The following is a 69,404-nucleotide window of genomic DNA, read 5'->3' as shown; positions in this document are numbered from 1 at the left end:
CCCCCCGCCCAGCCCCCAGCCTCCGGACCCGCCCCCACTGGGCTGAAGTCTTCTCCCAGGTCCTTAACCCTGCCCCCAGGCACCCCCTTATCTTCCCATTTCAGTCCTTCAAACCTCATGACCCACCCTCATCCCTTCCCGGCCAGCCCTGCCCTCCAGCCCACAAGACCCAGGGATGCCCCCAGCGCCCTAGATACCAACTCTTGACACTTCCTTCTCCTCCCCATGGTGCTCTCACAACCCTGGGTACCCCTCTCTTCCCATCTCATCCTCATCCCCCATTAGAGCACCCCATTCAATCTTCACTCCTCTCTCTAACTCCTACAAGCTGCCCCCATTGGAGACACCCCAGAACACAGCCCCTAGAGACCCACACTCCCCTATTCCAGATCTCTACCCTATACCCCCTGTAGAGGACTCCCCCATTTCTGCAGATCTCAGATTGACACACCCCTTTATGCTCCCCCAGCCTCCAGAACCCACCTGTCCCATGGGAAGCCCCCCTCTCCTCCAGATCCTTCCCTCAGGTCCTGTCTCCCACTCCCACCCCCACTACTTCTGGGATCACCTCCCATCAGGGACTGCCCAGCCCTTCCTGGTAGGCTGCAAGGATTTCTCCAGTTTCAGGGTCTCCCCCAAGTCCCCTTCTCTCTGTCTCCCACATCCATCCCAGTCGTGCCAGAGGTAGGCAGCAAGGTCAGGGTCTGTGGAGTGATGGTGTCTGAACAGGTGCACCTGCAATCCTGCCTCTATGGCTTCTTGGGATTCTGACAGGATGCCCCAGGGCTGGGGCCCACGATGTCCTCTTTTTCAGCCTCAGTGTAGGTGCCCCAGGAGCTGGAGATGTGGCCCAAACCTGATTAAACCTTATGAGCTCAAGGGGGGGGGGGAATAAAAAAACAAAAACCACCTTATGAGTTCCCACAGGCTCTGCCTGGCTTTGAGGGGGTATTCTTTGCCGCTGACCTCTCCAGAATTAGGAAGCCTGCTGGGACTAATGGGTCTGGGCCAAGTGTGGATGGAGCAGGCTCTGATTCATGGCCTGGAAAGTCCCTCCTTAGTCATCTGCCAACTGTCCCTGAGGCCTAGGCCAGTCACTGACCCTCCCACTTCCCTCTAAAACCCAGATTTGGGGGCTCTGGAGGGTCCCTGCCCCTTCATTGTGTGTGAGATGCCCAGAATAATCCTAGAACCATCTCTGGAACTCCCATGTACCTCCCCTGGCCAGGCTGGGCACTAGAAAAGCTCTTGCCCCATAGAAGCTCATAGAAATCTTCTGCAACCCTTTGGGAGTTGTGGTTTTCCTTCCCACTCTGAGGAAACTGGGGCACAGAAAGGTTGAGAAACTTGCCCAAGGTCACCCAGTCAGTAGGTAGCAAGCCTGGATTGGTACGCAGGCTCAACCAGCTCAGTTCATTGCCCAGAGCCCATGGGGGTGGCTAGGACTCCCCTCCCTTCCTGGGGACCCTTGGAAGCTGGGAACAGAGTGTGTTGGGAGTTGGAGCTCACCAGCTCTGGGACCCTGAACAAATGAATTCACTCCACATCTGGGCCTAAGATTCCTCAGGCTATAAAATGTGATTAGTATCATTGGGATTTTGCCGTGCAAATTAAGGGAAATTGCATACATAGAGCATTTAGAATAGTATAAGCTAAGAAAATATAGGCCTGGTCACTATTCTTATAACTATTATCTTTCTTTCTCCTGCCCCCTCAAAGTCTAGGAGACAGGGCTACCTGACATCTGTACCTTGAGACCTGATACCCTGGGCGGGGGGAGCAGCAGAAAGTTCTAGAACTTCCTATGGGCCCGGTGTTGTTGCAAGCAGTTTATATAGATTAATACATATTTAATCCTCGCAATACCCAGGAGGCTGGTACTATTAACATCCCCAATCCCACTTGAGAAAACCGAAGCTCAGAGAGGCAAAGTGACTTGCCCAAGGTCATGCAGCTTGTAAATGGCAAAGCCGGGACTCAAGCTGGGGTTTCTAACCCACCGGCCCTTCCTTCAGGTCGAGGAGCGTTTCTCCCGGGTGCCAGAGCCAGTCCAAAAGCGCATTGTGTTCTGGTCGTTTCCACGCAGTGAACGGGAAATATGTATGTACTCATCACTGGGCTACCAGCCTCCAGAGGGCGAGCACGACACCCGGGTGCCCTTCACCCGAGGGCTGCACCTGCTGCAGAGCGGGGCCGTAGACCGAGTGCTCCAAGTAGGTAAGTACCCCTTCCAGGGAGGCCTGGGCCAGGGGGAAGTTCCAGTTCTCTGGGGAAAGTTGGACAAGATATTGTGAACTAAAGAGCAGGAATCTGCCTAGGCCTCAGTCAGCCAGCGTAGATGAAGGGTCTGGGGGAAGGATGTTGCCAGCTCACACAGCTTATTTGGAGGGTGAGGAAGAGATGGTGAGATTGGGAGGTAAGCTGGAAATGAGAGAAGGTTCCATACCTCAGGCAGAGAGACCCAGTGATGCACTGGGCCTGAGATCCAAGAGACAGAGGCAAGAATGATACTAGGCCTCAGGCAGAGAGACTCAGGTAGAGGTTGGGACCAGACCTAAGGCTTAGGTGGGACTCTAGGGTAGAAGTTTAGGATCAGCTATGAGGGGTGGTCTTATACCTCAGGTAACGGAGTCCAGTGGAAGGGAGGGGAGGGGTCAGAGATTTAGAGCTAGAGGTGAAAGATGATTCTTGACCTCAGGCAGCAGAGCTCAGAAGGGAACCAGTAGAGGTTGAGCCAGAAAACAGGTGAGCCCTGGAACACCACACCTCCATGGGGGCAGGTCATGTCTCCCAGCTGGAGGCAGGGTCTTGGCCAAGATGACCCTCCCTAAATCCTGTCAGCCTGGGGTCCCCCTTGCCCGGACATGGCCCAGCTGGCCACAGACTTGGCCACCTCCAGCCGGTATGAGGAAGCTGCTGTCTCCCCGCATGACGCAGCCAGGGCTGGCTGGGGCCTGAGCTGCCCAACCAGTCTGATGAGCCTGGCATCTGGGCTCCCCAGGGGCCAGGGAGGGGCAGGGGGTGATGGGGTGACCTGGCCTGCCACATCTGCCCCTCACCCCCAAGTTTCACAGGCCTTTGGCATTTTCCTAGGAAGTTACAGGGCATCTGGACCCCAGGCTGTATCCACGGTAACCCAAGAACTGAGAAAACCATCTTTAATAGCATTTCTATAGTAATATTTATACTTGCATTTATTTAGGACTTACTGTATGCCAACAGTGTTCTAAGCCCTTGCCAACTATTAACTCATTTAATACTCATTGCAACTATATGGAGGAGGATGTTACTGTTTGTTCTCATTTGACAGATGAGGAGACTGAGGCACAGAGATTAAGTGACTTGTTCTAGGTTACTCAGCTGGCATTTGCACCTGGGTCTTGCTGTGCTCCATGGATGAGCACCCCCTGTCCCTGGGGTAACACAGTGGTGATGGTTTGGTATTTGTCTTAGGGTTCCACCTAAGCGGTAACATCCGGGAGCCTGCGGGCCCCGGAGAGCCTGAGCGCCTCTACCACGTTTCCATCAGCTTTGATCGCTGTAAGATTACGTCTGTGAGCTGTGGCTGTGACAATCGTGACCTCTTCTATTGTGCCCATGTGGTGGCCCTGTCACTGTACCGAATTCGGCATGCCTATCAGGTGGAGCTGCGGCTGCCCATCTCTGAGACTCTCTCCCAGATGAACCGGGACCAGCTTCAGAAGTTCGTGCAGTATCTCATCAGCGCCCACCACACTGAGGTGCTGCCCACTGCCCAGCGCTTGGCTGATGAGATCCTGCTCCTGGGCTCCGAGATCAACCTGGTGCACGGTAGGGGTGCCTTGGGGTCTGATTGGGGTGGTGAGGCCTCAGCTCGAAGCCATCTCACTTGCCATGTGGAAAGCATTTGTCACAGAGTCCTCAGGTCCCCTTGATCCGTGAGTAGGGGTAGAGGGAATACCATTGCCTGAGATCAAGGTCACACACCTACTAGGTGGCAGAGTCTGGATTTGATGTCGCCCTGGTCAGATGAATGGCTGAAATCAGCCAATGTGGAGAATTGAGGGAACAAATGGGAAGTCGGGCCCCAGGGTGGCGATGTCCCAAGATCACAGGAGCATGCCTTAGTGTGGGTGGGTGAAGGACATGAAAGGTATGTGGATGTCAGGTGTGGGTGTTGGTGGGAAATAGACCAGGAGGTGTTATGAGCTCTGGGAGAGTTTGGGGCTACAAGGGACTGTGTTGTCTAACTGTAATGATGGCAAGAATGGGACAGGATAAATGGCAGATAGATGGATAAGTAGTTGGATAATTGAGGGTGGGGGTAGGTGGATGCAGAAGGTGTTCGTGATAAGGAGTTGGGGTGAACTGATGGTGTGGAAAAGCAGATGGGATGGATGAATAGATAGATGATTAGCTAGGATGGTAGGTGAATGGGGAATTGGTAATAATTAGAGGTGAGGTTGGGTGGAATGGGCTTTGATTGAGGGGGTTGAGGTACATTGATGGTGGTGGACAGATAAGGTTGGTAGAAAATTGGAAGAAGCAATGGGTACATGGATTGGGGGTGAGTTGATGGATGTATGGAATGTTCATAGGTGTGGACTGACATGGTGGATGGATCAAGTGGGTGTAGGACAGATGGATGGACTAATGCAGTAGTGGGTGTTTTGGGAGATACATATGAATGGATGGTTTGATGGGAGAAGAATAGATAGAAAGTTTGGGTTCGTTGGATGGGTGGATAGTGCGGTTCTATGGGTCAATGGATGAATAAGTCAGTGGATTTTTTTTTTAACATGTTTTTATTGATTTTAGAGAGAGAAGAAGGGAGAGGAGTAGAGAGAGAGAAACATGGATGAGAGAAACATCGATTGGCTGCCTCCTGTACACCCCCTACTGGGGATCGAGCCCATAACCCTGGCATGTCCCCTGACCAGGAATCAAACTAGTGACCTCTTGGTTCATGGTTCAACACTCAACCACTGAGCCACACCGACTGGGCAAGTCTGGATATTTTGTGTGGTTGGTACAGATTAGTTGAAAAGACAAATAAGGGTAGGTAGCTGGATGGTTGGATATAGATAGGGGAGCAGGTGGAAGTTATAGGTAAGATGGATCCTTGACTAATGGGGTAGGTATGTATGCTAAGGGTTATGGATGGATAGGTGCATGGCATGACATGGGGGAGGTGAGTGGTTTGGATGTGGGTGTGTGGATGATGTTTTGGGTGGCATGGATGGATGAGTAGGAGGGCAAGTGATGATTCAGGTGGGATGGACCATCATCCCACCTGCATGGATGAATGGATGGGGGGAATGGGTGGGTGGTATTTTGGGTAAGATGGATGATCAGTAAATGGATGGATGAGCTAGTGATGTTTTAAGCAAGATCAATGGATGGATGAATAGGTAGGCAGCACTTTAGGTGAGATGGATGGATGGGTAGATTGGTAGGTTGGTGTTCAGTTAAGATGGATGAATAAGTAAATGAGTGAATGAGCCACTGATGTTTTGGGTGGGATGGATGGATGACATTTTAGATGGGATGATGGTCAGACAGATGGATGGGTGGTTTTTCGGGTGGGATGGATGGATGATGAGTGGAACTTTGGGATGGGTTGGGTGGTTTAGAGGACTGAAATAATGGCAGAGGCAGAGGCCTACCTTCCCTAACCCAAGCCTCATCTTTCCTTCCCACCCCACAGGTGCTCCAGACCCCACAGCAGGTGCAGGCATTGAGGATGCCAACTGCTGGCACCTGGATGAGGAGCAGATCCAGGAGCAGGTGAAGCAGCTGCTGTCCAACGGTGGCTACTATGGCGCCAGCCAGCAGCTGCGCTCCATGTTCTGCAAGGTGCTGTGTGGGCATGGCATGCGCAGCAGGGCTGCACTGGGGCTGGAAGACACTGGTGCTGGTGCCCCACCCCTTCCTGACCAGCCTGTCCCCATGCAGGTCCGGGAGATGCTGCGAATGCGGGACTCCAATGGGGCACGCATGCTGATCCTCATGACCGAGCAGTTTCTGCAGGACCCACGCCTGGCCCTGTGGCGGCAGCAGGGCGCCGGCATGACAGACAAGTGCCGGCAGCTGTGGGACGAGCTGGGTAAGGCCCAGACCTGGAGCAGAGCAGGCACCAGGGCTTTGGCGTTAGGTCTTGCCCCCCGACTCTGAGATTGAGGTCTGGCCCCTGAGTCCTTCCTCCTTTCATCAGCACCTCTGATGTACAAGGCACTCGCTGGTACTGATTGCTGGAGCTACAGCAAGGAACAGATTAAATGCCTGCCCTCATGAAGCTGACACCTGATAGGGGAGACAGATGAGAACATATACAAACCCATTAGACCAGGGGTTGACACACATTTTCCATAAGGACCAGATCGTCAATAGTTTCGGCTTTTTGTGCCATTTGGTCTCTGTAATGACTCCTCAGTTTTGCCTGTTGTAGGGGAAAAGCTACCACAAACTAACATAACTGAATGGGCATGGCAGAATTCCCGTAAAACTGTATTTACAGCCACTACTTATTTATCTGAATTTCATAAGTCACAAAATATTCTTCTTTTGATTCCCCCCCCCACCACCATTAAAAAATGTAAGAATAAATCTTATCTTGTAGGCTGTTGAAAAACAGGGAGTGGGTTGGATTTTCTCCAGGTGCAGTAGCTTGCTGACCCCTATGATAGATGGTGATAAGCACTATGGGGGGAAAAAACAGTGAGAGGAGTCTGGAGGCCTGGGTTTGAATCCTTCCAACTTCTCAGCTATGTAACCTTGAGCCGGTGACTTGACTTCTCTGTGCCTGTTTTCTTACCTTTAAAGAGACCATTAGCTACAACCTCAGAGGCCCAAGGTGAGAGTGAAGCAGAGAGTAGTGCACAGCACATGGTAGGCACTCCATAAATGTGTGCTGCTACTGTTGACATGAATATTGAACCTCCCCATTCACTGCCCTCCCTCCCAGGGGCCCTGTGGGTGTGTGTAGTCCTGAGCCCCCATTGTAAACCAGAGGAGCGGGCGAGCTGGCTCCAGCTGCTTGGCAAGTGGGACAAGCTGGATGTGTGCCCACTGGAAGAGGGCAACTACTCTCTCAACGGGCCAACCCTGCAGCCCACCGCAGCCCTCAGCCCAGGTAGGAGAGGGGTCCCTGCCATAACCCCAAAACCATTACCTCTGCTGGTATCCTACCTCCCCATCATGGTGCTCTGGGGAAAAGGGAAGGGGGCCTGAGTCTTTGCCTGCCCTGCCCTGCCCTGCCCTGCAGGAGGGAGGGACTGCCCATGGCAGGGCAGTGGGTAGCCCAAGAGAAACTGAAATGAAATGCTTAAGACACCTGTGGTTCTGGGCTGGTCTCCTAATTTAGCCTCCTCCTGGCAATGGAGGCAGGAGTGGGGGGAACAGAGAGAAAAGAAAAGGAAGATCTTGAAAAGAGAGACTCAGAGATATAAGGAAAGAGACAGAGAAGGAGAGAGTAAGGAGAATGGGGAGAGACATAAAGAGAAAAAAAGAGCAACAGAATGTAGGGGATAGAAAGATGAACAGAGACAAGTATTCAGCCTCTGTCCAACACACGCGTTCACACATGTCCCTTTGAAAGGCTGCTGTAAGGATTTGAGATGACACATGTCCATCAATGCACCTAGAGTCTAGCTCTAAGCTGGCACTCAGTGTGGGGAACTGGCCACAGCCCCGCTGCTAAGCCATGTTGGACACCTCCCCCCCAGGCCCAGAGGAGGAGGAGGTGGTGGCTGCAGGTTCCCGCCACACCGTGTTTGGCCGCGCCCTGCAGGCTGGATCACTGCATTGGAGTGACACCCACCTACAGAGGATCCTGGCAAGTGACTGCTATGGCCCCAGTCTCACAGGCCATGTGGGCAGTGACAAGGCAGCCTTCGATCCCCAGGGCCGCCCCCTCTGGCTGGGGGAGCCATTCCCCACTGCTTGTGCCCGTGTGGACACGCTGCGTGCCCATGGATACCCCCGCCAGGCCCTGCGGCTGGCAGGAGCCATAGTCAACACACTCCGGCTGCAGCGGCGGCATCAGCTTGAGAGCTACAAGCAGCAGAAAAAAGGTGGGTACCAATATTATCAGGCCCTGGGGCTGCAGGCACAGATGCCAACTACAGGAGGGTATGACAAGCAAGGGGGTCTGTGGGTACAACTTAAGGTCGCAGTGGGAAAGCCAAACCACTATAGGTGTCTTGAGCATACAGGAATTTAATATAGGGAACTGAGGGCTCACAAAGCCACTGGGAAGGCTGCAGGATTAAAAGTCAGGGAACCGCTGCTTGAATTCAAGAGCTTGAACTTCAGAAGCACAGTAAGCCCAGCAGCCTGCAGCCTCCACAGGCAGCAGTTCCCAAGAGAACACCCAGAAGCTGCTGGCTGGGCTTGAGAGAGGTGGGTGGGATTATGGGTTTTGAGAAGGGAATGACTGGTTGGAGGGAAAGTGGCCAGTTCCCTCCAGGTGTCCTGCCAGGCCTGGGAGTAGCTGTGGGATAGGAAGCCAGAGGGCTGTAGAGGTGAAAGCTGCTGCACATCTCAAGATGACCCCTGGGTGGGCAGATGGTGGGCAGACACTGGGAGGCTGGGCTGGAGTTCAGAGAGAGGGAGCTCCCCCAGGGGCTTGGAAGATGGTTGGGCATTGAGCCCCACTTCCGGCCTGCAGAGCTGCTGCAAAAAGGCTCCACCTGCATCACAAACACAGAAGGATGGGTGGGCCACCCCCTGGACCCCATTGGCTGCCTCTGCAGGGCGCTTCTGGAGGCCTGTCGCCTGGAGGAAGAGACCCTCACCCTTTACCCAGGTACACACAGTGGGGACCCCGGAAGGAGGTGGGGCAATCCCCACCTCCTTAGTTAACCCCCCGGCTCAGCACCGCTAGAAAGTAAAGCTACACCCTTACCCTTGCTGCAGACTCTTCCCTGTTCCCGTCTACAGTGCTAGGAGCAAATAGCTTAGCTTCTGAAAGTGAGGCTGCTATGGGCCTGTCTGCTGCTTGAAGATGACCCCCAGCCCCTGGTCAGTGCTGGGAGCAGCTAGACGACTCCTATACCACATACCCTCAGTTTCCATGTCTTGGGTTAAGGTCCATTGGGGGTCCCAGAAAAAGGGGTCCCCTTCCAGCATCGTTGGTGCCCGTCTCCCACAGATTCAGGCCTCGAGAAGCAGAAGGTGGCCTACCAGCACGTGCAGGTACCCGGGAACTCTGGGGAGTCCTACTTGGCATTGGCGCTGGAGGTGGCACTGCTGGGCCTGGGACAGCAGCGGGCCTTGCCTGAGGGGCTGTACGCCCAGGACAAGGTGGTGCGCAATGAGGAGCAACTGTTGGCTCTTCTGGAGGAGGTGGAGCTGGACGAGCGGCTGGTTCACTTGCTACGCAAGCAGGCGGGGCTGCTCCTGGATGGTGAGGCCCTGCCCCTAGGCCTGGCTGTTCCAAAAGTCACAGTCCTCCCCTTGGCCTGAGCTGGTCAGGTTGCTGCTGGATCAAGAGGCTCTGCCCCTAGACAAGTCTTTTAGTCCTTACCTTAGCATTCCCTAAAAGATGAGATCCAGGCCTTGGACCTGCCCCCTAGCACGTTCTGGCAGCCAACAACTGCTGCGAGTGGTGAGATCCTGCCCCCTACCCTCCTTGGGAGTCAAGGAGCCAAGTCGTTAATGCCCAGCTGGACTTTACTGGCTCTGCCCATGGTCCTGCCTTATGAGACCCCACCCCTGGTCAGGTGCAGCTCCACCTCTGCCCTCACCCCTCATCTGAGTTCTGCCCCCCCACCCAGGGGTGCCCAGGGTTTCCACTTCAAATTTTTCACGGCTTTTCTGTCTCAGCCATGTGCCCCCATGCTCAGGGCCTCTCCAGCCGCTAGTCCCAGCCACTCTGTCCTGGGGTCTGCCCATCCCCTACTCAGCCCGGGGTCTGGTGAAACCTGGGGAGGGGCAGAAATACAAAAGTGAGCCCACACCTGGGGGCTGAGCTAAGGCTGCCCCTGCAGGGGGTCCCTTCAGTGGCTTCGGAGAGGTGCTGTTCCGGGAGAGTGTGCCAATGCACACCTGTGCTCGATACCTGTTCACCGCCCTGCTACCCCACGACCCTGACCTGGCCTACAGCCTGGCACTGCGAGCCATGAGGTAAGGACAGGCAGATAGCTGGGGACTCTGTGCAGGGGGCCAGACAGGACTGAGGGATGGGAGGCGCACTCACAGCCCCATCCTCCTGAACTCAGCCTCACCTCACACTAGCATTCCAGGCTGCCCTGTGCTCTTGACTGTTAAGTATAAGTGTATAATATTATTTTGAATTTGAGAGACATTCACATGGCACAGAAGTGTACAGAAGTGAGAGTACTTTTCTGGGCCGGTTTGTCCCAACATACCTAAATCTCTCTAGAGGCAAGCAGTGTTTCCGCTTTCTTATCAAGAATTGAGATTTCTGCAATTCCGTAATCTGGAAATTGAAAGTGGGCCCTCCTTTTATACTGATGATCTATTCTGTGCCTATTCTTTGCCCCTTGTTTTCACTGAGCATTGTTTTTTGGTTGTTTTTTTTTAAATATATCTTTATTGATTTCAGAGAGAGAGAGATAGAAACATCAATGATGAGAGAGTTGTCATTGATCAGCTGCCTCCTGCATGCCCCCGACTGAGTATCGAGCCAGCAACCCAAACATGTGCCCTGACCAGGAATTGAACCTCGATCTCCTGGATCATAGGTCAATGCTCAACTGTTGAGCCACGCAGGCTGGGCAAGCATTGTTTAATCAACCCCCAAATGATGGACATAAAAATGCAGTGAACATCTTGCACATACATCCATCTTCCTAGGTGTTCAGGGCTTTGCTCTCTCAGAGGGGAAGTACCAGCTGAGGCAAGAGGCCTCTCCTAGGAAGGATGGAGACTCAAGCCTTCCCTCAGCATGGGCTTGCTTTTTGCTTCATCCTAGGTTGCCTGTACTGGAGACAGCACTTACGGCTGGAGATCCTCAGCCCAACCCACTGGACTCTGTCTTGACTAACCGCTTCCCCCGCTGGTTCATCCTGGGCCACCTGGAGACTCGCCAGTGCGAGCTGGCCTCTACCATGCTGACTGCTGCCAAGGGTGAGGATGACACTGCCCTCGGCCCCCTGTCCTCCTCTGCGTCTCCTCCCTCCTTTCCTTTGTTCCTTCCCCCCTCTTTTTTATTCCACTAGTTTTCCTCGAGCACTTTTTAGACAGACCAGGCACTGTGGCAGGTGCTAAGGTTGCCATAGTAAACAAAAACTGTCCCAAATCCAGTGCCCTGTGGTGTTACATTCTAGTGGGAGTGGACAGTCAGCAAGTGAAGAGGGGAGTTATGCAGTAAGTGAGAAGATAACAAGTGCGCCAGAGGGAGATAAAGCAGGTTGGCATTTAAGCCAAGACATGAATGTGCAGAGCCATGCAAATATCTGGTGTCTTAGTTCAAGCTGCCATCACAAAATACCACAGACTGGGTGGCTTAAACAATAGAAATTTATTTTCCACAGTTCTGGAGGTTGGAAGCCCAAGGGTTTCAGCATGGTCAGTTCCTGGTGAGGACTCTCTTCTGGCTTGCAGACAACCACCTTCTTATTGTGTCTTCACATGGCAGAGAGAGAGCTCTGGTCTCTCCTTTTCTTATAAGGGCACTAATTCCATTATGGGGGCCCCACCCTCATGAACTCCTCTAAATCTAATTGCCTCCTAAAGGCGCCACCTCTAAATATTATCATGCTGGGAGTTAGGGCTTCAACATATGAATGGGGGGGAGCCCACAGTTCAGTCCATAGCATCTGAGAAGAGCATTCTGGGCAAAGGGAAGAGCAGGTGCAAAGGCCTTAAGGCTAGACTGTGCCTAATATGTTTGAAAAACAAAGGAGGCTGGTGTGGCTGGAGCAGAGTAATGGAGAATTGTAGGATCTAGGTCAAGGATGATAATAGTGATTAAAACTAACATTTGTGTAGCTTTTGCCATGTTAAAGCCTTTACTGGTATGGCCTCTCAATGGCCCTGTGAGGCAGGTACCATTACATTAGTATTACTCATGCACAGATGGGGCAGCCAAGGCACAAAGAAGTGAAGTGACTTGTGCAGAGTCACACAGCAAGGCAGGGATTTGAACCCTGGCATTCTGATTCCAGAATCCATGTTCTTAACCATTAGGCATCTAGCAGGTTCCTAAATGGCTTTCTCCCACTGGAAGTGGAGGAGGGCAGAAGAGAGAAGGGGGGTGGGAGTGCAGAGAGTAGTCTGGATCCTCATAGAATCACTGCCAGGTGCATGACCCTCCGTGCTCATACCTGTGCACCTGTGTGGAGGGAACCTGCGTGAACTGCCTGGTGTAACAATGGTGCCAATGTCCCTCCCCACCCCAGGAGACCCCAAGTGGGTGCACACAGTATTGGGCTCCATCCAGCAGAATATCCACTCTCCAGCCTTGCTCTTCAAGCTGGCGCAGGATGCCTGTAAGACAGCCACCCCAGCCAGCGCACCACCAGACACCACTCTGCTGGGCATTGCACTGGAGCTGGGCCTGCAGGTGAGGGCCCCCAGGAGAATGGGGGAGGGGGGTGCTCCCTGTGGGTGGGGCCAGAATGTGAGTGGCACCTCTGGGCCTGGCCACAGAAAGGCAGTCTGTAAGTCCTGGGAGTGGGGGCATGAGGTTATCAGTAGGGGTAGGCCTATGAATTAGGGACTCAGTGGCAGTCTGAAGGTGAGAATCTATCTTGGGGGTTGTGGCTGAAGATAAGGAGGACTATCATGGAGTCTGCTGGTGAGATGGTAGGCCATAGAGGGAGCAGAGCCTAGGGGTTCTGGCCTTGGGAATGAGGCCTATGACTGGTGTGAGGCCTGGGACTGGTATGCTTAAAGACTATAGGCAGGCAGGGCTGAAGCTGGGGTTGGGGGGTAAAGCCTGCCAATAAGGAGCTTTCTTGGAGGTGAGGCCTTTAGGTGAACCCAGTCCAGAGGTCACCATTGAGGGGCTGGGCTTGAAGAAAGGTCTTGAAGATGAAGAGCTGCCTCCGTGGGTGAGGTCTGTGGTTGAAAGTCATGGGGCCTGTGGGCGAGTGTTCTGGCCACCCCCAGGGGCCAGGCCATCTTGCTAGAGCAAGGCAGAGGCAAGCATGCATGAGTGCAGCCTGTAGGTGAAGGTCTAGCTGCAGAGTGTGTGATGCAGAGGCCTGGCAGGTCCTGGAGAATAGGTACATCTGGGGCAGGCTTGCAGGGTGGGGTGGGACCTTCCCAGGTAGAACTAGCAAGCAAGGGGCCCTCAGGGGCAGAATTAGCCCAAAACAACTTCCTGTGGGGGCTGGAGCCATTAGGGGGATGTGGAGGCGGGGAAGGACAAGGGCGGAGATTTAGAGAGGAAACCCTCTACTTGGGGGCTTCTGGTGGCAGGGTCCACCAGATAGGACTGGGGATGGGGCCTGCGGGGAGAGGCAAGCAAGGAAGATGCTTATTGGGGATAGAAGTTAAAGAAGGTGGAACAGGTGCTCTTTTGGGGGTTACAGGGGGAAATCCGCAGACATGAAGCATGGAACTTTCTGGAGAGAAGGGACAGGTTGGCTTGTTGTCCAGAGTAGGATGCATGGGGCCTCAGCATAACAACAACAATAGTGTTAATAGTAATGGCTGAGCACTTCGAGGCAACAGGCACTGTGCAAAGAGCATTACTACATAATTTTGTTTAATTCTCACAACCTTATGAAGTAGATACAATTTTTATCCCCATTTTACAGATCAGTAAACTGAGCCATTTGCCCAGACTGTATGGCTCACTGACTCAGCCCCTAACTTCTAAGTCCCCCTGGGCCCCTAAAGATCCCAATCTCTCTCCCTCAGCTAGCCCAAGGTTTTGGGTGACCCCTTTCTGTCCCATTTCACACCCTGCAGGTGATGCGGATGACCCTGAGCACAATGACCTGGCGGCGAAGGGAGATGGTGCGCTGGCTGGTCAGCTGTGCCACGGAGATTGGTGAGAGTCCCCAAGAGGACCTGCCACCCATCTCTTCATGGAACCAGGCGGGCACAGGAGAAACAGAGACTTTCCTCTGGGTCTAGCCTGTGCTCAGGGCTAAGCCAGGAGGGAATGTTGGGTGGAGGGACTGTGCTGGACAAAAGCCTGGAGGCTGGCCAGGCTAAATGGCTTGAAGAAAGTCAGTGGCACCAAAGCTTAGTGCTCCCCCTTTCTCCCCACATACCCAGTTGCCGAGTCCTGCTGTGCCCTGTTCTTTTGGAAGGGTACAGCAGGGGATGGAGAGGAAGGGAATGTGTCTCCAGCCCTGCTGCTGGGGATGGAGGTATTGGGGTAAACCCATGGACACACATCCACATTGGGCCCCTCTTCCTAACCAGTTTCACCATCTCACCTTCCCCAGGTCCCCAAGCCCTGATGAACATCATGCAAAATTGGTACTCCTTATTCACACCAGTGGAAGCGGCCACCATTGTGGCAGTGACAGGCACCACTCATGCCACTCTATTGCGGCTGCAGCTGGATGCAGCCCAGCGGGAGGAGCTCTGGGCGTGCGCCCGCACCCTGGCCTTGCAGTGTGCCATGAAAGACCCACAGAACTGCGCCTTGCCCGCCCTCACCCTGTGTGAGAAGAACCACGCGGCCTTTGAGGCAGCCTACCAGATCGTACTGGACGCAGCAGCTGGCGGCCTGGGCCATGCCCACCTCTTCACCGTGGCCCGCTACATGGAGCACCGGGGCCTGCCTCTGCGGGCCTACAAGCTGGCCTCACTGGCCCTGGCACAGCTCAGTATCGCCTTCAACCAGGACAGCCACCCTGCTGTCAATGACGTCCTCTGGGCCTGTTCCCTCAGCCACTCCCTGGGCCGGCACGAGCTTTCAGCCATTGTCCCCCTCATCATTCGGAGTATCCACTGTGCCCCCATGCTCTCTGACATCCTGCGCCGTTGGACCCTCTCAGCACCCGGCCTGGGTCCCCTGGGGGCTCGCCGGGCAGCCAAGCCACTGGGCACTGACCGGGCACCACTCTGTCAGCTCTTGGATGCCGCCGTGGCAGCCTACATCAACACCAGCCACTCCCGCCTCACACACATCAGCCCACGACACTATGGTGATTTCATTGAGTTCCTGGGCAAGGCCCGAGAGACCTTCCTGCTGGCACCTGATGGGCACCTTCAGTTTGCCCAGTTCTTAGAGAACCTCAAACAGACTTACAAGGGCAAAAAGAAGCTCATGCTGTTGGTGCGGGAGCGTTTTGGATGAGGGGCGTCCGACAGGTGGTGGGCAGGGTCTCCCTTTGCTCCTGCTTCTGTGATACCCACTCTGCATCGGGGGCCTGGACTGGAGGTCCTGTGGCATCTCAGTATTGTGTCAGGGAAGGAGCCCAGCTGGAGCTAAGTGGTCTTGCCTGCCATCCCCCAAGCCTGCCTGGACATGGGAATGAGGTGGGGGGCGTCCTGCCACACGCGTGCCTATGTGAGCGAGTATGCGAGATGCAAGGATCAGAAGCCATACCACCACCCAGAGGCCTAGAAGGGGGTGTATGCTTGGGCAGCTGGTATGACCCCCACCTTGTGCACCCCAAAAGCAATAGGCAAGCTCCCCCGCCCCAAACTCGCAGGCCTGGCTTGGGCTCCAGGGGAGCTGGGAGACAGGACTTTCTAGAATCTGGCTCTCAAAGTCAATGTAGCAGACCCTCTCCACACCCTACTCTGGGTGGCCAGGGGACTTGTGTTGGAGCACCTAAATCTCTCTTTGTATCCTCTTCTCACTGCCTCAGGAGCCACCTCCAGGCTGTCCAGCCAGGACCAATGGCTCACCCCCACTGAAGGATTTAAAGAGGCCTCAGGCCTCCGTCACATACCTCAACCCCCATCTGGCCAGGACTCCTATTCCTGTGGGTCCCAGGGTCCCAGGGTGGCCTGGGGGGGTCATTGCTGTTCCTCTCCCTACCTGCTAGTCACTGGACATACAACTCAGGAACCGAGCCATGCTCACACTGTTCTCCAAACCTGGTGTCCTCCAAACCTGGAGACAAGCACAGGCGAGCCAGGGACTCCCCCCAATTTGGAAAGGAATGGCTGGCCTCTGGGCATTTTCTGGCTCTCTCTCTCCCTTCCTCCTCCTCTGACTCCCTGCTCTGCCCCTTAACCATATTTCTCCATCTAGCCTGTCTTTCTATTTGTGTCTTTAAGTCCCAGCTACTGTCCTTTTGGCCTCCCCACACTCCTCCCATCTTTTTCCCTCTTGTAATTAAGGACAAAAGATCACATCATTTTATAACTTTTTTTCTATTTATTGAACTGTATATTGTATTTCCTTTTTCCTTTTTTTTTTTTTTTAAAGATTGAACACAGCTTTTTCTTCTTTATTTTATTTTGAGACTGAGGTGTATGTCCCACTCCCCCCCACCCCCAAACAGGGGCCCTCCATAGAAAATCTCCAGCCTCATCTGTGGGCACAGCTTCAAGCAAGGGGCAGAATGAGTGGGACTGACTGCTGTTTTCATCCAGGGGTAATGGGGCAGGGTGGAGAGGTCACCATGAGCAAAGCCCTTCACAAGTGCTTTACGCCTGTTCTACGGTAGGAACATTTCCATTTTACAAATGAGAAGACTGGGGCTCCAAAGTTTAAGGAAAGGGCACCCCAAGAGACAAAACCTGATTTAGTACCTTCTTGGGGCCACTGCCCACCCCAGGCTGCATGGCCCTTGCGCCGTTGGGACGAGCCACTAGGGGGTGCCCTGGCTCCAGACACCTGCTGTTAGGGGTACTTAATTCCAAGTTGCTGGGGGGGGGGGGGTGCTGGGTGCAGCTGGGTGGGGAAGACACTCCCGCCCAAAGGTGGGAACACAGCATTTAGACTAGGCCCCTGAAGAGTGGAACTCGGGCCGACACTAAGAGGTGGGTGGGCGCGGTCAGTGGGGGCACCGCCAGGGCGTGTCTGAGCTCCTACACCACGGATGAGGCTTCCAGTCCCTAAATCGTGTGAGGAGTCTAGGGGACAGCGAGAAGACCCGCAGTTACCTTTCACTGGCTCCCCGAGAAGCAGGAATTCTCTCGGTACCCATCTGCCTTTAGAGACGGACAGACGGACTGTGTGGATCACTATCAAAGCTGGGGCAGACAAGGACAGAGCCTTCCGGGAGACTGGGTGGGTGGGCCGCTGGGAGGGCACCGTGATTGGTTAGTGGTACCACCCTGCGCTCCAGGGGGGCCAATTGGAGGCGGCCCCGCCTCCTGCTCCGCCTCGCGTGTTCCCGCAGGTATGTGAGGGCCGACCCGGAGGACGGCGCTCCCCTTAGCGCCGCCTGGAGGCCTGGGGGGTAGAGGTGGCCGTTGTGGTCCCAGCCACCTCCAAATGCGGTCCTCAGACTCCCGGAGCCCCTTAACTGACCCCGAAGTTCTCGAAGTCATCCACAAGTGTCCCCCTTAACTCATGCGTACCTCAAGCCCAAATTCTCCGCCAGCATCTCGGATACCAGGCACCCCGAATCTTAACCCAGGCTGAGTTATCTCTTATGTCTCAGTCACCCCTCAAAAATGTCACTAGCTCAAGACCCTCAGGTCCCAGCTATCTCTGAATGCCCAGCCTTCCCTCAGGGTCAGCCTGCACCACCACTACCTGAGATTGGATTCCATCTCCCCTTGGCCCTAGGCATCATGACCCCATCAAGGTCCTCCCAGAAAAGCTTTCCCTGTCACCAGTCAGCCCCAAAAGTCAGTCCCTCCAGTCCAGGATTTCTTTCAGTCACCTTCCCCCAACTCCAGGACACCCCTCAAGGTCACCTTCCCATGCCCAAGTCACCCTCTCCGAATTGCCGCCTTCCTCAGAACTGGTGCAGAGGGAATGGGGATCATGTGAGATCAGGAGCTTAGGGGACCAGTAAATTTGAGCTGATTCAACCACCTCACCCAAAAAGCCGGAACTCCAGGAATGAAAGGCAGAAGTGAATCACAAACCACCAGACCTTCAGGAATAAAGTGGGGCAGCTTTTATTTAACTGGAACTATACACCGCATAGCACAGACTGCCCCAACCCTCTATCTGCCCTGGCCAAGGTGGGAAAGGGGTACATTAGGCCAGCCCTGACAACCTGGGGGGCTTCATTCTGCTCTTCCATGCTCTGGGACCACCCCAGGACTGAACAGGCCTGCTCGTGTCCTTTTGGAGGACCCCCACAGGGGTCTCCTTCCCCACCCTGTGTACCAGAGGGGTGTCATGGCTTCTTCCTCAAGATAGAAAGCTGCAGAACCCAGGTTGAAGGGATCAGGCACGTTCAGGTCAGGCCAGCCTGGTTCCGGAAGCCTGGAGCTGGCATTTAACGGTCTGAGGGCCCAAGGCAGTTTCCTCTTGGGTAACTGGCTGCTGGGAAGGTGCGGCCCAGCCAGTGCCCCCATCAGGCTTGAGAGAGGAGGGGCCAAGGCTCCAGGCCCAGAGGGTCACCCAGGAGGAGACACAGCTGGCTTCCCTTTTTCCTGGAAGGGCCACCCACTGTCCTCCTTGGGAACACAGCCCAGCTGGAGGTAGGACTGTGGGGGTCTCCAAGAGCAGAGTTGGGGGAGGGGGCCTGCAGCAGATAGCTAGGTCCATCCACCCCCATCCCCAGTCCCATCCTCCCCAAGTCCCTCCTCCAGACACAGCTGTAGGTCTGGGTCCTCCTCTCTTAATCCAGGCATCTGTCTCTTCCCCCAGGCATCAGCCCATCCAGGGAAGGCAGGGGCCACGGGCTCCTAGGGGGCTTAACTCCTGTTCCTGCTGAACTGAGCCAGTCTGTACAAATCAACTGTGTTTCAGCTCAGTAGGCACGGGAGGCAGAGCCCAGAGAAGCCAGGCGGCAGAACAGGCAGGGAGAGGCAGCAGAGCTGGAGGAGGTGAGGGCCCCAGGGGGCGGAACTTAGCCACTGTGAACACAACTTGGTGCAGACCCTGCTCACAAGCAGCTAAGCCCTGCTCCCCAGGCCAGACGCAGGCTGCAGGAGCTTCTCGGCCACCCCATCCCCCGGCAGCATCCTCAGTGGTTGTGGCAGCGGTGGCGGGCAGCTGCTGCAGCGGCAATGGCCCCAGAAGCTGGGCTCAGGGTCGATTGGAAATCCCTGGCAATGTGATTTGTGACAGGCAGCAAATCCCATCCCCAGGAACCCCAGCCGGCCATGGCACAGGGGTAGGGAGGCACTGAGCGGGGCCATCAGCTGGCACCTGGTGGGGAGAGAGAGAGCAAAGGAGGTATAATGAGATTTGAAGATATCTGCCTTCCAGGTCCCGACTGCTGCTATCCTCTGGGGCCTTGCAGGGACACCCTCCCTCCATAAGCACCAGCAACTGAACGGAGAGCTGGACCACCAGGTTGGACTCCCCGATCCAGTCATGCCCTCTGTCGCAGGCCCAGAGAGAAAGAGATGTAAGGAGAATCCCTTTGGGCCAGAGAGGTTGTAGGGACTCCCAGAGTCAGGTCTCCACCTCTCCACCAGTCCATTCCCGCCCCCGCCCCCCCCCCCCCCCCCATCACCACCACTGAGCCCTGGGCAGGCTAAATGGGGCCATGGGGAGAGGAAGCCGAGGGGGTGGTGGGCAGGCAGTTGAGGAAGTGATCTCACCCCAGCTGGCGCCACTTCCTAGAAGCATGAAGGGCAGGAGGAAACCACCAGGGCCTCCCCCCGTGGTCCCGTCTCCTCAGCAGCCAGGCATTAGCCTACGCCACACCAGAGCAGATGCCAGCAGCGGATACCCAGCAATCCATTCTGGGCACGCATACTCCCAGAGCACCAGACCCAGGCTCAAGGTGCCAAGCCCCACTCAGCCATTTCTCAAATGCACACCAAGCCTCACTTTCCCCATCTGTACTATGGAGTTAAGGGCATCTATATACCTCATAGCACAATCAGGTTTCACCAAGAGTGTATGTCCTTCAGCAAGTGCTTGGCACACCGACTGCCTACAGAATTTATGGGGCTACGTGCAACATGAAAACACAGGGCCTCTCATTCAGAAATTGAAAGTTTCAAAACATCAACAGCAGAGCATTTAAACCAAGCTCCAGGGTCTTTGAGATGGGGGTTGGGGGGTAAAACCAGTTCTGTGTTCACTAAATGGGGCTCCATGGCTAGGAGACTCCAACTCTAGAGCCAGGCTGGTCAGATTTGATCCCAGGCTCTGCAGCTTCCTAGCTGGGTGATCTGGGTAAGTCACTCAACCTCTCTGGGCTTTCATTTCCCCATCTGCAAAGCAGGGATACTGCAGTGGTAAGGATCCCATGAGTGCTATGTGTAATTTGGATGGGGCTACACTGTCATCACAAACCAGGCAGAAACAGGGAGATGGAAATCAGGACACTGTACACGGGTAGGACCTCAGCACCCAGATCTGGTGGTGTCCACCACTGGGAGGTAGGCTCTGTCCCCCCAGTCTCCCCATAGACAAACACACACATACCCTGACCACCCACTTTCCCATTGGGCCCAGTCCAACCCTGTCTCCTCAGGGTCTGGGGGCACCATCCAGAAGCAGACAAGGCCCAGAAGGGCGGCCGGCCTCCCTGGGCCTCCTCCGGAAGTGAGACAGCACAATCGTGTCCCAGGGACGAGAACGGGAAGGGCGGCCATTTGGCCAGGCCTGTTTCCTGTGGGGTTTCCCCTGTACAGAGCCCCGGGACCCAGCCAAGGCCACTCCCCATCCTCAAGCACAAAAGGCCCGGGTCTCTCATGGAGGGGGCACTATGAGGTAGGCACCCAGGAGCCAGGGTCCCTGTTCCCAATGGCTTGCCTCTCAGACTCATGGGTGAAGGTGTACAGGCAGGGCCAAGCTCCTGGCAGCTGAAGGCTTGAGGGAAGGGTGGGCCCTGGGCTGGGGAAGCAAAGCAGGCCCCAGGCCTCACAGATGGATGCACGTGTGCCTGAGAATGCGCGGCAGACAGGGCGTGGAGGCATGAGAAGCACAAGCAAGCATCTTGCCACCCCCCCACCACCCTATGTTCCAAGAATGAATATGGGCCACTTCCGCCAGGGGCGCCACCACCGCCGCCGCCCCCAAGCCTGGTCCCCAAATACTTTCCACCCTCTCTCTCAGAGCAGCTGGGATCGGAAAATACCAAGGGCTACAGGCCCCGCCCTGTCCGCTGCCACCGCCCGCCCTCCCAGCCTGTCACTAACGCTTTGCCTAATGGGCCCAGACTCTCCGCAGAGGCTCTCTGGCTAGGGCCCCAGAGCTAGCCGCCAACCTGGGCTGCCCAGCCAAGGGCCGCCTGACCACCAGCCCCCCGCCCCTTACCCCCATCCCAAAACCGAGACCATAACAACACTCACAACACAACAGGCAGCCCTCAAAGGCTGGCACCAGGGTGGAGGAAGGCAGGGCACAGTCAAGTGGGTGGGTCCTGCTGCCCACCCAGGGCTGGGGGAAGGGGGCGGGCTCAGGAAGGGGTGAGTAAGTGAGGACTGAATCACTTGTTATAAATAGGGGAACCATGGAAGTCACATCCCAACCCCCATTGCGCCCGGCCACACCATACCACACTGCAACCCCTGCCTTAAACTTTAATCTCCCTCAGACCAGTCATGAAATTCCCAGGGGCACCCTAACATCTACACTGTGAGCCCTTAACTGAGGGGTGCACCCTACTGCCATGTCCACCTCTGCCTTATCCTTAGATTGGTCCATGTCCCAGCCTTGTCCTGCCTTTTTGGAGTTGCTGGCCTCAAGGGCAGTCATTGGCTTCCAGGTCCTGTCCTTCTCCCTCCAGTAAGTGCGAGGCCCAAGACTTGGGGTCCCCAGGCTCCCCAAGTCATTCTCAGGATGGGTGACCACAGCCCTGGATTGTGACACAAGACCCAGGCCAGGCAGAGGCCGAGGGACTTAGCACCTCAGAATTCAGGTCCCTGGCGCCTCACTATCCAGGCCCCCCATCCAGACCACCCAGGCCTGCTCTGCCCAGGGCCACAGCTCAGTGACCACACCCAGGGTGGCGCCAGCTCCAGCACCCTGGGGCAAGGCGCCGCTGGAGCATGACTCAGCCATGCCCAGCATGGCGGCGTCCTTGTCTGCCCAAGGATTCTTACACACCTACGCCTACTGCCCTCTGTGTACGTCCTTCCCGGGTGACCAGCCTTCCCCAGACACACCTCTGTGTCCAGCCAGGGCACCTGATGACAGGAGAGAAGGTGGCCAGAGTGCCCCAAAAGGGACCTGATGGAGAGCACCTGGACAGGAATGGACACACTTCTCCCCGCTTAAGTTTTCCCAATGCTCCTCATTTACAGATAGAGAAACTGAGGCCCTAAGGGATTCAGAGCCAAGCCCAAGGTCACACTGCAGGTCTAAGGAAAAGCCAGGCCTGATCCTGGCATAGAGTACATCCAACATGGGAAAGGGCTAGACAGAGAGGGACAGGAAGGAGTTTTCTTAAGAAGGCCCAGGGTTCCTGGCAGCGTTATTCATTTCTAATAGACTCCCCCACCCAGCCTCCAAGGTGAAGGGCAAACTCTGAAAAGTGTGCTAAGATATATCAAAGCGCCACCTAGGTCCATGGTGACTTGGTCATCCCACTGCACCCACGAGGTCAGTTACCCTGGGACCTAGGATGGGATGGGGGTCTGCCCCACAGCTACAGCTTGCACACATCTAGCCTCCACTTAAAACAGGCAGGGGTTGGTATGGGGTCCTTGGGAAGACCCCTGGAGCATCCGCCTCTGCTGGTTCTTTACAGTGACCAAGGGTCTGCAGAGACTTGGAGACTAGGCCAGCACTAACAGGCCCGACACCCCTGGACACACCCTGTCACGCATGTGCTCCGCGTGCCAGCCCCAAGCCAGGTCAGCAGCTATGTTAGGCCCATGGACAAGGCCTGCCAGTTGGGGTCTTGAGGGAGCTCTCAGAGGACATCTTGCAAGGGCTGAGGGGAGTGGGTGCCCCCCTGGGCACTCAAGACAGAGCTGGCACCAGGCCCCAGGACAGCAGCGTGTGAACACATGCACATGGGCTGGCCCAGGCACAGTGCGTGGGCGATCGGACTGGGTGTGTCCCACATCACCTCGCCTCTAAGCCTGGGCACCTGTCGGGTACTGCCTTCCAGCTCAGGCTGGCATGGGCATGGCTGCCAGAGGACACCCCTTATGCCAAGAGTCCCACACCCCCCAGCCTCACCCTCATATACCACGCATCATGGGTGGGCAGCTGATGGGGGCTGGAGCAGAGAGGGGACAGGTGCTAGGGAGCTAACAACACCTCCAAGGCATTCAGGAGGCCACTGGGTCTGGGCCTGTCTGGGCTGCACAGCAAAGTCAGTGTAGGCTTTGTTGGCAGTCAAGTCCAGTGCTGGGGTTAGAGGTCAGTCTGGGGCTAGGATGGAGGGGTCTGGATTCAGTCTGGGCCTTTCACCCTCCTGCAGCGCAAGGGCACAGGGATTCCGAAATGCAGAGGGCTGGGGAGTCAGCCCTCCAGAAATCTCCCAAACCTGACCCCCTTCCTATGCAACCTTGAATGAGCCCTTCTCTCCTGGGCCAGGAGGAGCCAGGAGAGAGGAGAGGGGTGCCCCAAGCCCAGGCTGCACTGCTGGGCCCCTATCAGGCCTCCTCAATGTAAGGCCTTTCCCCCCATTCACTGACTGACATGTCAAGAACTTGAACCTCTGTCCCGTGATCCCATACACATAACTATAGAAGACCTCCACCCACTCTTCCAGCTCCATTCCCACCAAGTTCAGGAACCTCTAGAAGCCCAGGCACCGGTAGATCCATACCCACCCCCCACCACCACCCCCGCCCTGACCCCAGCCCGTGCCCCAGCCCTTGATGCCCTCCCACCCCGCTGCCAACTCCGTGCCCACCTCGACCTGCCTCAGTCGCCTTGGAACCCGCCCTCCCCACCAGCTCTCATGGGTCTCCTGGGGCAGGAGGGGGATGATGGGGGGGCTCCCAATGGGCCCCCGGCGATAAAATTAAGGCTGGGCCGCCCTTTTCCCACTCCGTAGGGGGCGCCCCGGGACTCTGACGCGACAGCCAGATGCACCGTCTCCGCTATCCCCACAACCTCCGGCGGCGGGACGCCCTCTTGCTCTCAAAAGGCCGGGGGACCTGCCGGGAGCACCCCCACTCCGCCCACGAGTCCGGCGCGGAAAAGTTGCGGCCGCCGCGGCGGCGCCACCACCTCCCTCCAGGGTCCCTCCCGACTCACCGCGGGGGAGGGGAGCGGCGCTCGGAGCTCGGCCGCCGCCCGGGCCGGGCGAGCGGGCGGAGGGGACGGAGGCGGGCGGGCGGACGGGTCCCGGCCGGGGAGGGGGCGGTCGCCAGCCGCGCTCCTTCCCACTCACTGGCGGACCAGCTGCGGGGCCGAATCGCTTTTAAAACCTCCCCGTCTCCACCCCCGGGCCGGGCAGGGGGCGGGCGCGGGGCGGGGCGGGCGCGCCGTCATGTGCCCCCGGAGCCGGTCCGCCCCCACTTTCTCTCTGCCGTGCCCCCAAATCGGTCCCGTTCCCAACTCAGCCCTAACTTTCTCCCTCCTCGTCCCGACTCGGCCTGTGCCCCAAACTCGGCCCAACTTCCCCGTCGGGGTCCTGGACTCCGGATAGAGCCCGTTTTTCAGCGAGGGCTCTCCCTAGGCGGGTGGGGAGGGTAGACATTCTAGTCTCCGTCGCGCTCCCGAACCCCTCTTGGCCTGAGTCCTGCCCCTGCACAGGGAGAAAAACCCGGGAGGCAGAAGGAAGGGGGATTGAAGGGAAGGAGGTGGTATCAGGGAGCAGGGTGCCAGACCCAGGACACACTGCTACTGGGTATCCTGGGATTCTACCGAACACTAACCCTCACGTCCTCCAGTCCCACAGTGCTTTCTTCAGCCTTGGGAAGTCCCACCTTTTATCCCACCCAACTCCCTCCTGCTGCCATTGAAGACTTTCTGATCCATCTAGGGTGGTCCCGGTGTCTAGGAGCCCTCCACTCCCAGGCTTCTCGGCATCCCCGCCCCCACCCACCCAGGCCTCTGGGAAACTCCCGAGCCCTATCACTGGGAGAGAGGCCCCCCCTGAATCTCTCCCTCCTGCCCTATTGCGTGTCTGTCCCACCTCATCCTCCCCCGACCTCCCCTCCACCGGGAGGAACACGGGGGCATTGTTCCCCAGGATGGGGCCCTGCCTTGGGGCCTGGCCCTGGGCCCAGGTGGGGGGCCGGGAACAAAACATAGTAAAGGAGGGGCGGGGTGCCCTCTGCTGCCAAGCCAGCCTCCTTGGGCATGCCCAGCCGCCACTTTGCCCTTTCCAAGATGGGACAGGGGCAGGTAGGCTCCAGATCACCACCATCATGCCACCGCAGGGTTCTGAAGCCAGAGGACCCTTCCCAGACCTGTGTGAACATTGCTTTGGGGGACAGTTTTCCCACCCACCTCCAACATTCCTGAAGTCATATAACTGGGGCCGGGGTCAGATTTTTCACCACCCACCTCCTGGGCAATAAGAGTCATTCTGGGGGGTGGAGGGGGCGGACAGCAGCAGGCCCAGGCAGGGGACTGAAGGGGCTGGTGGGACGTCTGTAAGTCATCTTGCACCCCAGAATTCCCCCAGCGTCCCCCATTTCCTCAGTGCAGCTCAGCAGGCTTGGCCTGGATCTTGGTGGGATTAGGGAGAGGGGGGTGGAAGCCACACCTAACTACCATCCCATGGAGCCCAGCCCTTGGGGGCTCCTGGGTCTTTCTTCTCTGTGGGGCCCAAGGGGAAGGCTGGCCCAGGCTGCAGGATCTGGCAGGTTGGGGCAGGAGGGGGCAGAGCCGCCTGCCTGTGGGGCCCCTGGGGGAAGATTTGGGATGGCATAGAATTCCCCGACTCAGGGCGGGGCCCAGAGGTGGGGTGGGGCACTCGCCACATGGCCTCCTGAGCAGCTACAAACAGGAAAATTAAGTTCCCAGGGTCTGGTGTTTCCCTGTGGACACACACACACACACACACACACACACACACACACACACAGAGGTTCGTCATTCCAGAAGTAGAAAGTGACCAAATTACAAGGGGCACAATCTCCACACTTCCAGAAGTATGCTCCCTTCATGCCCCCAAACAAAGCTTCCCATCCAGAACCCCCTCCCATCATTATTAGCCTAATCATGCTCACATTTAGGGGAAATGCCTCCTCCATTCTGGCCTCCCAAAATACCTGTGCCAAGACCCCTGACCCAATATAAGCTGTGCCCCTCCGGACCACCCCAGCTCACTTAGCATCCCTCTGCCCAAGCTTAGAGGGTCTTCCTGGTGGCCTCAGCCCTTCCTTTTGGTCCCTGGACATTTGCACCTGTGCCCTGGCTCTCAGTTGGCCAATTTACCCAGGACAGCAGCCACCAGGGATGGGGGCTCTCCAAACTGCCAACTGATCATTTGTCCTAACAGGGAGGGGTGGGGTGATAGGGCCAGGGTAAGGCCAGGTCAAGTGGCACAGGGCACGCATGCACACACATTTGTTCATTCTTCAAACATTCATTGAGTGCCTGCTGTGCCAGGTCCTGTTCTGGGCACTGGTGGCGAAGCAGAGAGCAAGCCAGAAAAAAGTCCCTTTCCTTGTGAGGCTATCATTTATGGGGGAAACACACACAATAAACAGATAGGTATGAGGATATGCATGCAGTTGACCCTTGAACAACATGAGTTTGAACTGTGCAGGTGCACTTATACATGGATATTTTCAACAAACACTGTAAATGTATTTTCTTTTCCTTATGATTTTCTTAACATTTTTTCTCTAGCTTACTTTACTGTAAGAATACAGTATATATTGTATATTGTATATTATATATATAACATACAAAATATGTGTTCACCAACTATATTATTGGTAAGGCTTCTGGTCAACAGTAGGCTATTAGTAGTAAGTTTTTGGGGAGTCAAAAGTTATAGGTGGCCCGGCCAGGCGTGGCTCAGCAGTTAAGCATCGACCTGGGATCCAGGAGATAGCAGTTCAATTCCAGGTCAGGGTACATGCCCGGGTTGCGGGTTTGATCCCCAGTCGGAGGCGTGCAGGGGGCAGCTAGCTGATCAAAGACAACTCTCATCATTGATGTTTCTATCTCTCTCTCTCCCTCTCCCTTCCTCTCTTTGAAATCAATAAAGATATATATATATATATTTTTAAAGTTATAGGTGGATTTTCAACCCTACAGAGTTAGAGCCCCAACCCCCATGTTGTTCAAGGGTCTACTGTAGTATATTGGGTGGTACATGCTAGGGGGAGAAAAGGGGCAAAGGAAATGAGGTGTGAGGGTACAGAGGCTAGGTCAGGAAAGGCCACCCTGAGGAGGAGGTGACGTTTAAACAAAAACTTGTAGGAGGTGAGGGAGGAACCATGGAATCATCAGGAGGGAAAGTTCCAGATGGAGGGAACAGCTAGTGCAAAGGCCCTGAGGCAGGAACTCACCTGGAATATGTGAGAAACAGCAACAGCCAGGAGACCAGTGTGATGGAAGGAGGAGGAGAGTGGAATGGAAGAACTGAGTTTCAAATCTTTGTTCCCCATCTTTCTTGCTGAATATCTTTGGCCAGTGATCATACCTCTCTGAACCTCAATTTCTTAATCTATAAAATGTGCCTGAAAATGTGTAGTTTGTAGTTGTTCCTAGGCTTTGAGATGAGATGCACTATGTCCTGGCTCAGGGCCTGGGGTGGGATATGAATGTAGCAACACTAGGTACAAGCAGCCCAGCAGGCCTGGGATAGGGGCAAGAGGGCTAAGTCAAGGGACCCTGACAGACCCAGCCGCCTGGTAGGTCACCCTGGCTCACACACACAGGGCTGCCTGCCGGGCCCCATGGCAACACTGCACACACAGACATCAAACAGGCCCTGCCGAGGAAGTCCCACGTCACTGTGGTTAGAGTGGCTCCTCCCAGCCCATCCTGGCTGGCCCGTGGGCTCCTCCTTGCCCCTGCTCCCGTAGTCCTGGCGACAGGCTGTGTTATGAACTGAGCTGGGATCTTACCACCTGCCCCCTCACTAGGGCACCGCCGCTCCCCACATCCGGAGTAGGACCTTAAGTGGTAGCCTTGGTTCACTGCCACTAACCCTTCCATTCAACACCCCAGACTGGTGCAGAGCATCAGGAAAGCCCTGTCTACCCATCTACAGAGGGAGAGGGAGGCCGCAGGGATCTGGGGGGACCCCAGCCAGGTGCCTGAAATCCTCTGGGCAGAGTCAGGCTGTCGCTCAGGGGCACAGAAGGGAGAGCCAGACAGGAATAGCCCCCAGGCCTGGCCCAGCCAAAGGGGAGGGTTACTGACTCACCACCCACCCAAAAAGAATGACATCAGGGCCTCGCCCGCCACCCCAACTTGGCACCGGGCCAGAATAGGGGCACCCAGGAGGTGTCACATCTAGGGGTACTCTCCCTTCTGACTAGGGCTTGGCAGGCGCAGAGTTAAGGAGAACCCCCCCTGGGGGGTCTCTCCCCCTAATCCCATCCCCCCTTTTCCCGCGGATTTCGGGCCCCAGCCCCTCTGACGTCACTGGGGTTACTATGGCAACTGGCCGAAGTTCCCAAATAAAATTACCGCGGGCGGGTTAAGTTTCCTAGGAGGCAGCCGATGGGTAAACAATGGCAGTGGCGGGCGGGGCGGCGAGGGGCCGTCTCAATGCGCTGGGACCCTGGGGTCCCCAGGGCGAGGAGCAGGGTCCCGCTCCCCATCGGGGACCCCAGAGCCCGTGAGCACCGAGGGTACTGGTGCGCAGCTGGGGACAGCCAGGCCGCCAGCAAGATGGGCGGGAGGGAGACCTGGGAGGGGAGGCTGGGGCGGCAGGGAACAAAGCGGGGACCCGAGGCCTGGGACCCGCCCTCCGCACATCCCGCCTCCCGCAGCCCACCGCGGGCCTCCAGTCCAGCTGTGGCTGCTCCCAGCTGCCTGGCTCCCCACATCTGGCAGGCCGTGCGCTCACTTCCTGTCGCCCGGGCCGCCTGGAGGGAGGTAAAAATAACCCTCCCCCTCCCCCTGCCGGCGGGCGCCTCGGCGGAGACTCGGGTCTGAAGGAGGGCGAGGCCTAGCCGCGCCGGGGACAGGAGCCCCCAGGCCGCCGCCTGTGCCTTCCCCGGCCTCTGGAGGAGGGGTGCGAGGGGGAGGCGCCGATCCCAAGCTGCGCGGGGGGCCTTGGGGAGTCTACTGCATTGGTTAGGGAGGCCCTTACACGGGCCCCCAGAAAGCTGGGGAGAGCGCCCCAAGCCCGCTCGCCTCACCGCGGAGGAGCGCGCTGCCTGCTCTAACCCGCTGGTGGACTGCAACCAACGTGCCTGGGGTCACTCGCTAACTGTACAGACAAGTTACCCCCCTGCGCTCTCTCCCCAAAACACCTCTCCTTGGGTCACCTAGCCATAAAATGGGGATGGTAGTATCCCAATTCCCCATTATTATTTTGCTATTATTTTGCTATTGAGCTATTATTTTGCCCCCATCCCTGGGGGCTCCTGAGACCCTCGAGTACTCTTGCCAGGTAAAATACAGGATACCCAGTTAAATTTGATTTTCAGGTAAACAACGAATCATTTTCAGTATAAGTATCCATGCAGTATTTGGGACATACACTAAATTTTTTTTTTTACTTGTTCTATATCTGAAAATCAAATTTAACTGGGTCTCCTGTATTTTTATTTACTAAGTCTGGTAACCATATCCCCAAGCCACCATCATTTCTGGCCTAGAAATGCTCCAACAGACAGCTCCCTGGTCCCCTTACTTCAGGCCTTACCCCTTGCACCATTCTCAAGATTGAGCCAATTAAATTCATTCACATCCCCCTCCACCATGCACCCTCCTTGGCCACAAGGCCCTTCCTATTAGGCCTCCACTTTCTCTCCAACCTGTCTTTCACATCCACTTGAGCATCCTTCAGGTTCTAGGGCACCACCTCATCCAGGAAGCCTTCCTGACCTGCCACCATGACCCTCTGACTTTAGACTCTCCAGGAACTGTTTTCTTCTGTCTCCCTATTCAACCATTTGAGTGAATTATTCAATCATTTGAGTAAAATGAACATTTCTTAAATGACACAAAACTAGTAACTTCCCTGATGGAGGTCAGGTGAAGGGGGCACATCTTCTGGCCCACCAAGCCCTGGTGCTGGTCCCTGCTCTTTTCCCTACCCCACAAGGTCTGGGGCTCTGGGCTGTCCCTCATGCGGCCCCCTTAGGGGTTCTGTTGGTAGCTCAGTGGTGACTATGATGGGGTCTTGGGGAGCCCAGAGTGAAGGGATGCCTTACAATCTGACAGGGGGGCTGTCATAGCCTCTGGAGGGCACAGGTTTCAGCTCCTTTTGTCAACAGCCAAAAGAGCCCACTGGGTCCATACCCTTATATGTCCCACCCAAGCTCCTAGTCATTTCAGACGCACACAGGTCACTCCCACAGATATGACTGTCACCAAGATGGAGCATGCACATGGCTGAGAGGGGTATGGAAGCCCAAGTCACCCTGCCTGGTTTTTGGAACTCTGCCTCCTTTGACAAAGGAGTTTGCCTCTCTGTTACTTAGTTTCTCCATCTGTAAACTAGGAATAATACTGGTGAAAGGTCAGAGGACTATTGTGAACATTAAATTAATATACATAGGTACACATGTGTAGAACACGCTGGAACAGAATGCGCTTATTGTTAGCTCCTTTGAGGGGGAAAAGCCAAAATCCCCATCGCAGCCCTCTGATCTCCCCACCCTAGGAAGCCGGTTCCCCAAGTTCCTCTAGGAAAGTTGCTTCGACCACTTGTCCGCAGCTCTGGCCCAGCTTCTCAGGGTTGCTGTCACCCCACAGCGAGGACCCTATGCCGCTATACCCTCACCCTGACTGGCCTCCAGAGAACCAGGGGTGAATCTGGCTTGGGGAGAGACACCCTCTGTTCTCCCCGCTGAACCACAGCTGTCTCTTCACCTTCATCTCTGTGCCCAACGGAACGGCCTGATCTGAGTCCCTACTCTGGGTGAAGCTAGCGGATCCCGGAGCCCCTTGCCGCTACCGCCGGGCTGGAGGCTCGAACTCGATCCTTTAGCGCCGCCGCGGCTGCCCCTCCCGGGGGCAGTTGCCGGGCAACCCGCTGTTTGTTGGCGTGGGGGCGGGGCCGGCGCGCGGTGACTCACAGCAGCGTGAGGCCGGTGGGCGCCCCGCCCGGCAGCCTGGCGGGCTGCCCGAGTCCAGCCGCCCCCGCTGCTGGAGGGGCCCGGCGGCGGGGGCGCCCAGGCTCCCAAGTGGGCGCCCGAGGCCCGTAGGGAAGCGGCAGAACAAAGCCGGGGCTCCCGGGTTCGGGGGCTCCGTTCGAATCCCGGCCTAGCCTCTCGCTCCCTGTCCGTGGCTTAGCCTCAGTGCGCCGCTCATCAGTAAAATGGGCGCAGATTGCAGGCCGCAGTTAGCCGCCGCCGGTGCGCGGAGCAGTTGGTGGTGTGATCCAGTTCCGCTCCGGGCCGCAACTCCTGCATGCCCCGACTCCGAGTTTGATCGCCAGTGTCTTTGGGCAAACGCCATAACTTCACCGAGCCTCAGTTTCCCTGTCTGCTGGAGGTAGCAGCAACACCCTGCCTCTCTGGTGGTTTGAAGGTCTATGAATCAATAGGGAGGCAATCAATGCCTGTTACAGCTCAGTACCGGGGCTCTGCCCCCCACCGAGGAGGGGAGGGAGTGTGGGAAGTTTTCTCCTTGGTCCGAACCCTATAGAGCAAGGAGGGCAGGGCGGGGCGGTAGCCCCTGGAAATGGATGCGGGCCTTGGGCCCAAGGAAGGGTGGCATGCACGTGGCTTTGGAGGCCCCCATCCTAAAGCTCCGGCTGGCAGCACCTGCTGCGGGCGAGCGGGGGGAGGGGGCCTGGGCGTGAGTCACCACCCAGCAATGAGGCCTGAGTCACGCAGGGCGGGGTCCCCCGGCAGCCCCCCCCCCCCAGCCGTTCCCACAAAGGTCCTTTGAGAAGAGTTCCCCACCACCCACCCCAGCCCCTAGGCCCTCTGCGGGGTGGGCTGTGGGTCCAAGGTCCTGCTGGGCTGCCCTCAGCAGCCCGGCTTGGGTCTGGGAGGCGCCGGCCAGCTTCCGCCACGTCTGTGAAAAGTCGCCGTGAGGAGCGGAGTGTCCCCAGGGAGGGGGCTTCCAAGCAGCCTGAGTCACTCGGGGACAGCAGAGGGTCACACGCATACAGTGGGCAAATTGAGTCAGGCTGTCTGGAAAGGCAGGCAGTCTGGGGCCCTTGGAATCCAGTCCGGCTTTGTAGACACCCCAGAAAGAGCCTCCAGGGGAGCCCATCTGGGGAGCCTGCCACTCCTGCAGTGATCGCTGGCAAGAAAAGGTGCGGCGTGGGGAGGCACACAACTGGCCACCTCTCCCTGGCTCTACCACCCGTCCTTGCCTACCCTGGGGCCTGCTCCACACCTTAGCTGTCCTCCTTAAGCTTGGTGTGGAAGAGACAACAGGGTGGGGAACAGGGTGAGGAGAGTAAGGCTAGGCCGCAAAATTTAAGTGGGCACCAAAACAGTACTCAAGATTAAACATTTTATAACAGTTTATTGAGACAGATTTTACATACCATGCAATTAACCTATTTAAAATATATAATTCAATGTTTTTAGTATATTCAGAGTTGTGGAACCATCACCACAATCAATTTGAAAACATTTTCATCACACCAAAAAGAAACCCGGTACCCACTGGTGATGGCTCCCCATGTTCCTCATTGTTCCCCAGCCCCTGGCACCCCTAATCCACGTTGTCTCTGTGTATGAATGGATTCAAACGGTTGTGACTGGTTTCATTCACTTTTCAAGGTTCATTCATGTTGTAGCATGTCTCACTATTTCATTCCTTTTTATTGCCAAATAATATACACCACCTTTAAAAAAATCCACTCATCATTTGATGGGCATTTAGGTTGTTTCTTCTTTGGGGCTAATATAATAATGCTGCTCTGAACATCCATGTACAAGCTTTTGTAGAGGAGATTAATATTTGAGTGCAATGTTTTTGAAAATCAAAATTTATTGTGAAAAATCCAGATTGAACAAAATATAAAAAAAAATTTTTTTTTAAATATATCTTGATTGATTTCAGAGAGAGGAAAAGAGAGGGAGAGAGATAGAAACATCAATGATGAGAGAGTCATTGATCGGCTGCCTCCTGCACTCCCCCAACTGGGGATCAAGCCCACAACCCGGGCATGTGCCCTGACCAGGAATCGAACCCGGATCGCATGGATCCTAGGTTGACGCTCAACCGCTGAGCCACTCCCGACTGGGCAAAATATCAAAATTTTAAATAAAGACAGGATCCAGTCGGGCTGGGATTAGGGAGAGGTGAATGAAGTGAGTCATACAAAAGCAAAACCAGGGTCTGTCTAGACCTGCACATTCCATTGAGTTTGCCACTTGTCACGTGGCTACTGAGCATCCAAAATGTGGCTAGTCCAAATTGAGAGATGTTGTAAGTATAAATGTTTTTTTAAAGAATGTGAAATATCTCATTGATATTTTTTATCTTGATTACACGTTGAAATGAGACTATTTTGGATACAGTGGGGTAAATCAAATATTAACATTCATTTCACCTGTTACTTTCTACTTTTTTAAAAAATGCATTTATTTTAGCAAAAAGGAGCTGCAACTTGGGAGACAGACTCAGGTAGCAATCTAAATTGTGTTCCTGGTTTTTACCTTTTTTTAAAATATTATTATTAGAGGGAAAGGGGGTGAGAGAGGGAGAAACAGATTTGTTGTTCCACTTATTTATCCATTCATTGGTCGCTTCTTGTATGTGTCCTGACCGGAGATTGAACCCACAACCTTGGCGAACCCACAACCTTGGCATATCAGGACAGCTTTCTAACCAATTGAGCTACCTCGCCAGGGCCCATCTACCTTTTACTTTTTAAAATGTGGCTACTAAAAGATTTAAAAATGCACAAATGGCAGCTGGCATTTCTGGTTCATGATAAACTTCTTTTGGAGAGTGCTGTGCTGGGCTCACTGTCCCTGTTCCCTTCTCTTCCACGTACTCCACTAGTGGTTGTGTGATCCCACCACTGACACTAAGCTTTCAAGTCAGACCACCTTTCTCAATCATTGCTGTCTCCAACCTTTATGTAGTATCTGTCGCCTTTGCCCACTTCCTCTTTGGCCTCAGGACACTATGTTCTCCTGATGTCTCTCCTCCTTAGTCATTTTTTATCAAATGCCTGCCTCTCACATGCTATCCTCCAGGGCCATAGCTTTGGCCATCACATTGTGATGACCCCCTCTCCAAATATCTACTCTCTGGTGTCCCACAGGTGCCTCCAACTCAACCTGCCCCAGGAGATCCCACCCTTCCTCCTTGATTCCTCAGCCCTCACATGTGGTCCATCTCTAAGACCTGTCATCCCTACTTCCTGAAGCTGTTCAGTCCTGCCTGCCCCCCAGGTTCCTGCCCTTCTCTTCTGGGCAGCCACACTGGTCTCCCCACTTGCCCTCAGTGGCTGTCAAGGCTCTGCTTAATCTCACCTTCTCCAGACGCCTTCCCTGATTACACTCTATTCCCCAGGCTGGCCCCCATGCCTCCTCTGTGCACTCTCGTGCTTCTGGCTCTCAGCACTGAATGCTCTTTATTGTACTCAGCAAGTTACATGACTGTCCCTCCATCAGACAGTGACAGGCAGGTGCCATACCCATTTTGTTCCCCAGCATGCCAGGAACATGGTAGTTATCAATACATTGATGCTACAGATATTGTCTGAGGCTCTGCTCTTGGTGCATAATAGTGATCAGGACAAAGCGTCCTGCTCTGGAGGACCTGACATGTGAGTACAGGAGACAGACAAGAAACAAGATATGCAATCAAACATAGAGACAGTAACTGAATTTGTGTGGTCAAAGGCAATCAAGCAATTGAAAAAATAAAGCAGGATAAAACAACTTTAAGTGTGTATGGGGGTCTCACTGAGGAGGTGATATTTAAGCAGAGTCCTGAAGGAAGTGAGGGAGGCAGCCATGAGGGTATCTGGAGGAAGAGAGTCCCTGGTAGACGAACAGCCAGTGCAAAGGCCCTGAGATTAGACTATGAGTGCCTGGTGTGTTTGAGGAACAGTGAGGAGACCCATGTGGTTGGAACAGCGTGAGGGGTAAAATAGAGGAGGTGAGGGAAGGGAGCAAACACTATAGAGTGTGCACGGCTGTGGGGAGGACTTGGGCTTTTTGTATAAGTGAAACTGGAGCCATGGAAGGTTCTGAGCAGAGGAGGGACGTATTCTGACTAGGGTGTTCATTGGGGCCCTCCGTTGTGCAGGAACAGACTGTGTGAGGTTGAGGTCTGAAGAACATGGAGATCACAACTACTCTGGTCCAGGAGAGAGATGATAGGGGCTGGACCAGGGTAAGGGGCCTGAAGAGGATAGATTTTAGATTCCTTAGGAGAGACAGTAACTGAATTTGTTAATGGACTGCATTTGTTAAGAAAGGTTTGGCCCCAGCAGCTGGAAGGCTGAAGCTGTCATTTCCGGAGATGGGAAGATGGCTGGAGAAACTGGTTTGTGGTTGAGGGAGTGGAGCTTTCAGCCTGGGGCCTCATATGGCCCTGGACTGTCCCTGCTCAGACTCCAGTAGGGTGCAGAGGAAAGTGGCCCTCACAGCCTGGGCCTTGTCTTCTTGAGGTTACTCTGGTGTGCAAACTACAAACACATCTGGGCACACGCTGGCCCCATAACCCAGCATACCCACCACCCATGGTCACAGTCTTGGGGGCTTCTGGGGGCTGAGGCTCTGGGTTGACAGAGCTGAGGAGGGCCTTTTGGTTCACACATCCACAGGGCAACCATCTGGGTCCCTGAGGAGACCCCAAGGGGACTGGAGGTGACAGGGGGCTGGAACTCTCTAGGGGAGAGGTTCAGGAAGAGCCGCTGCTGAGTCACAGCCGTGGGTCCCCTATGAGTCAGCATTGGCAGGGGCCCCAGGAACTGGGGGCTGGGGCAAGCAGTTCCCACGCCCAAAGGAACCAGGCTGCTGGGGCACTGGGGCTTTCCCCACTGCCCCTCCCATCCTGTGCTAGGCTCAGGGGGGATATTCAGCAGACTCTGAGGTTGGGAGGACTGACCACTGGGCGGGGCTCCAGAAATTCTCTCCTAGTCTGACCCAGTTCAGGAATGCAGAGGCTGCCCACCCAGCCAATGTGTTGCAGCAATAAGGAGAAGAGCTAGACGGTAGGAGGGACCACGTGTGAGTGAGGCATTTGTGCGGACATCAGTTCTAGGGGGTTCTATTTAAGAAGAGCTCCTTCCTTCTGGGGACTGTGCACTTGAGCAGTGAAGGTTCCAGCCTGCGAGTCCCGGTAACGTCCTCGGCTTCTGCTTTGTGACCGCGGTCGGAGGAGGAATACCGAGGGGTGAGCAGTCAGCCCCCACAGCGGGGAGGGCTCTGGAGTTTGCTGCCCCCTGCTGGTGGCCATGGGAAGCTCAGCGGGCAGAAGAGCCGGCCGGAGTGTTTTTTCAGGTCCATCCTATGGCAAAGGAGATGGGGAAAGGCCTCGCAGAGAGTCCCAGCTCTGCTGCTTTCAAGCTGTGCCACCTTGGGCAAGGGCAGCCCTTCCGGGCCTCACTTGTCCGTTTGTAAAAAGGACAATATTAACTTCATTGGCCTGCTTGGCAGGAGTCCGAGATGATTGTGAATGAATGAATGAATGAATGAATGAATGAATGAAGTATATTCCAGAGCAACCCCCTCTCCCTTTTCAAGTTTGAAAGGAGAGGGCACAGGAGGAACACAATAAACCTGACCCCCACCCAAGGAGGCTCAATTACTATTTACACCCATCCTCTTCCTTGCAGCTTCCCCCAGGAAATTATACTCCATTTGAGGGGTGTTAGGTGCAGGGTAGGGCTGGACCCCAGTCTGGGGGTCTGGAGACATCATTCTTCTGGGCCAGCTGGCTTTCTGGGCTGAGACCTGAAGGAAGGGGGAAGGGCGTAGGGAAAGGGGACTTGTCAAGGAGAAACTGAGGCAGGTCTATGGTAAGGGGGCAGAAGGGGACGGGCACAGCCAGGTGGAGCACGACCATGCCCCCACAATGGTTAAGGTTTGGGCTTAGGGGGAGGGGCTCAAAAGCTTCTCTGACCGCCCCCCTTCTCAGATGAGGGTAGGAGATGAACAGAATGAGAAATCTGTCAGCTCAGCCCTAGCCAATGGGAGGCCCTGCCTGGCACCATGGTCTGCCCTGAGGTGACCTCCCTCCACCAGTGGTGGTGCAGGCTGGGGCTGGTAAGTGTGTGTGTGTGTGTGTGTGTGTGTTGGGGAGTATATGGGAGAATCTGTATGTGGCTCCCTGAAGGGAGTGTCTGCCAGTGTAGGAACACTTTTGTGTGTTTCTGTGTACCTTGTGTGAATATGGGGGCTCCGTGTAAGCATCTCTAACTGATCAGGAGAGCCCCAACTCGTGTACAATTTTCAAGTGCACCTCCTGTGTGTGGCCTGTGCACCTGGCCAGTGTGTGCCTACTCAAGATGGTCCCAGGTACACATGTCCCCAAGTATCCTTGTATTTTGTGTGTGTCCATAAAGACCCCTGTGGACCTGGAGTTTTGTGGGTGTGGGTATTGTTTCTTAGAATTCCAGGTGTCTCTACCCTTTGTATATGGGTGATTGTGCACATATTTGTGTGTCTGTGAACTTTGTGTGTCTCTTTGTGCCCAAGACTGTGCCTGGCATGTCTCTATGGGTGTGTTCCTGGTCTATGTATATATCCATATGTTGGGGTATTGTGTGTCCAGATGTTCCCACAACTGTGCACCTGGTGGGTAAGGAGGTATGTGGATTCTATGTATATCCCTCTGTGTCTGTGTATCTTGTGTATGCTGTGTGTGCATCTAAGTGTGTATGTTCTATGGACATTCTTGTGAGTCTGTGTATGTGTGTGTCAGTATTTTCTGCGTGTGCCCCAGGGTTCCTCTCTGTATATTTCAGTTCTGAGGCCCTTCCTCCTGCCCCTTGGATGTAGTGTCTGTAACTTGCATGTGTATGTTTGTCCCTATGTGTGTAGCTTGGTTTTATGGACATTCCCGGGTAATCAGTGCCTCAGTGCCCCTGCATGTCCCGCCACGCCCTCCCGTGAGTGTGTGTCTCACAGCCCCTTGCACGCCCTTCTCTGTGTTTGTGGTCTGCGTGCCTTTGTGCGCGTGTGCTCCCCATTCGATTTAGAGGCCTGTGTGCGTCCCGGTCCTTGTCTGTGCCTGTTCGCGCCCCTGTGTCCCCCGCGCTGGCCCCGGGAGCTGCGTTCTGGGACCCCGTGGGCATCCCCGCGTGAGTCTCGGTGCGCCTGGCGGGAAGACTCCGGGCGCACAGGGCCACGGCTGGCGGACCCACCGCCCGGCGCGGCGCGGGGAGGCGGGCGGGGGCGGCGGCGGCGGCGGCGGCGGCGGGGAGCGCGGGCACGTCACCGAGACAGACTGGCGGGCGGGCGGCGGCGGTGGCCGCGGGTTCGAGCCGGCGCCAGAGCCCCGCGAATGCCTCCCCCTGCCCGTGCCCTGGGGAGCCCCCGCCCAGCCCCAGAGCCGCCGAAATGCAATTTCCCTTGCCAGAGTCTTGGCTCGGGGGTGGCGGGGGGGGGGAAGGGGGCTTTTCCGGGCGGGTTTTGGAAACAAGAGGGGACACGCGGCGGCGGCCCAAAGCGAGGTGAGCGCGGGCGCCGGGCGGGCCGGGGGTTGCCCGCGGGTTCGGGGCGCGGCGAGGCGGGGCGGGGCGGCAGTTGGGACCCGGCCACAGCCCCCTCGCGCACCTGCTTCGGGCCCGGGGGCGGGGGCCCGGGCCTCTGCGGCCCGGCCCTCCATTGTTGCGGCGGCTGGGGAAGGGGGGCGGGGAGGCCCTGGCGGCATCTCTTCGTCTCGCCTTCCCGGAGCAGGGGCTCCGGGAGGACCAGACCCCCCACCACCACAAGGAGAGAGGCCTTCAAGTCCCGGAGCCCGGTCGCCCGCGGTGAGGGGAGGACCGGCAGAGATGCCCCCGAGGGGCGGGGACGCATGATGGGGGGCGTAGGGACCTCGGGCTGCCTGACACCTGACCGCCCAGAGGCCCCGAGACGGGGCGGAGGCGACCTTTGTTCTTGGGGGCGCAGAACGCGCGGGGATCTCGGAAATGCAGGGCTGGGTAGAGGCTCCGTCCCGCCGCGCGCGTTCCGGAGGGCGCCCCGGCCAAGTTCATGGGCGCGCGGGCCTGCACGGGCCCTGCGGAGACCGATCCCCGCGGGGGCCCTGCTGGGGCCTGGCTGCAGCCACGGGCCGGGGCTGCAGCGCGCTGCCTGCTGATGCCCCGCGCCCTCCTCGTGCTCCCTGCCGGCCTGTCGTTACTGGAGGCGGCTGCAGGGTATTTACTGGGGCCAAGGTTTGCTAACAGGTACACGCCCTCCAAAACTGGCCATAAAAAGGGAAAATGGCCCTGAATCCCATTGCTGGGGAGTCCTTTTAAAGTGACAGGACCCTTTCACGGGGAACTGCCCTAGAAGGCATGATGGGGGCGGAAGGGATGGAGAAGACCTCTAATGGACTGATGGGAGCTGTGAAGTACCCTACACACCCTACTACAGTTCAGTTTCCCCCATCTCCTTTCACACCAATTTCCCACTGCCCTGGACTGCTCACAGATGCATTTACAGAGCCACAGTTAGATATTCCTGAATTGCTCACGAAGAAGCCCAAATTCACACACTATACACGGATATGCAGGAATTACTCATATCACCTGCAGGAACACAGATATACACATGTACACACACATCTCCCACAATAATAATGCCACATGGGCACACACATCATCCACAATGATGGGGACATCCTGTGGAAACACTGCCCCCAGAAAAATGCAGCCACCACTAAGGGTGGCCGTGACATAGACACAGCCTTGCATATAACACTGACACACACATAGTCTCTACCACACACACAGACACTTGGATGGGCACTGTCGCATGGGCACCCACAGGCTGTCACCCAGGACATACATGGACATACATCATCCCCATTACTCAAATCAACTACAGATATGTTAAACACCCTGATACAAGTACATATAGACACATACATAGACATCCATGTGCCACACCCACAGTCACCAGCCATCCAGGCAACCTGACACACATACACACAGGTGGTATAAAGCCTGTACAGACATCAAGTCATATTAATCTTGACAGACACATATATAACACAGCCACACATGCTGACACACGGTTGTCCAGAGTAAAACTGATCCCCCTAGACACCCATTATGACATTGTCACCCACAAACAGATATGAACCTTCCAATAGTACCTATACCCATAGTCACCTACCCTAATACTTGACACCTACAATGATACTGACACACAGACAGATAAAATAACACATGAATAATGGCACACACAGATCCATGGGAAAAATGACATAGGGACATTCATAAATAAATCCAGTGCTTGTTTATTGAGCATCTGTTATGTACTGGGCACCATTCTAGCACTTCGGATGCAAGAGGTCAAAATTCCTGCCCTCTTGGAGGGCTCCAAGATGACACACAGACTACAGTCACCCTCAGTGACACTGACATACTCCAGACACTCACATACACTGGCTCACACATCGACCTGCAATTACCCACAATTTGCCTGACATACACTCACAGTCACGTTGACATCCACACACAAACAAGCCCACTGGAGCACCAATACATGAGCCAACACACACACACACACACACACACACACCTGGAATAAAAGACAGCTGCCCATTATCATACACACCCACCTGTATTTACTGACACCTGCAGAGCTCCAAAATAGCCCACCTGAGTAGCTTGGACCCCAAGCCCACTGCAGTTCCCCAGTAACATACCAGTAGGCAGCTGCTGCCTATGTTTTCAGATAGAGCCCACCCTGACTTAGGCCCAGGGCCACCCTTCACTCTCGAGCCACAGAAGTGTCCAAGTTTCCCATCAACTGGCCTCAGGCCCCTTCACAGCCCCCAACCCTAACCCTGGAGAAGCCAGAGCCTTCTCACCTACCCCAGCCCTGGTGGACTTGGGAAAGAAGTTGGGCTCCTGGCCCTCTGGCCACCCCCACGTCTGGGTGGGACAGATGAGCCCTTTGTCTAAGGACCCCCCCATGAAAGGCCTGAGGAGCCAGAGGAAGCCTGGAGCTGGCATGGGGAGGACAGAGTGGGAGCCTGAGAGGCCATGCAGCTATGAGGGAAATGAGGAACCCCCTGCCTGCCAGTCTAGACAGTCTGGGCCATCAATAGGACCCCATTTGGGAACCCCCATGTATGCTGTCACCATTCACCCATAAAGGGCTCTTTGTCTGCCAGGCCCTGACTACCTCCTCCCCCATGTTCTCCACAGGTCTATGCACACACACAAAAACATACACACGCTGGGACACACATGCATGGACATACATACAGAGACACTCCCCCTTCTTCAGTTTGATGGCAGAGATGCCTCCATCCATCACCCTCTCACCTCTGACCCTGACCCCCAAGCCTGCGCCAGCTGCTCTGCCTTCCTAGAGCTGGGGGGGGGGGGGGGAGGCGAGCCTTGGGCAGTGTGGCTTCTGGAAGGCTCCCCTCACCCCACTCATTCCCAGTCCCCTGCCCAGGTATGGAGGGGGTGGGGTCCCAGGAAGAGGAATGAGGACTAAAATGGCCCGGAAGGGCACCCCTGCCTTGCACCAGGGCCTACAGTTGGGAGTGGGAGGAGACGTTGCCACCCTGCTGGGCTTCAAAGTCAGATGGAAGCCCAGTGGGCCCTCCAGAAGGCGTCAGGACACTTGGCGGGAGGAACAGTCAGCTCCCCACCCCTCCAAGGTTCAAGTCCAGACGGTGAGACAGAGACGGATCAGGTGTAAAGGGCCAGACAACCACAGGGGGACCCAGACAGCCAGGCACAGGAGCACTCGCAGGGCGGGAGACTCAGACAAATACCGGCCGGCACAGTCAGACCCAGACAGGCAGACCCAGACAGACTTCGAGGGCAAGGGCGGGAGGCCGACGCGGACCACCGCAGACAAAGGGAGGCTGACCCCGAGAAGGCCCCAGATAACCCCTCCCCCGCAGGACGGCGCGGTTGCGCTCGGCCCGCCCCTCGGCCCGAAGCCACGCCCACGGATCCAGCCCCGCCTTGCTGATTGCCTTGGCCAGCCCCACCCTTCGCTATTTTGAGGAGACCCTTTGCAGGGACCCCCGAATTTGGTGGGTCAAGATCAGTGCCCTTAGAGCGTCCTCTCGATAAGTTAAGGTTGCGGGTTTCATCTCCCGTTAGGGCACATACAGGAAGCAACCAATGAGTGCATAAATAAATGGAACAAGTCGATGTTTCTCTCTCTCAAAAATCAATTTTAAAAAACAAATTTTCTTAAAAAAACATCAGTGCCCTCAGGGAAGTTAGCGGAGAGAAGGCACAAGAGAACGGATGTCTTGGGAGGCCCCTCAGTGTGGTCAGAGTGCCTCAGACCTGATGACCTCGCATTCTCGCTTCATAGTCACCAAAAAGAACAAAGCTTTTGAGGAAACTCTGAGAGTCGTATCACCTTCTTCATCGATAAAATGAGTATCCTAATAATAGGGTGAGGTATGTAAAAGTTATTATTATTACTACTACCTCTGCTCCCCCCCCCCCCCCCGAGTTCTAGGCATTCTCTGGTTAGGACCACCATCCCCAAGGCAGGAGAACCCACATTCTCCCTCGGTAGGACTCGGATACCTGTAGGGGAGGAGCCCCGGAGGCGGCCCACCCACCCGTGAGCGCGAATGGGGCCCTGATGGCCTGACCGATGGGCCACAGGGAGGGCGCCTTACCCAGAGCTTCCGACACGGGTGGGAATGTGACTGGACCCCGGCCCGGGGACTAGAGGCCGGGCTTTGGGGAAGGGGCTTCATGAGTTAGGGAAATTTCACGGGACAAGTCTTGCGGGGGTAGGGTTCCGAGGGGCTCCGGTTTGGGGGCAGGTCCTGGCGGGGCGGGCCTTAAGGGGGTTGGGCTGCAAGGGGGCGTAACTGGGGATTCCGTAAGGACGCAGTCCCTGGGAATGTAGGAAGGCGGGTTCTAGAGGAGAGTCCTAGGGGGCGGGGCTCTGTGACCTTGGTCGCTCCTGAGACCGACAAAATGTGGGGTGCCACAAGGCTCGGAGGGCGATGCCTGGGAGGAGGTCCTTACCTGGGCTCTTTGAGGACCAGCTTAGGGGACAGGTTTTACTGGGGCTGAATTTGGGGGCGGGCCTCATGGGAATCTATATGGGCGGGCTTTAGAGGGAGGGTCCCAGGGACAGGCAAGAAGTGGCTTTAAGGGGGTGGGTCTTGGGGAGGGGCCAAGGTTGGTGGCTTTAGAGGGGCGGGTCTCCTGGGAAAGGTCTGGGTGGGGTCTTGCGGGAGGAGTTTGGGGGGCTGTGCTCGCTCAGGCCGACCACGCCAGGGACGTATTAGGGTTCATTAAAACTTAGCACACTTGGGGTCCCTGATTCGCCTTAGGGTTATGCCATGGAGTTCCTTTGGGGCTCCATATTCCCCTAAGTTAAATGGGAGGGGACTGGAAATTTGAAGAACCCTCTCCAGATCGTCCTTCGGGTCCGTAGGCCCAGATGAGGGGCAGCCTCCCCAAAGACTGCGCGTGGGGCACTAGGAGGGGCGGATACCCAACTGTGCGTGGCCCCTGGAGGGAAGGACTGGAGACTCACTTTACTGGGAGGAAATGTGGAGGGGGCAGCATGTTGCCACAGTCGGAGCCTGCAGTGTATTTTGAGGTCTGAGGGTGGGCCACCTTGCACCCTTACATCACCAAGGGCCTGAGTTCAGATGCCTGGAGATCCTGCAGGAGGGCAGTGGGGTATCACTTTGCATCCTCTTGCTTCTCCCCTGTCCAAGTGGGCAAGTGGATCTATGTGTGGGCCTGGCAGCTGCCCCACTGTGAGTTCTGCATTTGCAAACTGGAGACTCTGATGACCCCCAGGGGTTGTTGTGATTCATAAACAATTGTGCCCAGGAACACAGTGAGGCTCACAGAAGGTATACATTGTATTAAAATGACTTGTTTATATCTCTGTTGCATGATGCCCCCCCCCCCCCCCCCCAGAATGCAAGGCAGCCAGACACATCTTGGGGCCACTAGGGGTGGTGCCCTCTGGCCTCAGTCTCCCACACTGACAAATGGTCTACATCTGTACCTTCCAGGGCCCTTTTGAGGATGATTTGAGTAAATGCATGAAGCGGGGAGCCCAGTGCCCAGTATTGCTACATCCATGTAGTAGATACATAAATATCTACTGTTATGACTATTTATATTAATCTTGTGCTTTTCCAGGTCCTGAAGCAGACAGTTGGCACCTACTGTTTGCTTACTTAATGCAATAGGTCCCTCCTTCCCTCACCTCTCTGGTCCTCTGCCCCCTACCCTCTACTCTGGGACACCCTACCACCACCAAGACCAAGAAGTTGCCAAGGGCTTGGGGGAACATTCAACCTGTCGGTGAGTTTGGGCAGCTCAGGCAAACCATCGACCGTTGAGTGGACCCTGAGGCCTGGAACTGCCGTCCACCCATATTACCCCCCACCTTCCAGATCTGGGGGGCCAGGTCCTACCTGATCACATCCCCTCCTTTAGGCCACAGCGAAGGTCACAATCAACATTCATTGTTGTCGGTGGGTTGTGAGGACCAAGGCCAGACCCACCGAGGGATGAATGTCACTGTGGCTGGGCCGCACACAGCCTGAGGGGAGTGGGCTGGGGGACAAGACCCACCATGGATTCCCCCTGAATTTCTCAGCCTGTACCTTGTCCTGACCCCAGCCTCTCACTGTTTGGGGAGGACTGGTGTCTGGGATCCTGATGGACACAAGCTGGATTTGGGGAAGAAATCCTGGAGGGTTGGGGGAGGCTGGGCAGCTGAGAAACTCTTCTGAAAGAGGGTGGTGAGCTCTGCTCCCTAAGGGCTCCATAAAAGTTTCTTAAAGTAATGAATAAGTGAATAGGGCCTTCTTCTCTGTGTCCAAGTCTGGGCTCAGCTTTCTCACCCGCCTTGTCTGGTGGACCCTCTATCACCCACCTGGCACCTTAGGGCTGGCTGATCACTCCATCTGCATGTCTGTGCCCCACCTGGGTGATTCCTGCACACACTGAACCATCCTGAAACTGAGCTGAGGTCTCACTTGAGGGAGGGAGGCTCTGCTGAGTGATGGGGGTCCTCTCACTAGCCCAACCTGTGCCTCTGCTCTCCCCAAGCTCCCCGTTTCACCTCACCACCTCAGGAACAGAACTGGCTGCCTGGCCAGCACCTAGCCTTGGGGGCTCCAGTAACAGGATGGGGGAAGGCAGACTTTTGTGTTAGTCTTTGTGAATAACCCTAGGGGCAAGTGGCTTCATACCTGTTTGTTCATCAAGTGGGGGTTCCACTGAGACAATGGGTGTGAAAGCGCCCCAAGGGTGACCAGAGCTGGGGTCTTGGTCCCATGAGCCAAATACCATCCCCCTTCCAGGGACATCTGGAGAATCTGTAGTCCCCCTCCTCTCCCCAAAGGCCCAGGGGCACCTGGCCCTTCCCCCAGCCCAGGGGAAGGAAGAAAGCAGTTACTAAGTTACAGGTTACATCAATGCTTGTCTTGAGGGCAGGGCTTCCAACCCACCCACCCACCCACCCAAAACCCTGTGGGGCAGAGTGGCAGGCAGATAGGGGGTAGCCCTCCCAATGCCCTCTGGATGGAGTATATGGCTCCAAATTGCAGGTACCCCCAGCAGACTGTGTCCTGTCATCCCCCCTTACCCCACTCAGAGACCATACATCTCCTTTTCAGGTGCATTTACAGGGAGCGGCAACAAGCCCCCCTGTGACAAAATAAGGAATCTCCCACAGGCTGTTCCTCCCCCTTCAAAACCCCTTGGAGGTATAAGGAGGGAACTGACAGCCCAGACTCCTAGGCTCCAGAGGGGAAGGGAGGGGCAGAGAGGAAGGGGAGAAGGACCAGCTTGGAGCAGGCAGAGTTTCTTCTCTCTCTGCCTGGCACATGTTGCCCAGCCATGGGGACCTTCGACCTGTGGACAGATTACTTGGGTTTGGCACGTCTGGTGGGGGCTCTGCGTGGGGAAGAAGAGCCTGAGACCAGGCTGGACCCCCAGCCAGAACCAGTGCCAGGACCGGGGGATCAGAGGTCCAGCCCGGAATCCTCACCAGCTCCGGAACGCCTGTGCTCTTTCTGCAAACATAATGGCGAATCCCGGGCCATCTACCAGTCCCATGTGCTCAAGGATGAGGCAGGCAGGGTGCTGTGCCCCATCCTTCGAGACTACGTGTGCCCCCAGTGTGGTGCCACTAGAGATCGTGCCCACACTCGTCGCTTCTGCCCACTCACTGGCCAAGGCTACACCTCTGTCTACAGCTACACCACCCGCAACTCCGCAGGAAAGAAGTTGGCCCGGCCTGACAAGGCGAGGACACAGGACTCCAGTCACCGCAGAGGAGGAGGAGGAGCCAGTGCAGGTGGCTGGGGAAACCCACTGTGGAGGGGGGCCTGCCTTTGTTAAGTGGGATTAACCCTAGCACCCACTTCATAGGGTTGGGGTAGAGAATCTGTGTAGAAACCTTAGAACAGTATTCTAGAAGTGTTGATCAACTGGGGTTTGACTTTGTGGTCTTGGGCAAGGGACTCTCTCTCTCTGGGCCCTTGGGGAAAATGCCATCCTTTTACAGGCACAGGTGACCTGGCATGGAAGCCATGAGGATTAGCAAGCAGTGGGATCTGGGGACAGGTACAGTAGGGCCTTGACACTGCTTGGCACTGAGGAGCTGTGTAGCCTGAGAGAAATTGCTCAGACTGTCTGAACCTCAGCTTCCTTATTTCTCTACTCATTTGCTAATAGTTGTGTGCCTGTTCTATGCCAAGCACCTGGCTGGACTAGTGGTGGACAAGGTAGATGGAAGAGCAGCAGTTAAAACACAGGGTGCTGAATGGGGGAGTCTAGAGAAAGTCCCTGATCCAGATAAGGGAGTTCAGGAGGGCTTCCTGGAAGAAGTGACTTCAGGAAGCCTAATTCAGTTTGGTGGAGAGTTGGAAGTGTGGCCCAGGCATTGGGGTTTGTTCAGGAACTTAGGGATGGAGAGTGTGTGCTTGTATGGTAGAGGGGGAGGTGCCAGAGATTTGGGGACAACCGAAGGGACTATAGGGCCTTGTTGGTCACATTAAAAAGTTTGGACTTGGGCAGTAGGGAGCCACAGAAATGGCAATACCACTTCTCTGTGTTAAGAGTGTCTTAGACTGTGGCCAAGCGGCTGGACCATGGGGATGGGTTTGAGAGTGTTGGAAGAGGCTGGTTCTCCAGGCAGAGGTGTCCAAGGCAGGCAGGCAGGAATGGCCCAATACCCAGGGAAATGTCAGGTTGTAGGGGAGCCCCATGAGTTTTCTGTGTGGGGAGTAGCCCAATAGAGCGTTTGGGCTGTAGCTTAGGAGAAAGGTGCAGCTGGAGCCTCCCTGAGGTCTAAACCTGCTCTCCTCACCTGCACGACCCACCATTCTGATCTTGCTCATCAAATGTGGGTTTCAATTCTGCAGGTTTGGGTTGGGTGAGGCCTGAGCACCTGCATTTCTAACCAGCTTCCTGTGAGACTGCCATGCTGCCAGGCCACAGACCATGCAGTCTTTGAGTAGCTTGGGCTTAAATGGCAGCAGTTATCATTATAGATGCAAAAGACTTCAGCTCCTGTGGGGTTTTAAAGGACAAATCTATTTTCGCAACTTTATGGGATAGTCAGCCAACAGAGGAGGGGGTTCTTTTCTTAAAATTATTGATTTTAGGGAGAGAGAGTAAAAGAGAAGCATCGATGTGAGAGACGAACATCGATCGCCTCCTGCACGCACCCCAACTGGGGATTGAACCGGCAATCTGTTATGTTCCCTGACCAGGAATCAAACCTGCTACCCTTTGGTGTATGTGAGGACGCTCCAACCAACTGAGCCACAATGGCCTGGGCAGAGGGGGTTCTGATGGGGCAGTGTTGCTATTTGGGTACTATGGGTGGGTACTACCTCCTCTCAGACTGTGAGCTCCTTAAGTGTGGTGAGCTGGAGAGCCTCACCCTGCCCCCGAAGCTGCAAAGTGAACATTTGTTAAGAGACTGCTTCCAGGAGAAGATAGTATTCCTGTGAGCTTCAGTGAGGTCCAACTTGGAGACACAGGAAGCTGAGGGGACACATAGAGATGATGGGCTCAGATTCTTCCTTTTTTCCCCTTAATTCTGAGGAAGCAGGAAAATTCACCTCCCAGGGTATGGAGTGAAGGGTGAGGGAGCCCTCCCTTGGCACAGAGGGGCTGCCTGAGGCTGGCGTCCTTGGTAACACTCTAGGTATCACAAATCTGGGGTCCCCAGAGCCCTACAGACACGAGGGAGGGTTCAGCAGGACAGAGTTCGGAGTTCTTGCACTTTGTGTCTGTTTCTGCGTCTCACCTGGGCTTGTGACCTGGGCGCTATTCCACAAGCAGCCTCTGGGTGGCACCAGAGCCCCGGCAGCCCAGCAGGTTGAACCGGTACTTTCACATCATGAATCTTCGCCTGTTGCTGTTTTTCTCCGCCCCTCTCCGCTTTTAAAACTCAGGTTCCAAAGGTGCCGGGAAGTCGTCTGGGCCTTCACCCTCTTCCTGCTGCCCCTCCACTTCCGCGTAGGAGGCAGGTGCGGGGAGGACGTCCAGGATGCTGCCTTCGCCTGGCCTGGGGACCGTGACTCCTTGAAGGCTGGATTTCAGGGAAAATGCATCTGGCAAGGACCCTCCCCTGAACCCTTCCCCCAGCCTGGAGGCTTGAGTGCGGGAGCAGAGCATGGAAACACTATCCAAAGAGCCCTGTGAGGAAGGTGATGGTCCCCGGACACCCCTGCCCTCCCTCCCCAACACTGGGCGCCCAGTTAGCGCTCAATAAATGCTATGAATGGATCAATGGTCACCTGAGGCTGGTCTTGAGACATGGGTAGCAGGAACAGTTTCGAAAGGGCTGGGGCACCTCTTTTCTCTCCTGATTGTGTTAGCTCAAACATGTTCCTCTGATTCCTACTTTCCCGACTGCTGTTTGGATTTCCGTTCACCCGGGGACTCTGGGGTGAGCTGAGAAATGGGATTGGGTACCATAGGGTGGCTGTTGGGCTTTGAGAGGTCCCCCCTTTTCTGGCACTTCTGGACACGACCTCTGCTGCCAACACATTGGGCACTTTCTCTCACATTTGGGTATTTGACATGCAATGTAGGTGAATCCCCCACACTGGGCAGTGGGGGCTTGATTTGAGGGGAGAAATGGAGAGACAATTAAACCAAACTTCCCTCCCCCATTGTCCTCACCAAAGAGGCCCTCAGTGAATGTTTACATCACACCACAATGCCTCAGTGACTTGGGGCCATGGAGGCAACGTGCCAGGCCCTTCTAGGTGGGGTCAAGAATGGGACTATGTTGACTATGTCCTGGGGGGTCAGCCAGCCCAGGACTTGCCCAGGGGCACTGTGGAGGCAAATTTGGGTCTGCTCAGGCAAGAGTGGGAGGATTGTTTAGGTAATCCCTACCCAGGGATTGTGATCCAGTTTTCCTGGGGCGGGGCTACACTCAGAAACCCCCACCACCTGTTTGTCTCCTCCATTACCAGTGCTTGTTTCCCTGGCCTCCAGGGGGCAGCAGGGGGCAAGTGTCCATACACATTTCTTCTCTAAGCCAAGGGGTTGGCCTCCATGCCCAACCCACAGGGTTTCTCTCCCACGGTTGGCTGGAGGCAGGATTTGAACTTTGCAGGTCCCCTCTGCCCTTGAACTGGGACCTGAGGCCACCCAGGAGGAGAATCAAGGATGGGAGCCTTACCTTGAAGACAGCCTGCTCCCTAGGCTTGGAGGAGACAAAGACACAGAAGGGTGGCCCCAAGGGTCTTCAAATTGAGTTGGGGACAACATCCCAGCCACTGCCAGCTGCTGCAAACTGCTAAGGGCATAAGCCAGAGCTACTGGGGCTTGGACCCAAAGGGCTAGACAAACTGGCATGTCCTGGCAGGGTCAAGGAAGGAGAGATGTAAGGGGTTCCTGATCAGAGTCCCTCCCCTCTGGAATGGAGTCTCCCAGGGTATAAGAAAGCAGTGGGAAGGGTGCACTGCCATGGCCCTAGAATTTGGGTGTGGGAGCCACAGGCAGAGCCACTAGTAAAGGGGTGGGTCTGGTCCATCTGGTGGTGACCAATTTAACAGAGGATCTTTTTCTGTGAAATGGGTTTGATGCAGCACCTGTGGCTGCTTCTGATGCCACCATGGGGGCTGCGCTCAGGCTTGTGTGGGATGAGGTGTGCAGTGACGGCCCTAGGCATCCTGTCTGAATCAATAACAACCCCCCAGGACTGCCTCCTTCCAGGCTAGGGCTTTAAAGCAGCTTGTCCCATGGAACAGAAAGGGTCACTGAGCACTGAAAACAAACTCTCCAGGTGAGTCCTGTGGCCTTACTACCACACAGATGCTTGTGTGGGTGCCTGAAAAGGCACACACAGCCATATGCTCCTGGGGAACCCCACACACTTGGAAACACACAGGGACTGTCTGACCTGTGTCCCAGCAGTAGCCCTACTTGCCATCCTAGGGAGGATGAGAAGTGAAAGGGGAAAGAAGCAAAGGGAGGTTTGTGGGTGAGACATCAAGGAACCCAAATGCTTCAACCCCCAAACAACAGGTCCTGAGGCCTTGCTATGGAATAATTTATTAATAGTCTTCACAAAATAAATAAAATGGAAATCCAGAGAAAGAAAAACATACAACCAACAAAGGGAGCCTTCTCCTCCAGGAAAGAAACAAATTCTGAACCTGCCATAACCTCAGCTAAGGAGACAAAATTTGCAAATCCAGATAAACACCTGGGTGGCTCTGGGCTCTGCTCCTAGGGCCCCACCCAGCCTCCACCTCCCACTGTAGCCTCAGCCTCTGGAGGAGCAGGTTCCCCTCCATACAGACTCTAGAGGGAGGCTATTGACTCCAGTGGGACCTCCAGGGTTTCCCAGGGGAGGCTGACTTCTAAGTTGGCTGAAGGACAGTTTCTGGGGCCCACCAGGACCTTGGGGCTAACAAAATACCAGGACAACATCAGGGACTGAAGGTTTTCCAGCGTCTGCAGAGGGATTGTTACTAGCTTTGTGGCAGGAAATAAGGCATTTCTAGGGGCCAGGGTTTGAACATCCATGGGAGGGGTAGGAACTGCACACATGGTCTCCCAGCTTCCCCATTTGGAAGCATCTACAAATCCCTCCAGGACTGCTCCCCTCGAGGGAGAGTCCCAGCCCCCTTTGATGTGTAGGGCATGGGAGCTTTCCCTGTAGGCTTTGCCTTCCGGTAGTTGAGGCGCTTGAATGCTTCCAGGTCCCGGTGCGCATTCATGATCAGCCGGCTGCACAAAAATGCTGGCATTGACTATGAACCAGAGCAGCAGGACGCACCCCACACTCCTGCTCACACATTCTCACACAGACTCACACACTCATGCACAATCCCAGGTCACATATACACACAGGCTCACACACTCTCACAGGCACATTCACATGTGCACAATCAGAACCAACCTATTACAGCCGTAGCTGGTTTGGCTCCGTAGTTAGAGCATCGGCTCATGGACTAAAGGGTACCAGGTTCAATTCTGGCTAAGGGCACATACCTCAGTTGCAGGCTCAATCCCCAGCCCCAGTCAGGACTCTTTCAGGAGGCAACCAACTAATGTGTCTCTCACATCAATGTTTCTCTCTCTCTTTCCCCTTCTACTCTCTCTGGAAAGCAATGGAAAAAATATCCTCAGGTGAGGACTGAAAAAACAAAATAATCAACCTGTTACAGAGTAGACTATTGACTGTCCCCGCCCCTCTCCAGAACCTAACAATTCTATAAAGGATGGGTCTATGACATAATAGGTGAGGGCTCAGGAGGAGTGACACTTTCTGGGGGCCCTTTGCTGGGTGGCCTCTGGGTAGCTTGGGCTGCTGAGGGGGGGTCTCCTTGCTGCCCCACTGGTTTCCCCCAACCCAATCCTTCCTAGGCCCCATCCCACTGCCTGTCCATCCCCTCTTACTTACTTCAGGTTGGAGAGCTCAATAATGAGGCCACGCACAGTATCTGTTGCATCCTCCATCCTGGTGGCTTCACAGGGCTTGATCCCCTTGTGGGTACTGGAGGGAAAGGAAGACAAGAGGCCTGACCTCAACAGACAACTCCACCAAATAACATTCTGGGGAGCTTTCGCTGGGCCTTCAGCTGTCTGCTTTTTCAGATATTAAGCTACCATGGGGCAGACCTCTGATGGCCTACCCAGCTGGATCGACTGCCAAAAGCACACCCAGAATCCAGTCCCTTCTCCCCACCCATGCTCCCCAGACCCCCAGCTCCTGTCCCTATAGCTTGTCTCCCATGCAGCATGGGGTGGAGGGCTGTGAAAATGGAAACCTGGCTCACTGTACCATCTGCTGGCACCTCTAGGCCCCATCTCCTCCCTCCTGTCCCCCTGCTCCCAGCTCCAGCCACACTGAATTCCTGGCCTTTCCCTGAGCACCTCTTAAGGTTCTGGAATGTTCTCTCCCAAATGTCTCCTCCTTGGGGCAATGGGGAGGGGGCGGGGAATCTGGACTTTCCTGATCACTGAGTTAAAATGTTAACCCCTTCCCCACTGACTTTTTCTCCCAACACTCTGCCATCTGATTATCTAATTTGCTTGTCTCTCACTCACCCTGCCTGCCCCGCCCAACATACACTAGATTGTAGCTGCATGTTTTGTCCTGTCCCACACTGCTTGCCCAGTGTCCAGAGCAGTTCCTGTAAGAGCTAGCACTGGATGGCGTTAACCTCTATGGGAGGGGTGGATGTGCCACAGCACCCACTGTATCTAACGTGTGGCCTGCGGATGCTGGCAGAGGGTCATCCTCCTGGCCTCTAGTCAACAGCTCTCCCCAAACCCTACCACACCCTGGGCTTGGCAACACCTCCTGGGTTGTCACTATGGAATCTCTGTTCTGCTCCACCTTCCATGGTCACCCAAGATGGCTGGCTGACCCAGGCCTTAGCTTCTTTTGTGTCTTACCCACCATGGGCCATCAACCCCAGGACCTGCCCTGTGGGTCTTCCAGATGTCCATGTGGGGTCGCATCGCCCAGTGAGGACATCAGAGATTCAGACATGATTTTCCCTCCTCTTTGCTCAAACAATGGTGGGGCCACTTTAACTAAACTGCCTCTGGTCCTTGTTCAGGGCGTGTGTGTGTGTGTGTGCACGCATACACACACAAGTGGAACAGGTACTAGTGACAGGGCTTGTGCAAGGGAAGAAGGCAAAAACTCTCCACCTTATACCTTGAGGAGGATAGGGAGGAACAGAAAAACTCGCAGAGTGCTGTCCCTCCTCCACACTTGCTAGACAGAAACAGAATCTTGGCCATAAATAATTGATAAGACACCGCCTCTGCAGAGAGGCCTGCTCAAGTACAAGGTAACACAGACGATGGTCACCCAGTGCTTGCTCCTGGCAGGGCTGGGAGAAAGGACAGGAGAGAGATGACAGACTGTGAGAGGCCCTGGGGTAAGGGGAGAGGACACCCACAATCCCCACATGCACACTGCTTGGGTGTAGGGACAGTGTACCCAGTGGCCTGCCCTGGGGCACAGAGCCAAGTGGGAAATGAGGAGACAAGCCAGGTCAGAGACCCTGGAGGCCCCACCCTGTGCTAGTACTGGGACCGCCCAAGATCAGCTGGGCCAATGGTTCTTAGCTATCCTACTCTGAGGAGATTCAGGCGAAGTTTTGGGCCCTCTCCAGAAAAATGCACATGTTGAATTCAAATAACCAGCAGAGCCAGGGGCACCACCCCAGGGTCCCGGGGAGAGACGCTTGTTTGGGTGCAGATGGCTGGTGACCAGTTCTCCACCTGCAGGGAGCCAGGGACACACACAGTTTGAAAGACAGGGCTCAGCTCCCTTACTGGACTGAGAAAATTGAGGCCCAGTGACGGAGAGCCAGGGCCCCCTCACCCCCTCATCAGCAAAATGGGAGCTCACAGGGCTAGGGGGAGCTCCAGTGCCAGGGAAGCAGTGGCACTCCCCTCCCAAGGGAGGACTCCCACCAAGATGAGGGTCCTGGGGTGTCCTTCCACCTGGCCTACCTTGGCTGAGCCTCAGTGAGGGGGCTTCCATCAATACCTACGCTGGTGCCAGGCCAGCAAAGGCCCACCCTGCTCCCCGCAGGAAACAACTGGAAAGAGAGAGCACACGTGTGAACAGTTAGCTGTGTGAGCCCTGCACAGGGAAGGGGAAGACGTACAGGAAACATCTCACTTCCCCTTGGCCACACCAGGAACACTGAGGCTGGAGCTCCTACAGAAGAAAAGTGATAGTTATACCTGGGGGCCACCAGCCTGGGCTGCTCTTGCCATCCCCCCCTCAGAAAGAGAGCCGACAGGGTAACCACTGGGTCTGACTCTGCTGTCCTCTCCTGGGCCCGCACCTTCCAACAAGCTGCTCTGTGCCTGGAGGTGGATCCATCTACACATTCTCTATACATCTTGCAATATCTAGAAGGGTACAGAGAAGACCCCAAGGGGTGGTAACTATAACAAGGTGAGCAATGATGTCAAGGGAAGAGGATGGCCAGATAAGCCACATACTTTTTGTATGTCAGGAAAAGATTTTGCAAATATATTGCAAAGGAAAAATTCATAAGTAAAAGGGAGAAAGCCAAATAATCTTGATAAGCTCAAGTTTCTAAATGTCAACAGTGGTTCAATTTTTGTGGGAAAACGTCAAGCTCAATCATGGAGGTGACAGACATCCCATGGGAAGAGGAAAAAGGGTTAAAAGGTGGTGGTGGTGGGGCAGCCTGCCCAGGACCTCTTCTAAGGAGACCAAAGTCCTGGGATTGGAAAGGAGCCTGTTCTAGGGACATCCTCTCCCCTAATGGGGTGGGGGATGGGGTGAAGGGCTGAGCTACACTAGCAAACAGGTACCCGAACCACACGAAAAACTGCCTGTAGCCCAACAGTTCTCACCTAGGGATGACTCCATCCCCAGGAGACACTTCACAATGTCTGGGGACATTTTTGGTTGTCACAACTAGGGGAGAAGATGCTACTGGCATCTGGTGGGCGGAGGCCAGAGATGTTGCTCAACGCACTACAGTGCACAGGACAATCCCTACCAGAGAACAATCTGGCCCTGGACACCAGCAATGCCAGCTGGGGTCTCTGCTGCAGACAATACCATGAGTGTCTCCCAGCATCTGGCTATTTCATGTAGGCAACTCTGACTTAAAAGACAATCAGTGTCACATATTCACCAAACTCACTGCACTGTTCCTGGCCATGAGGAATATTCTCCCTCCCACCAGAGCTGTATAAATGTTTGTACAAAAGTGGTCCTGAACGTGCCAGGGTCAGAGTTGTAGGCCCCTGAAAGGCCCCTAGGAACCAGCTTTTAAAATGGTACTTCTTAAGTATTATAGGGAGGCTCCACCAGCTCTGGGGTATCATGTCCCAAGGGAGCTGTTTTGAGAAGAAAACACCAATTTTCCTGTGAGGGGACCTGGGTTTGAAACTGGTCAGTCACCACTGTGTAACCTCTGAGTCTCCAAGTGGCTTCATCTAAAGTGGTGCTCATGGTTGTATGTGGTAAGGCTCAGGGCCGGATGGTGGGAGGCTGTGCTGCTGCTCTCCATCCATCTGTGCTCTGTTCCCAAGTGTCCCTGCCCACTTGGCCTTCCTGCCGAGGGCCATCAGAATCTTCCCATGGGAATCTGCTTGTGCCTGGGTCATCCCAACTTGTTTAGGAACACCCAAAATCAAAACAAAACTTGTCCAGGCATTGGCAGCCTTGTCAAGGCAGTACCTACTCCCCTGGGGGACCTGTCAGGTCTGACCACCTGGCTGGCTGCCTAGGTCCTCCGCACTGCTGATTCCCTGGTGCTTTCCAAGTGTAGTCACTGGCAGCCTGTCTGGAAGGGCTCACTCTTTTGCCTGCTGGATGCCACCAAATGTCCCAATTGTTTCCTCAACCTTCTCCCTAAGCCACTGCCCAAGAGGCCAGAGATTGGGAGTAACTTAGCCAACATTTCTTTCTGAGTGAGTTTGCATTTCTCAAGAAACAAGGCTCAAATTCTAAAATTTCAGCTGTTCCCAGCACCTGAACGCCTACCTATCCAGATCATGTTCCAACTCTGCACTGTGACCTACTTTCCATGATCTTGCTCATCTGGCGATCATGAAACAGGGGCATGAGGAGCCAGGGCCCGCAGGGAGAAGGGAGTCCAGGTAGGTGAACATTGTGGAAGGCCAAAAACAACCCCTGGGAAGGCAGTGCAGTGGAGGCCTGCATTTGCTCAACTCAGCCATGCTCCCCTCACACTCATAACAGCTGGCTTTCTTCAGCTGGGCACCAGATGAGGTCATTTGCTTGTTTTGGAGCTGTGTCACATGAAGATTCTTTAAGTTCCGAAATGATAGGGTACAAAAATGCTCACTTTGGGAAAGGCAGGAGGGAACAGTGCTACGGAAAACCTCAGGGGGGCAGGCACCACGCCTGATGTTTTCATGCCTGGCATAAGCAGGCTTTTGACAAGCATGTATTGAATAAATTTTTGAAAAACATCTTAACAAGGACAGCTGAAAAAACAGGCCAACATTTGTAAAGGGAGTTGGGAGCCACATTCTCGGATGGGGTGGCTGAGGAGCAGCTGTAGAATCAGGAAAATCTGGACGCAGACCCAGCCTCCTCCACTCCTAGCTGTGTCACCACTGGCAGGTGCCCAACTTCCTTCAGCCTCTCTTCCTCACCCAGTGTGTGGAAAGAGAACTGAGAACCACCTACCTCCACTGCAAAGCACTTAGCCCAGGCTCAGGTATGGGACATGGAGCCTCCCTTGGGAGCGGGGCTAAAGCAAGGCTGCCACCTGCCTTGATGGGTGAACGCCATGACTGGCAGAGGCTCACTGGGCAGCTTTCCCACTTCCTGTCATGCAGGCAGCTCCCTGAAGGAAGCAAAGTCCCTACAAATTCCAGCAGAAAAAATTCCATACATATGTTTGGGACAGGGTCCTCATGGAAAAGCAAGTCTTCCCTGTCTGAAAAATCACACAGACCCCAAACCCACTGAAGCTGTAACTCAGACTCCCTAGACTCATCTGCCATATAAACAGACCACCACACATCCCATCTTCCCCCACCAATGGGCGGTTTGGATGAGGGCCTGTGGACACTGGTGCCTGCCCTGGGATGGTCTAGCTGTAACTTAATGCTCTTACCTGCTCAGGTGGGGCTTCAAAGTTGGGGGCTTCCAGGGCATCCTGTATCTGGCTGTCTGGCAGGAAGTAGAGTTCCATGGCTGGGGACCCCCCCAACATGGCCTGGTCTGTAGGGTCAGGAGGATGTTTGGGCTGGCCTGAAGGGCCTAGGGGGATGTCTGGGCTGCCCTGCTGGGCTCTGGCATCCTGAGGAGGACCAGCCACTGCTTCTCTGTGCAGTGGCGGAACAGAGGCTCCAAGGGACAGATCAAGCTTCCTGAAGTCTTGTTCAGCTGCCTTTTCACCCAAGGGCTGTGACAACAGAGGCAGCACACATACACCTCCCAGCCCTTCTTGTCCCAGGCCTGGTACCTGTGTCTGATCAACAACTGGGCCCATTTCTGAGGCTACAGGACTGGAGTCTCCAGCATCTATTGTGGGCTCTTGAATCCCATGAGCCAGAACCAGGGACACTGCAGGGCTCCTGGGGACATCACCAGGGGGCATGGCTTCCCACCCTGCCTCCCCTCTGCCTCCTGTGGTCTCCCCAGCGAGAGGCATGCCCCTGAGCAGGGCCCTGTTAAGGACTCCATCAGGGACCTTCCTGCTGGGAGAGGCAGGTGCCCCGGTGTTAGCCTTCCCATCTGGTCCAGCCACCTCCAGAGCCCTCTGTTCTAGCTTGGTGAGGTCTGTGATCATATCTGTGATGACAATGGTCCTAAAGGAGGAGTGTCTTGGGCTGCTACAGCTCCCTTCTGCTTCCCTGCCAACCCTGCTGAGTGTCTGCATGGGGTCAGGTGGGGCCTGGACTGCAGATCCAGGCTCTGAGCCCTGAGTGGCCAGGCCCAGGATGCTGTCTCCTTTCTCCTGGTCAGCCCCTGCTACCCCTTGGGCGCCTTCCTCCTGTGGGGTTCCTTGGTCTGGCTCCTTCTCTTCAGCACCACTGCTTGGCAGATGCCCTTTCTGGCCACCTGGAATCCCACCCCTCCCTGTGCTTCCAGTGTCTGGCAAGTTGGTCCCTTGCTCCAACAGATAGTTCTGGCTGGTGCTCTCTGAGGCCAAGGGCACCATCCTCCATTCTGGAGGAACACCACTGGAGACCTCAGGCTGAGAATCCCCCATGCTGGACATAGGTGTTACAGGGTTTTGGACGCTGTGCTCAGAGCAGGTGCCATCTGCCTGGGTCTGGTCTCCTGGCTCCCTGGCCTCCCAGACAGTGAGCTCTGGGGACTCCTCCCATGACTGGCTTCCTGCCTGCTGGGCACTGGTTTCTGGTGGTGTCTCCTGTATAGAGAGAAAGAAAGCCTCAGGCCTTCAATAATCAACCACCCTGAAGATTTTTCTAGTTGTTACTGCCCCTGTACAAAGTCTCAGATGCTGTGTGGATGACTGAAGGGATCAATACAGTAGTCCTCCCTTATCTGTAGGGGATACGTTCCAAGACCCCCAGTGGATGCCTGAAACGGCAGATAGTACCAAACCCTATATATACTATGTTTTTTCCTAGCCATATATACCTATGATAAAGTTTAATTTTTAAATTAGGCACAGTAAGAGATTAACAATAATTAATAATAAAATAGGTCAATTATAACAGTATACTGTAATAAAAGTTGTGTGAATGGCTTTGGGGCTATTACTGAGTAAAATAAGGGTTACTTGAATACAAGCACTGTGATAACACAGCAGTCAATCTGATAATCAAGAAGGCTTTTAAGTGACTAATAGGAGGGGAGCATATGTAGGTTGGAGTCACTGGACAAAGGGACGATTCACGTCCCAGGCAGGACAGCATGTGATTTCATCACACTACTCAGAGCAGCATGCAATTTAAAACTTATGAATTGTTTATTTCTGGAATTTTCTATTTAATATTTTTGGACAGTGGTTGACTACAGGTAACTAAAACCACAGACAGTGAAAGTATGGGTAAGAGGGGACTACTGTCTCTTGTGCTCCTTATCCAGTTCAGGGCAGAGCTTTGTGCCAGGGGCTGAAGGGGTAACCAGGAGCACAGGAATCCTTCCTTCCAACAGCCCCTTCTCCCCACCAGCACCAGGCATGTGGAGATCAAGGATATAAAAATCAAGGGCACCTGTGGACCACACCAACGTCAAATGCCTGGACTGGAGACGAACCATATTTATTTAAGATGTTACCACTGTGCCATCAGCTCTCCCTTCAAACTGAACTGCAAATAAATTCAATACCTAGGGATTGAGGTATGCATCTAGGGTGCTTATAGACGGCAGCTGCTCCCCTACTTTTTTTGTACACTTAGCGCTGGGGAGAGACACCTTCTCAATTATCTCCCTGCACCTTAAGGCCAACCTTTCTGAGAGGGTCTGCATTGCAATGCCAGACCTGAAGGTCACAGCATGTCAATAGGTTTTCAATGAAGACACTGGCAACCAGACTGCTGAGTTACACGCAGCCTTTTCAGCATTGACGGCAAAGGTATCACTCCTTATTTTTTTCTTTTTATTAATCCTCACTCAAATACATTTTTTCCACTGCCCTTTAGAGAAACTGGAAGGGAGGGAGGGGGAGAGCAGAGAGAGAGAGAGATAGATATCGATGTGAGAGAGACACATCAATTGGTTGCCTCCCACACATGCCCTGACCAGGTGGGCCAGGGATCAAACCTGCAACCCCAGTACATGCCCTTGACCAGGGATTCGAAACCACGACCCTTCAGTGTATGGACGGACACTCTAACCACTGAGCCACACCAGCCAGGGCATCCCTCCTTTTTCACAATTAAACTTTTGTAAGATCACTGTAAGTTCTTGTGTAATTGTGAGAAATAATGTGAAAAGATCCCTTGTGCTCCTTACCCAGTTTGCCCCAGTGGTAACATCTTACATTAACAAAAGTATAGTGTCACAACCAGGATGTTGAAATTGATAAAGTAACCAACCTTATTCAGCTCTCCCATTTGTATATGTGTATTAAGTTCTACACTCTTCTCTCACTGGTGGAGGCTGTGTACCCACCATGACAGTTAAGATACTGAAAAGTGCAAAACAAAGATTCCCAGTGCTGCTATTTGCAGCCAAAATCACCTCTCTCCCATGTTGCCCACCCCATCTCCAACCCCTGGCAACCACTAGTCCACCCAACATGTCCATGTCCATGATTCTGTCATTTCAATAATGTTCTGTAAATAGAATCTCTATAACCTTTTTGGGATTGGCTTTTCCTGCTCCACCTAACACTCGAGATCTATTCATGTGGTTGCCTATGTCACTATTTTGCTCCTTTTTTATTGCTAAGTTGTGTGCATGGTATAGATAGACTATGGTTTGTTTAACCATTCACCAGTTGAAAGATTATCAAGGGTGTTCCTGACTAGGGGTGATTACAAACACAGCTGCTGGGCATTCCCACCATGCACTTTTTTTTTTTTTTTTTTTAAATACGGCTTTATTGATTTCAGAGAGAGGGAGAGGAAGAGAGAGATGGAAACATCAATGATGAGAAAGTCATTGGTTGGCTGCCTCCTGCAAGCCCTCGACTGGGGATTTAGCCTGCAACCTGGGCATGTGCCCTGACCTGGAATCGAACCTTGATCTCCTGGATTATGGGTTGATGCTCAACTGCTCAGCCATGCCAGCTGGGACCACCACTCACCTCTTTTAGAGGCATGTGTTACCAGACATGGTCAGCCTTGGAGCTCACAGTGGCAAGGACAAGAAAGTACACTGTAGGACCCCCCACAGCCCCAACTTGCACAAAGCTTCTGAGAAGCAAAGGGGTTCAGGGACAGAACATGAGTTGCCTTTCTGAGTTTTCTTTTTTTTTTAATCCTCACCCAAGGAAGTTTTTATTGATTTCTAGAGAGAGAGAAGGGGGGGAGAGGGAGAGAGAGAGAAACATTGATTGGTTGCCTCCCACATGTGCCCTGACTGGGGATCCAACCCACAAACTAGGTATGTGCCCTGACCGAGACGACACTCCAACCAACTGAGCAACCCGGTGAGGGCTGTCTCTCTAAATTTTCCAATTCTCATGCAATGTGGGCAAGAGGGCTCTGGCCTCCAGCACTTTGGTATAGGCACAGCCTCTCACAGGCCTGCAAGCTGCCTGCATAGTATCTGCAGTTCAGAGACATCTGTAGTGCAATATGATGAAAATGGGGTGTGGAGATGTGCAGATCTAGCCATTGCCAAAGAAAACCAAGGTTAAACTCAGCTGCCAGGGCTGGGCCAAAAATGCCCACCTATGGGGCTCAGCCTGCTGATTTTAGGGCCTTACCGAGCTAAAGGCCCCACTCCCAAGGTCCTCTTCCCTCATAGCTGCTAGTCTTGTCACTGCCTTCCTGGGTTTTGCAAACTGGGGAACAAATCTCCTGACTGAGTTCTGTGAACCAGACACAACAAGAACAAAGCAGCAATAAATACAAGCGAAGAATGAGGTCTAAGAAAGAAACCAAACAAATCAAAACCTGTTTCTTTCGCATTGTCTCAAACATGGCCTTTGCCCCCTATCCCCAGGGCAAACCAGCCCCTGTTGGCCATGAGGTTGAAGAGGCAGGAACTCCAGCCTAAGGGAGGCAGCTTCTTTTTGCACACATGGAAAGCTACAAAACAGGCTCACCTGGAAAGGAGGAAAGGGAATTGGCTCCTTTTCTGGTTGCGAGAGGAGCCTGGAGGGAGCTTCTGCTTCCTTATCCAGAGAGCTGGGTAGAGAAAGACAAAACAAGAGGTTCTGAAGTCATCCAAGGCTTTCAATGCACCTAGTGGGACAGAGAATGAAGTCCAAAGGCAAAGTAGTGCTCAGAATCTCCTAGAAGGGAGGCCCTGAAGCACCTGCTGAGAGAGGGTGGGATGGAGGAGGTGAGCAGTATGCTGGGGAACATTTTACTCCAAGAAGAGTGCTGAGTCCCACATCTAGAATCCAAACTTCCTGCTGTGGGTGCACTTGACCCTTATAATCCCAGTAATTGGTTCCTCAAATAAGACCAGGAATTCTCATTTGCACTGACACTCCCGCCCCCAGCTCTGCAAATTCCAAGGGAATTTGTATATATGAGAAACAGTGTCAAAAGAACCAGGTGTACTCATAATTGCCAAAATGTGGAAGCCAACAAGATGGTCTTCAGTGGGTAAAAGAATAAATAAACTGTGATACATCCAGACAATGGAATATTATTCAGCACTAAAAAGAAATGAGCCCTGGCCACATGGGTCAGTTGGTTGGAGCCTTGTCCCATGCAGCAAAAGGTTTCAGGTTCGATTCCCAGTTGGGGCACAAACCTGGACTGCAGGTTTGATCCCTAGTTGGGGAGTGTACAGGACACAACCAATCGATGTTTCTCTCTCTAAAATCAATAAACATATCCTTGGGTGAGGGTAAAAAAATAAAAATAAATAAATGAGCTATCAAGTCATGAAAAGACATAGAGGAAACTAAGTGCATATTACTAAGTAAAAGAAGTCAATCTGAAAGGCCATGTACTGTATGATTCCAAATACACAACATTCTGGAAAAGGCAAACTATGGAGATGGTAAAAAGACTAGTGGTTGCCAGGGTCAGGGGAAGAGATGAACAGGCAGAGCACAGGAGGCTTTTAGGGTAGTGAAAATACTCTGTATGATACTATAGTGATGGATACATGTCATTATACATTTGTCCAAACCCGTAGGCTATACAACACCAAGAGTGAACTCTAAGGTAAACTATGTAGGTTCATCTTTGATTAAAAAAATAAAAAGTGCCATTCTGGTGAGTGATGGTGATAATGGGGGAGGCTATGCCTGTGTAAGGGCAAGGGATATGTGAGGGATTTCTCTCTTCCTCTCAAATTTATTGTAAACCTAAAACTGTTCTAAAAATAAAATATATTTTTTTATATCCTTGCCCAAGGATATGTGTTTTATTGGTCTGAGAGAGAAGAAAGGGGAGAGAGAGAAAGAGAGAGAAACATCGATCGGTTGTCTCCCATACACGCCGTGAACCAGGAGTCTAGATACTGATAGCAAGAGCCTGTTAGAAAACTTCAATTGGGATGGGTTGTTTGGGCGGCTTCTGGAGTGCTGGCAAGATTTCATTTCTCAACATAAATGTGTTAAGCTTGTTTGCTTTATGTTTTCTTCCGTTATATTTCTGGGCACACGGTATTTCTTAGTAAAACATTTAAGAAACAAAAAAAGAAAAAAAATGGTGGGAACCTGCTTCTGGGCTTCTGACTATTCTTATGGACAGCAGATGGCTCAACCTCATCAGCCCTGCCCTGTTGACCTCTCAGGAATAAGGAGCACTGTGACATTGCTGTTCCTGGGAAAAATGGCTTAGATGTGACATGTGGACCCTCTCTTCATATCACACACAGAGCAGGGCTGCCTTTAATCCTAAAACTGCAATGACCTGAGATCAGACACATATACACATGCATACTAGAAAACAATTCTGTCAGATCACATGCCTTAATATTTTACTCAGAAAATTTGGTAGTCCAATCCATGACACATTCGCTGAAGACTTCAGGTAGTAAGAACCTTCCTTCTAATTCATGCCAACCCTTTTTACTTTGCCATAGTTAGTTACACGTGGTTTAACACAGTGGACAGACTAAACTCTTCTCTAGATCTTTTTTTCCCACCCCCACCCCCTTGCTGAAAAATAAAATAAGAGAACTGGGAAACCATTGTAGTTAGGAGCACAGGGGCACATACAGCCAGAACCCCAGCCTGCCTTGCACCAGCTCAGTAGCCTTGGCAAGTCATTTGATCTCTTGAAGCCTAGAGTCCTTATCTGTTAAATGGGGATAAAGGCCTATTTCAAAGTGCTATGAGGATTAAATAAACTGTATGTGTTGTTTTTATTCTTTTAAAAAAATGTTTTTATTGACTTGTGAGAGAGGAAGGGAGAGGGGGAGAGAGATAGAAACATCGATTGGCTGCCTCCTGCACCATCGATCAAGCCACAACTTGGGCATGTGCCCTGACTGGGAGTCAAACTGGTGACCTCCTGGTGCATGGGATGATGCTCAACCAACTGAGCCACACTGGCCAGGGCCTTTGATACCTTTTTTATCACAAAGGAATGTGGGGTAAATATAGATTTGACCAGCAGAAAGGACAAGCTACGTTCTATAACTAAGTGACCTTGAAAAATTCAAGGTTTTTCTTGCCAGTGGTTATAACATTGACCTTTCTTGATAGAGAGGAGAGTCCCAGGGAGGAAAGCACAATCAAAGGGCTCTGAGTCCCCAGGGGGAGGCATGACATTGGATAGGTCATGTTGATCCCCTTCCTTTTGCACCCTGTTCATTGGGTTGCTGCGCTGTGCCCACTGTCAATAGGGAGGTACTGAAAATGTTCTGAGCCACCTACCTGGAGGACACCTGTCCTGGCTCCTCCCCACTCTGCTCTGCAGAGGAAGCAGGTCCTGATCTGCCTTTTGACTCTTCAGGGTGACACAAGGGGCCCAAGCTGAAACTCTGGGGGGCCCCATTAGAGTCTTTGAGTCTTGGGTTCTTTGGGGGTTTCGATGGATGAATTCCTTCTGGTTTAGAGACAAAGGAAGACAAAAGGGTAGGAGATGCCAAGAGCATGCACTTCCATGGCTGGCAACCAAACCTGGCAGGGCCACTGCTGCAATGTGAGCAGGTTTGTTCCAAGGTCAGGAAACCCCTGACCTTTCCTGGAAAGCAAGAGATGGGATAGAACCTTATCCAGGTGGGACCTAGGAGTTTATGTGGCTACAGGATTCAAAAGCTTTGTACCTATGGACTGGTTGTGACTGAGGCTGAATCCTGAGGTGGTCTGGCTGGGCTCCAAACCACAGAAGACAACCTGACCCAGCTCACTGTTTTTCTGGGGAAGTGGTAAGAGGTGTGTATTAGCTCCTTCGGGTCTCAGTTCAAACATCTCTGCAGAGGGACCATACCCTGACTTTGCTATAGAGTCTTCCCATGCTGTTTTGTTGACTTCAAAGCATTTCTGCAAGTATCAATGTACTGGGTCACTTCTGTCTTGCCCACTGCAAATTGCTCCATGCAAGGAGGGGCCTTGCGTATCTCACTCTCTGCTGAGTCTCAAGTGCCTAGAAGACCATCTAGTTCACTATCACTGATCAATAAATAATTGGTAGATGACTGAATAAACATGTAGAAAATCAGATCACTTCCCAGGAAATGCAAATACAACTAAATTGTGTACCACTCTAGTTTCCTGTGATGCCTGAAGAATATCCACCCTGGGAAAACTTGGACCCAATGTCATTAAGTGCTAAGGAACTGATGTCTCAGCTGCCACTTAATTCCTTGTATCTCCGCAGTACCTTCCCCATCACTGAGAGCAATTTAGAGCCTAAAGGTGTTTATTATCATATACTTGTTGGATGAAGGAAATTCACTTACACAAAAATTGTCATTAGTGGCTGGCTTGTGAAGCCTCTCCAATTTATTCAATGAACAAATAAGGGTGATTCTAGTGAGCTCCATGCCAGACACTGTCTTAAGAACTTGGGTGTATTATAAAACTTCAAGACAGGGTCCTGTTGTTATGCCCATTTTACAGATGAGAAAGCCCAGGCACCTGGAGGCCAAGGAATCTAGAATGGGGTCCAGGCATCCAACCCCAAAGTCTACACACTCTGAGTGCCTACTATGCATTACTGAGTGCCTACTATGTACTGTGCTTCTAACCAGGCAGTGAGGACAAAATGACAAACCAGATGCAGGCCTAATTTTCCTGGACTTCAGTCATGTAGATCCTTTCCAACCTCGGCTCTTTACACCCATTGAATAAACCCCCCTTCCTCTCAATGCCAATTGCTAAGGTATGCCTCAGCATTCACTCAACTGTTTGCACTCCACTAGACCACAGCAACTTTCCTGTAATTTCTTCTAATTCTGTGAGTTATGGTTCATGTGTGCCCATTCAGAACTATAACCAACTGCTGTGTATTTGATTAGCTCTCTCCATGAGAAGCATTTTTCTTTTTTCCTTGACTTGACCTTGAGGGTGTGGAGGGGAGGAACTAAGTCTGCTGTACCCTTTGATCTCATCCTTGCCCTGCCTCCCACTCCTCTTCTCAGGTGCCCACCTCAATGCTGCACCCAGAGCAAGGCTCCAATGAGTTTCTTACACAAACATATTCCTACTTTGTGGTCTGTCAGAAAACACAAAATACAGCAGCTTCATTTAAGATGTCCAAACATTAGCTTGCTTTGCTAATCCAATGGACATTTATACCAAGTAAGAAACAAAAATATCAACAGAAGTGAAGAGCCTCCCATTTCCTTCCTCTGACCTGTTCCCACAGGACTAATATAAGAAAAACTGAGGCAGAACCTTGTTTTCAACACCAAAGGCCAAAAGGACGTTGGAAGGGAAAGGGCTTCTTTCACCATCTACCAGAATTGTCTTCCTCTCTCCCTACCCCATCCAGGGCATACAGAAACATCTGTCCTGGGCCAGCCTAGGGGTTTAATGAGCTGGGGAGTCCACAGCCAAGAGAGGCCCCAAATGACTTGCTGTGGGTGGGCTTGGCTGTCCCCAGCTTCCCCCTCTGAGGTCAGAGAAATTCTTGTGTCTCCAAGCAGCCTGTTGTTCATCTCTACATAAAATATTTCAATCTGTTGATAATTTATTTTCAGTTCCAGATTTTGAGGGGGGAAAAATGAGTCCTACTACTTAAGTTCATTAAGCACTAAGTAAAGAAGTAATTGCTAAACTTTTAAGAAGTTTGAGTTACCTTATCAGGGGTGGGAAATGTCTGGCCCTGGTCTGGCCCTGCCAGGGCAACCTTAGGTGGGACTCAAAATTCAATAAACCTAGGAGCTTTTTTCATAGCTAATTTTTAAGTTGATAATTTGGTACGGCCCATGAATGATGTTATGAATATCCAAATGGCTCTTGGCAGAAAAAAGGTTCCCCACCTCTATTAGATAACAGACAGGGAAATAGAACTACACTATGTCATACTGTATGCTTCTTTTCGAATGAGAAAATTCTATGTGTATATGGACAAGTGAAAATGGTCTCAATATACTGTGAAGTGAAAAATGAAGGTTGCATATCAATGTGTAATGATTCTATCTTCCAATAAAAACACTATATTTTTGTACATGAAGAAAGAGTTTGGAAGAAGTAGTGTACTCAGGTTCATTTCCTGTTGTTTTTTTAATCTTCACTCAAGGCTATATTTTTATTGATTTTTAGAGAGAGAGGAAGGGGAGGAGAGAGAAACATCAATCAGTTGCCTTTCATACCCGCCCAGAATGGGGACTGAACCCACAACCAAGGTATGTGCCCTGACCAGGAACTGAACCCTCAATCTTTTGGTGTTTGGGACGACACTCCAACCAACTGAGTCACCTGGCCAGGGCATTTTCTGTTTTGTTTTGTCTTTTATGCTGTACTATATGATTGACCTTGTACTGTGGTTTTGCTGGATGTTAACATTAGGGGAATAAAGTCTGGAAGGACAATCATAATAGCAGCATATATTTGTGTACTACCTAGGGTCTCTTCTTGGTGCTTTACAAATACTAATCCACATCTGAGCTCTAGGGCATGGTTCTCAACCTTGGCACTACTAACATTTGAGGCACTATTGACATTTGGGGTTGGATCATTCTGTGTTGTGGGGGCTGTCCTGCACATTCTATGATTTTGAGCAGCATCCTGGCCTAGACCCACTAAATGCCAGTCCCACCCCTCCCACACACACCAATTGTGAAAACCAAAAATGTCTCTAGATATTGTCAAATATCCTCTGGAGGGCAAATTCCTCCCCACACCAGGTTGAGAATCACTGTTCTAAAAAAAGGAGAGGTGCTCTTATTATCCCCTATTTGCAGAAGGGGGAAAGTGAGGCATAGAGTAAGTCATCTGCCATCACAGTGAGCAGCAGAGTTGGGAGGAATCCAGGTTTTTGTTTTGACAGTGAAGCACTTAGCCACACACCAGATGGCCTTTCAACACATCAAGCTCTATTCAGGAGTAGTCTCTGAGAGAGGCTTGCATGGAGGTTGCACCCCTGCCCCAAAGACTGGGGCCCTCCCCTCAGCTGTGGACTCCACCAGAGGCTGGAGGAAGCTCCACAAAGCTTTTACTTTCTACTATATGCACCCCTCCATAATTTATACTTTTTTTACTAGCAGGTGTAAAATCATTTTTTAAGGGAGCTTGGTGTGGTCATTTTAGCATTTCTGCAACAAATAAGCCCAAATTCCTCCTAAGAGCAGAAAGAGCAAAAAAGAAATCAACTTGAATGCCCAAATACCTGAAGTCCGTCGAAACTTCTTCCTCTTACTCATTTTACCCGTCCCTTGAGAAATCTGAAAATGAACAAAATTCCATCATTACAAGCAGCATTGTCCCTGGGTACATAACACCCAGTGACATTTGCTGAGGGCAGAAGCCACCCCATCCCCCACTTTGGCCCATGTGGCTGCCCTAAGGGGTCAGTTAGGCCCCAAGAAGACTCAGGTTGGGAGTCACAGCAACCTTGGGCCATGGCTGGGAAGAACTCAAGCCTCCTCCATACTGCAGAGGGCAGAGAGGGATCTTCTGCCAAGGATCTGAGAGCTCATGGGTGGGGGTGGGGATGGGTATGTCCTCAGTGGGAAATCTTGGGGACTCTGGCTTCTAGTCCCTAAATTGGGGCAGCCTGCGTGAAGCCCCTCCCTCCAGGCTGGCGGTCTCTGGGAACCTTCTAGAGACACCCGAAGGCTTTGGAGGGGACATGGGGAGTCCTTCAAAGTCACTTGGTGGCTTTAGTAGGCCCATCTGGGGCACTTCAAGGGCTGGAGGTGGGGCCTTTGGGGGGCGCACCTGGGGTCTTAAAAGGGGCAGGAGTTGCCACAGGGAATTCCTTCCAGCCTTGGGGGCCCGGACAAGCCCAAACTGACCTGAGCCAGAGAAGTTGTTGAGGTCCCTCTGTCCTTATCAGGAACTGGGTAGGTCTGCTTGGAGCTGTTGCGGGATAACTAGGTTAAGTTATATGAGTGAAATATTTTGGAGAAAATAAAAGGTAAGTTCGCCCCCCTCTGAGGTGCGGCAGCCCTCTGAGAGGGGCTGGAGCTGAAGGGCCAGGAGGTCTGAGGCCCGAGGGTTGTGAACTGACTTCTGGTAACTAAGCCCACACTAACCCTACCACGGCCACCGAAACGTGAGGAATGCCCAGAACCCGACAGCCTCGCGGGACGCAGTGAATCTTGCGGCTACTGCCACCCCTCACTTATGGGCACATTCTGCTTCTTTCCCGCGCACTGCGAGACCCAGTCGCGCGCATGCGCTACGCCAGCTTTGCTGCTCACACCCA

At 53.8% G+C, this 69,404-nt stretch overlaps 3 protein-coding genes across 5 annotated transcripts in view; 2 read left to right on the top strand and 1 right to left on the bottom strand.

Moving 5' to 3' along the window:
• Nucleotides 1-16,302, top strand: part of ZSWIM4 (zinc finger SWIM-type containing 4) — a 16,528-nt gene extending 226 nt beyond the window's left edge. The window contains exons 2-14 of one of the 3 annotated variants that reach the window (XM_087816758.1): nt 2,016-2,217; nt 3,454-3,810; nt 5,687-5,835; nt 5,935-6,085; nt 6,944-7,111; nt 7,704-8,051; nt 8,648-8,785; nt 9,131-9,385; nt 9,969-10,104; nt 10,916-11,070; nt 12,345-12,508; nt 13,864-13,945; nt 14,349-16,302. In XM_087816758.1, the coding sequence (XP_087672884.1) occupies nt 2,016-2,217; nt 3,454-3,810; nt 5,687-5,835; nt 5,935-6,085; nt 6,944-7,111; nt 7,704-8,051; nt 8,648-8,785; nt 9,131-9,385; nt 9,969-10,104; nt 10,916-11,070; nt 12,345-12,508; nt 13,864-13,945; nt 14,349-15,208 (3,165 nt within the window). In that variant the 3' untranslated portion in view covers nt 15,209-16,302. Of the gene's footprint in view, nt 1-2,007; nt 2,218-3,453; nt 3,811-5,686; nt 5,836-5,934; nt 6,086-6,943; nt 7,112-7,703; nt 8,052-8,647; nt 8,786-9,130; nt 9,386-9,968; nt 10,105-10,915; nt 11,071-12,344; nt 12,509-13,863; nt 13,946-14,348 lie in introns of those variants that run through there. The other 2 variants (XM_016217977.2, XM_087816759.1) reach the window with 2 other exon arrangements.
• Nucleotides 16,303-45,559: 29,257 nt separating this feature from the next.
• Nucleotides 45,560-48,681, top strand: NANOS3 (nanos C2HC-type zinc finger 3). The gene is made up of 2 exons (XM_016217972.2): nt 45,560-46,362; nt 48,473-48,681. The coding sequence occupies exons 1-2, from the start codon at nt 45,903-45,905 to the stop codon at nt 48,538-48,540; spliced, it is 528 nt and encodes a 175-aa protein (XP_016073458.1). The 5' UTR covers nt 45,560-45,902; the 3' UTR covers nt 48,541-48,681.
• A 2,170-nt stretch (nt 48,682-50,851) lies between these two features.
• BRME1 (break repair meiotic recombinase recruitment factor 1) lies at nt 50,852-69,054 on the bottom strand. The gene is made up of 9 exons (XM_016217971.2): nt 68,992-69,054; nt 68,364-68,418; nt 64,463-64,634; nt 61,724-61,805; nt 61,382-61,486; nt 57,146-58,408; nt 54,018-54,106; nt 51,946-52,038; nt 50,852-51,269 (listed from the first exon to the last, which is right to left on the bottom strand). The coding sequence occupies exons 2-9, from the start codon at nt 68,395-68,397 to the stop codon at nt 51,119-51,121; spliced, it is 1,989 nt and encodes a 662-aa protein (XP_016073457.2). The 5' UTR covers nt 68,398-68,418; nt 68,992-69,054; the 3' UTR covers nt 50,852-51,118.
• Nucleotides 69,055-69,404: the final 350 nt, after the last annotated feature.

This window comes from Miniopterus natalensis, chromosome 4 (assembly GCF_054644295.1).
Source record: "Miniopterus natalensis isolate mMinNat1 chromosome 4, mMinNat1.hap1, whole genome shotgun sequence".
Classification (NCBI taxonomy): Eukaryota; Metazoa; Chordata; class Mammalia; order Chiroptera; family Miniopteridae; genus Miniopterus; species Miniopterus natalensis.
Note: the sequence above shows the minus strand (reverse complement) of the source record. Positions and strands in the feature narration are given on the sequence as shown.

Bases quoted from the DNA above. Each gene is read 5' to 3' on its own strand.
- NANOS3 (XM_016217972.2), top strand. From the start codon at position 45,903: ATGGGGACCTTCGACCTGTGGACAGATTACTTGGGTTTGGCACGTCTG. The intron at 46,363-48,472 runs GTGGCTGGGGAA...TTTAAAACTCAG, and splicing joins AGGAGGAGGAGCCAGTGCAG to GTTCCAAAGGTGCCGGGAAG.
- BRME1 (XM_016217971.2), bottom strand. From the start codon at position 68,397: ATGAGTAAGAGGAAGAAGTTTCGACGGACTTCAG. The intron at 58,409-61,381 runs GTAAGGCCCTAA...CTCTCTATACAG, and splicing joins GGAGTGGGGCCTTTAGCTCG to GAGACACCACCAGAAACCAG. The intron at 52,039-54,017 runs GTAGGCCAGGTG...CTTTCCCTCCAG, and splicing joins CTCACTGAGGCTCAGCCAAG to TACCCACAAGGGGATCAAGC.